Below are 72089 nucleotides of genomic sequence, written 5' to 3' on the forward strand. Positions count from 1 at the left end.
ATGTTCAGCCACAAATTGACAATGACAACACTGATAAGTGAAATAAGGTCTCTGGTATTATCACAAAGAAGCCATTTCAAGCTTCTGAAAACCTATACTCTCTTTCAAGTCAGGTTTAACATGTTCACCTTAAGTATGCAATTACATATTTGATTTTTTACTAAATGGTAAGGAAACTAACAATTCACTTGTTAGCTTCCATTTTGTAACAGGTAATCTACTAGAGAAGGGAAATGACAGATTAATGGTGCTGAGAAGCACACTGAAGAGTCAGTTACTGTACAATTTGGCCCTAATGTATCTGATTGGCTAATTAAGCCACAAATAACTCAATTTGCCACAAATGTTGTGTTGATTTATGCATAACTCTACCATTAGTTGACTTTCCAAATTTGTTAAACAATTACCAAACCACTTAGTCATGATACAACATTCTAAACAATTATCTACCCTGTCCATTTACCACTAAATATTCTAGGATTAAATCTCTTCCTAATATGCACAAATGTTTTGTTTGTCTTGTACTCAAATGGCTTTGTAGAATGAATCTCATCTATGAAAAAATATTTTATTAACAAAATATGCATTTACAATCATTCATAACCTGAAAATAAGCTTTAACCCAGGTTACTCAAAATCTTTACAAACTGTGGTTATTCTGACAACGTAAAGTATAGTAAATGCAGGTAACATTATTAAAAGTTTTAAGCTATTCACATACCTGGAATTTCACAAGTTTCTTTAGGATATGGCACATAGATACACATTATCAAAATGTAGAGAATAAGGATCATTAAAGTAAAGAACTGCTACCCAAATCATATACAACTATAATGGAATTACTCAAAGTTCATGTACTGCTACAACATAAAATGAAGAATTAATAGCTTTAACTGGTGAGCTAGTTTAGTTTTGTGCTGCTTAGGATGCACAGACATGGAAAGAAAACAGCTGAAAAAAGAAAAATAAATATTGAATGGAAATGACATACATAGATAGCTAGTAAAGTGAATATCAAAACTGGAATGTCCTAAAGATGAATCAATTGGCCAATGGTGGTAATTATCTTGACAGAGATCTTGGAAATGAAAAAACAAAACAAAACAAACCTATGAAAATATGGAAAGAGAAGCAAAACAAATGTACTTAAATTTTATACCAGTTAGATTTGGAGAAAATGTGTAGTTCCCATTTGGACCAGTACAGTATTGATTAACTAAAACTGTCATTCAGAGTCAACTAGTTATAGACAAGGCTAAGACCAAGGTGGCAGATTCAATCCAATGAGGGATAGTTAACTTCACAGAGAAATCATCATTATGGGACAAGTTATATAACTTGTAAGATCTGCTATTAGGTCATTAATTTTTTTTTTAATTAGAGAATATAAAATGAACCACTTTTTACTAAAATACCTATCAACACCCTGATTAATCATTTTTGCCTTGACATCTATCACTTTCTTGTATTTTTTTTTCCAATTCAACTGAACTGGATTCAATAAGCATTTGGGTCTATGAAGATATGATATAGACCTTACAATCTAAAAGGGAAAGGGGACAATGAAAACATAACAACCATAAACCATGATAAAAATGGCTAGCAAAACAAAGGTGAGGTTCAGGGAAAAATACTGGAAAACTTGTGGAGAAATATATAACTTTTGGCTTTGATTGCTAGAGGAAAAGGGTATGGTAAAAGAATAGATTCATGTACATGAATGGGAGTAATATGAGAAGTATTAGAAACATAGACTGAAGGGCAGGTAGGCAGCATAGTAGATACAGCTCTGGCCTTAGAATCAGCAGGACCTGAGTTCCAATCCCATCTCAGACACTTCACACTTACTAGCTGTGAGACCCTGAGTAAGTCACTTAACCCAGATTGCCTCACCAAAAAAAAAAAAAAGAGAGAGAGAGAGAGACACTGGAGTCAGGTGTATATACTTTAGCAGTGGGAAACTAAGGAAGGTTTTTGAGTAGAAGGGTGACTGGAATGAAGTATCAGAAAGACCAAAAAGACTTGGCAACTGACCAGAAAAGAGAGTGAGGGGGAAATAACTCTAAGATGGTTCTGGGTTTGAGAATCTGGATGATGTGGAAGATGTAGCAATATTAAAAGAAATTGAGAAAGGGGGGAAGGAGACAGATTTAGGGAAGAAACAGAATTATTCACCTTTGGCCCAAAATTCCACATTTTAAGGTGGAAATATCCAATTGGAAAAAGGAAACTGGAGCTGAGGAGAAAGCCTGAGGATAGCTATTTGGCAATTATGTGATAAGTAAAGTAATGAAGATTCTTTGAAGTCTTGGGCATGGATGAGATCAAGAGAAAGCATACAGAAATGAATATAAAGTGTAGGGCAAGATTAAGAAAAAGAAAGAACCTGCAAAATATTCAGTGAAAAACATGAAGGAAAGAACCAGGAAGAGCAATGAGAGACTATGGGAGAAGGGAAGAGCATATTAAGTAGAAGAGGGTAGTCAATAGAGTAAAATATTATAAAGGAAGACACTGTTCTGTCACTGAAAGCTCCCCAAAATATACCTCTTAATACTGGTGAGGGTTATGTACTGAGATAATCATACTTCATCCATCCTCACACATATTTGTTGAGAGGTTACTAGGTACTACAAAGTGTTGAACTGGGTAAAAGATGGAAGAAAAAAAAGAAAAATGCAAACTAAGGTCCTGCCTTAAACTCATGGGCTACAATTGGACAATCTATGACTATGAGGCTGTGTGAAATTAATTGGCTTGAATGATAACCAAACTCATGAAGGTCACTAACTAGCCACCAAATGATTTTGGACAAACAACTTAACCCATGCTTTCTGAAGTTGCTTCCAGCTAAAAATCCCTAAATTTCATTTGACTTATTAGCACCATACTTTAAATTAGAAGTGTCAAACATATGGCACAGTGTGGGCTCAACTAGATTACAATGTAACTGGTAAATATTTAACAATATAAATGAAAATACAATAAAAATAGATAACATTACATTTTTAAACTAAGGCAATATGTGACTTATAAGGATCTTTAGGTATGGATTAGTACACACCATTTATATTTGAGTTTCACACCACTGCTCTAAATCATTAACAATAGATAGAATAAACTTAGGTTGACAAATCTAATGACCAAAAAATTAAGCTGAAACAATTATGCATACATATTAATGGTGAGCCAGCTATTCCTTGCTTTCTAATAGTGGTGAATTAACCACACCTGCAAAGGCAGAATAAAATCCATAATATAGCTATTTTGAAACACCCAGCATTTTCACAAGTAGTTTACCAAAAACCAACAGAAACAAACACAATCCACAAAACCTGTTGTAGAGAATAGTGACTTTACAACAAAGAGAGGCCAAATACAGAGTATAAGGCTGAAGTAATAGTCTATACTGTTTTCAAACTTTTGAAAAAAATGACTGCATCTTACATAAATATAAGAAACCAAATGCCAAGAAAGTTTCATATTATAGATAGTTCTAGTCTTATTTTACAGTTAAAAAGTCTAAGGATAAAGACTGAGTTTTTTTACGTGTCTAAATCACAAAGATTTTTTTAAAAATATAAACCAAGTTCATATGACTGAATTCAGATCAAAAGCATTCTTTCCTCTGCTAAGCATAAAAAAAGATCACTTATAGGACTATATTAAACAGTTTGGGAGCAAGAAAAAAAAATTAGCTAGCTTTAAGGTGACCTGGAAAAGTTTCTAAAAGTACCAATAACTCACAAGTATCTTAACAAATAGAAGGTAACCATGATGTGGATAATCCAAAAGTAATTTCTCTCTGGTTTAAACATGTATCACTGCAATACTTCAGAGGTCTCTTTCATTTTCTTCTGGTTAATATCAATATGGGAAAGGGAATAGTAGAGAATAAGCATTTATTACAGTGCCTACTAGCAGGCACTGTGCTAAAAATTTTTATGAATACTACCTCATTTGACGCTCACAACAACCCTGTGAAATAAGTACTATTATTATCCCCATTTTACAATTCAGGAAACTGAAGCAAACAGACTCGCCCAGGTCACAGAATTAGTTAAGTGTCTGAGAGAAAATTCAAACTTAGGTCTGACTCCAGGCCCACTGTTCTATCCACTGTGCTGATAGCTGCCTGAGTAAGATGATTTTGCATTTCCCATGCACACGACTCCTGTAGATGGAAGCAACACAGAAAGGAAGCACAGTGGGTGAAATAAATTAATTTGCTGCAGGGAACTTATGGTCAGCTATATGTGGATAAATTTTTAATCCTGAAATATTTCCCTTTTATTTTATTCAAGTATTTCAGAGGTGTCTTTCCAAAATACCAAAAATATTCTTTAAAACTATAATCTACTAGTAGCTGTTTGGTGGTTTCAAAAATCATACATTGGTTTTAAGGCACTAACAATCTCTTTCTTTGACCAGAGAACTAAACTTGAGTTAAGCCATCAAAATATCTGCTATCTTATTTTGGTATTTATACTGGCCTATATTAATGCAGCAAAAACCGAAGCCCAAAGTCAGTGTAATCTTTCACTTCTCTTGATTTAACATGTGAAAGATCTTTAGTCAGTTTACAAAATGAGGACACAAAGGAAGGGGGAAAAAAAATCACTTTACCTCTTCTCCTCACCCCCAATAAGAACTCCAGGTTCTTAAAATAGTTTTGGAAATAACTGTTAACAATTCAATGTATTGAATTCAATATATACTGGTAATGAACATTTTCAAAAAGCTATCAGGGTCCTGGATAAAGAAAAGTTAAAGCATAATTCCTACATAAAAATTTTAGTAACTTTGCTTCTCCACATAAATAACTTTAGTTAAATATACTTCTTCACTATGGTGAGAAGAAATGAATTCAGTCCTTATAAGCATGGTCCATGCTGTCACAAGGTTTGAGAAATTCCAACGATAGCACTTTTTAGATAAAAGCAACTTTTGGGTGATTAACACCTTTACCAACTAGGAATCTGACTCTCCATGATGCAAGACCATAGGAGATTAATCTAGTGCATCCCCTATGTTTAACAGAAAATTAACTTGCAGAAATGATCTGCTTAAGATTGCATGGCTAGTTAGTGGCAAAGCAAATATTAGAACCCAGATGCTATAATTCACAGGATCATAGATTTAGAGATGGAAGGGTCTTCAGAGGCCATGCAAACCCAACTCTCTCATTTTATAGATGAGGAAAATGAGCACCAGGGAAACTACATGACTTGTTCAAGTCACACAGGTAAGTGTCAGAGGTAGGAGTTGAACTTATGTCCTCTGACTCTAGGCCAGTGCTCTTTCCACCATACCTCAGTTATCTTTTTATTACATTTCTCTTAACTATATCCACCCTGAATCATTAACAATGACAAATTATGATACAGTTGCATTTGAAGTACTGTTTTAATTCTAAACATTCTATAGTATGGTGTATCACCACAATGTTTATGGATAATTAAAACCACTCACTGAGAAACACTGATGATGGTTTTACATTTCCCTATTGCCCAAGAGTCTGGCTTTAGTTCCATGAAAGTAAAACCTTCCAGAGATGATCTTAGGACTCCTGAGGTCTTAGAGTGACCACCAGGCTACCTACCAGGATGTTTGTAAGGAACTAAGCTGTTTCCTTACCACCACCACCCTGTTAAAAAAGGGTGTCATTTCACCTCATCCCCAAACTCTCTTATGACACTGTGGATATAACCAACTTTTGCTATTTCATTTGTTAATTAGGAGTCCAATTATAAGTTTTATGGTTAGGTATCTGTCAGGCATAACTAGATCATGTGCTTTTATAGTGTTAAAGGTCACAGCCTCTTTTAAAAGAAAAAAAATTGGCTTTATTTTTGATATGCTAATTTTTGAAGCCAAAGGTGAGAGAACAGATTGCCATGTCAATTATCATGAGTGTCAACATCACTCAGTAAATAATCCTTAAGTATTTTGACTGTGCGCTACTATAAGATTTAACTAAGACATAAACTGGTATGGTAATTGATGTTTAAAGTCTTAAAACAGTTTAAGAGATCACTTATATATAGTATTACTTTCAGTTTAGGTTAGGTAGTAAATAGGTATCTTGGAGGCTATTGTTATTATTGTTAATGGATTACTTAGTAAAACAGAATTGTATGTTTAAATTTGTATACCAGACAAAGAGAATAGTCCCAAGGGCCTATGTTTGCTGAGGTGAGCTACTAATTATTGTCAACCTATTTAGAAGAAATTTAAACTTCCAAAATGGAACTGAGACAAAAATATTCATACAAATCTAGTGTGGCCAACATACTTTATGAAATATATAAAAATTATAAAATCATAAAAAAATAAAAAGCCCATGTTGTGATTTTAACATCTGATGGTCTTTATTTACAACTTTGTTGGCAAAAAAGGCAGAGGGAAAATTTAAAACGGTGTACAGAGGGCATTCCAGATGATGCTGTCAGTTTAAAGAACCTGCATCTTTAATGTCCATCTGATTAATTATCCAAAGAAACCCAACACTGAATGTGCATAAGTAGTCTATTTTAGGCAGTCTCTCTCTCTCTCTCTCTGTTATATATAAATACAAAGGAAATCAAATCACTCATTAAAAAGATGCAGCTTAAATGAGGGATATTTTCAATATGTATGTTGTACTTGGTAATAACACATGCCCAATGAAACTCACAAATTGGAAAAAAAGCAGTTATACTTCCTACTTCAATTATTTACAAAATCTTTTCTGTAATGACCATTATATTTCAGATTACTTATGACTTACTCTGAACTTACTATGAGGTGTAGTCAAGGTCAGAATAGAGGTGATAAGGGTGAATATTCCTTTTTTTTTTTTTGGTTGGAGGAAAAGGTGCCCTCCCAAAATCAGTGTGAGAAACCATAAACATCCTGTTTAAGAATTCTAGACAGGAGAAAAAAATTAATGTAGTCAATTTCAATTTATGTTGAGCTGACAATTTTTTCCATCTGACTTGCTTGTTGTCATTCCTCTAAGTCAAGTGTGTTTAATTCTTCTTCTAGTTCATCCAAATCCTCTCCAGTAAAAAGGTTTTCATCAACAGGAACAGCACCAATAACTCCATTTTCCTGTTCTTCTTCATTATTTTCTTCCAAATCACTTTGTTCTCCATTTTCTGCTCCACCTCCTGAAGCTTCACTCAATTTATTATCTGAAAATAAAGAAAAATTAATAAACGTGAAAACAGAATAGCCATGCCAGTACTTGGCTGAAAATCTAAGCTACAAGATAGGCTTGTTATATCCTATCCCACACATGAATATTCTTTTTCCCACCTAAGAACTGGCTTATAACAGGCTCCTAGTAATGGTTTCACACTGCCACGTATTACAGATATTACTGAGAACATAAACACGTCTGTCAACAACAAAGTTCCTTGAAAGAAGAGATCTGTCTTACTCATTTCTAAATCTTCCTTAAGGATGTACTACACTGGCTTGTACAAAGTAGTTGTCAATAAATATTCACTGAATTAGAAATCTATTTTAAGAGAAGGCTAAATAGAGTGAAGGAAGTATTACTTTCATAAAAGCCTGGTTACCATATAGTATCTTACTGTAAACAAGTCATCACACAGATATTCCTGCCGATGTACGCTGGATTTCCTGACAATGTGCTACAAGCTCACCTTGCCAACACTTGCTTATTAAGACCTATAGGTGGACTTGACCACTGATAGGTTATAACTTGCATTTTGTGTGTTTATTTGAAAAACAACGTAATCACTATGACTTTAACTCTGTTACACAACAGATAAAACATGTACGAGCAGTTCTAAAAAATTTTCTTGTATTCTCTTCTTTCCTTATATTCCCACCACTCCCTTATTTTTATTTAATGCCACCCAATTGTACCCAAGGCTACTACTACTGCCTCTATCAATTCAGGCCCCCCCCCCCCCGATTGGTAATGCCCACTTTGGGAAGTGGCACCTGAGCTAAGCTTTGAAGGAAGCTAAGGATTCTAAGAGTCAGACATCAGGAGAAAATCTACTTCAAGAATGAAATTCTGTCAATGAAGAAGGCCAGTTTGGTTGGACTAAAGTATGTCTGATGGGAATTAATGTATGAAAATTAGAAACCAGGCTGTGAAGGGTTTAAATGTCAAACAGAGCAGTTTATATATGATATGACAGGTAATGCAGAGCCCTGGGAATTTACCTATACTTTAGGATTATCACTTTGGTAGCTAAGTAGAGAATGGTTGGGGGTGGACTGGGGGTATATGTGAGATTTGAGGCAGGGAGTCTATTATAATAGTCCAGGGAAGAAGTGAAGAAAGCTGTTCTTAAGAAAGGCTGTGATTTTACCAGTTAAAATACATTTTGTTTTCTTTAGACAACTCCATCTCCATTCAAAAGTATAGCACAGTTAAAACACCAAGAGTACAGAATCACTGGTACTCAACACAAAATACTACGCTGCCTTATGGGATACTATCAGCAGTTGTTGGGAAGACAGATAAAAGTGCTACCACAAGTTACACTTATCTAAATATAACTATACACACACACAAGAATGCAATGGTAGTGTAATAGTTAAGGAAAGAACTGTCCAGACCAACTATCATCCATAACTGGAGTTTTCTTCAGTTTCTACTTTTTTTTTTCATTGCTCAGACTTTACTGACCAGCAATGTAAAACTGTTGGGGTGATATTTCTATACTGCTGCCACCAATCTTTAGCTAATCTAAACATGGGTGTCTCCCACTTTCTTTTCCCTATATCACCTGAAAAAAAATAAAAGGTGAGATCTTAAAAAGATTCTGCTAGCATTTAAGACGGAAGGGGGTAAAATGAAACAAGTTTATAGAGAAGAGAATTGTCAAACTACAGTATATGAATGATGCTGATATTTAAACCCCCAAATACCAGTCATTTAGACATAGATTGTTAGTTGCCTGAGTATATCTGGAACCTGCTTCTTTCTAGCTATGCCCTCAAACCAACTTCAATTCCTTGAGATTTTTAGCTGGTAACTCTTAAGTGCCTTTAGTCTTCTACACATCAGCAAAACTTTACCCAGATTGATAAGTTATATACTCATCTACAACAGAACCATTAATCTTAAGTGTCTCACAAATTTACAATACCCAATGTACACTACATATAGTCACGACTACATACATTTCCAATAGTTAGAAGGGTTTTAAACAGAAAGAAAAAAATTGAGAGAGAAAGACAGCAGTATGAAAAAGGAATGAAAGAGCAGCAAAAAGGAAGACAAAGGGTGCAGGCCAGGGCTTTCTCTAATGTTCTTCTATCCACCTCCACCACTTCCCTCCAAATATTCTCCCCTCCAATAGGTGAAAGTTGGGATGAAATAAGATCCACGCACATTTCAGGAGGAAAAAAAAGCATTAGGCTGTCCAGAGAATATCATAGGAGCTAGGATAAGGATGAGGATATAGAGGTCCAGAGGCAAATAGGTCAAAGGGCTTAGAAAGAGTAAGTATTCAGGGTAAGAGAAGATCTGTCTTATGAACTTTTTACTGCCTCATAAATAATCTCACCATTTCAGACAGGACTGCAGCAGGTGAGACTTATTATCAGGGGGTAGGTAAAAAAATGGAAAATCCAAGCAGTAGTGATAGCACCTAGTGCCACTCAACTGCTAAGGTGGCCATTTGTAATTTAAGTGTGCTTAAGTCAGTGGCTTCCCATAACAAAACTATTTCCATAATTGCCCAGTACCTGTGAGGCATAACATCTTTTGCTTACCATCTTCGACTTACCATTTCCCTCTCCCTGATCATGGCTAAAATGAAGAATGGGTATTTTAAATTTAATGGCATCTCTTCAACTCAATTTAAGAAACTTCAGATATTTACTTAAAACTTAGTGTTTTCTGTTTGCTGTATCTGAACAAAAAATGTTCCAGACTGTATTACAGGCCAATTTTAACAACTGCCAAGTGGATTATTTATCCCTTGGATTTGTATGCAGAAGCTTAATAAACATCTTATAATGTAGGATGTTTATTAACTACTGTTTGAAATAGGGCTTTAAAATATAATGTATATCTTGTTTACTTTCTAGCAATTATCTATGTTGGCTATATTTGCCTAATTTTAAAAAAGTGAAGTCTTAAAACTATTGTAATGTGATTATTAAAAGGGCAAAAGTCCATGCCCATATTAAAAGAATATTGCAAAATAAAGCGCTATAGCATGGTATCAAAGATATAAAGCAAATACACTTTATTTAGTTCCCAAGTGTTAGTTATAAAGCAAGAAATTTAAGAAAAGGGAAGTAACATGCAGTGTTATGGTTGCTTTTTACTATTATATATTCATTTTTTAACTATCAGAAGTAGAGATATTTCACAAAATCATATTTCTTTTGTGATTTCTAGCTCTTGAGAAATAGTTTTTTGGAAAAAAAAATATAACGACTCCATTCAGTTTTCTACTTCTTGGAAATATACATATATTAGCCTACTTACCATCCTTCTCTACTGAAGTATATGTACTGAATCTTTCAAGACTGGCCACAGTAATACCAGTCTCATCTACGTCCTTTGGGATGTACTGGCTCAAATCAATATCATTTACTCTTATTAGATCTTCAACCTTCAAGAAAAAACACAAAAATGAAAATTCTGCTACAAATATGAAGAGATATTATAGATAAACAATATATGATATCTATATATTTATTATATTATTTATCTATAATAGATACATCTATCACTCATATTTTTTTTTGGTAACACTTTTCATGTCCAAAGATCATCCCCCAAATGAACCAATATTATATGATGCCAGGTAAAAATGCTCAACTCTGAAAGACAACCCAAGCAATTTATGGCTAAATTTTCTTTTCTGAACTTGCACTACTACTTATTGGTCATTTCCTGAAACACCATTTCATACTTACTATCCTTTTCCAGGAGAGGAAATCAGACAGTCTATTTGCTATTACTTCCAAGTGTACTCACAATCACTTGACCATGATTGTTTTGTTGACTCTACTTTCCCCATTACTCCTTCTACCCTTTTCTACTAATTCTGCTCTGCCACTGATTTTATTTAGTTCTCTACAAAATGCTCTGGATTCTGCAGGACAGTCTGGTGGGAAGAGGACTGGCTTCTGAAATTAGAGACCCTAGGCTTCATCACAGCTTTGCTACTTACTAGTGTGATCTTAGACAACTTACTTCACCCCTCAGAGCTTTACCTCCCTCACTGGTTAAACGAAGGGACTGGATTTAAGACCCTAATATTCCATCTTTAAATCTACAATCTAACAACAGCAAAGACATAATTGGTTATCATAAGCATCCTTTTACCTCGTCACCACCTGTTCCTTGAGTGTACCGGGTATCGTCTGCTTCTTCATCATCATCATCAACCAGCTCAGGACGAAATTCAAATACTTCACGGCCACTGATCTACTCATATACAAATACACGTATGTTAAATACTCAATGTCAGAATTTCAGAATTAAAAAACAACGAAAAACTTTGTTGTCTACTGCAGGTTTCCTATCTAATGTTCCATATAGTTACTATCTTTAGTACTGACATGATAATTATTTTAGAACCTACCACCAGTGCTTTTCCTGCCTTAAAGTCTGCTTTTCTTCTTTCCATATCTTGCTCAAGCTTATCAATCTTCTCTTGTCTTTTCCTTTTCTTCCATGCAAGAAAAGACTCTAATGTGATTTTGGTAACATTTGGTCCTAAAGCAGAACGCTGGAGAGATTTAAAAAAAAAGTTAACTCACCTTTTTAGAAAGCCATGTTTCCAGTACTGTATCAAAAGAACAGATTTTTTTACAATGTCCCTGATTCTAAGAATTATTCTGAAGATTATATGGTAGTAAAATGAGGTAGCATTTAATTTTCTCCCCACAAACACCAATGGTCAATAATTCTTAAAAAATGAGGTTCAACTTTACTTAATGTATTACAGACTAATTATACCATACTCTGAATAGTCAAAAGTTTTTACAAAATTAGAAGCAGTATGGAAGGGTTTCATAGAAGATCTATATTCCCAAGAAATAAACAACTGAATCTCTAATACCACCTAGGAAAGTGATGATAAGAATTAATGATGTAAAAGTTTTATTTCATTGTTTCCCTTGCAAATTAATAATTTATAAGGAAAACTGCTTAATAAAAATGTTAACCGAAGACTGTGAACCATGATGTAATCTATAAGTCTAGGAATTAGGTTGGTGAACCCTAATAGTATAAACTGCATAATTACATAATTTTATTGTACTGTAGATTATCCATGCTGAGACATAAGGAACAAAACTCTGAAACACACACACAATCCACATTTCGTTTTGGTCGAGTCCTAAGAAGCCCTACTCTTCCTCCCTCTTTGGCTGCGCTGCCTGACTGCTGACAGGGCTTAGATGAGATGGCCATTGACAACACCATATTTTCTGATGAAATGGAGGACCAACAGGCCCTATATGCCTTATTAGTGCCTGCTAAGATGATGTAGGCCAAGGAATCTTAACTTGAGGTTCAAGAACTCTAAAGAAATATATACACACAGAGCCTCAATTTCAATGTAACTGGTTTCCTTTATAATCCTATGTATTCCACTTTATGAACTTAAAAACATTATTCTGAGGAGGGATCCCTAGGTTTCACTAGACTGCCAAAGAAGTCCGTTTCACAAAAGGTTAAGAACCTCACTGTCAACTAAACTACTTATTTAGCCAACTAGGATTTTAGGGCCTTGCCATTTACTCTGTAGGCAAACTGCCTTTTATTTATTATCTCCCCCAATTAGACTATATGAGGTCCTTGAGAGTACGGTCTATTTTGATTTTTCTATTTGTATTCTTGGCACTTAGCATAGTGCTTGACACATATTAAGTACTTAATAAATACTTTTAAGTTAATTTGTTCATTCATTCCTTTCTGATAAATGTCTCACTAGAATTAAAGTTGCAAAAGAGAGATTTTGATTCTATCTCAAGATTTTTTCTTTCTACTCATGTCTTCTTGTTGTTCAGGCATTTCAGTCACATCTCACTCTTTCTGACCCCATATGGGATTTTCTTGGAAAAGATATTAGAGTAGTCTGCCATTTTCTCACCAGTGCATTAAGACAGACGAAGGTTAAGTGGCTTGCCCAGAGTCATACAGCTAAAAGAGTTATCTGAGGCCACATCTGAACTCCTATCTATCTTCCTGACTCCAATCCCATCATTCTACCCACTGAACCACCTAGTTATCTCATAGCTGCTCAAGTCTAAACACACATAAATGCATCAAACCAGTTTTCAAAAAAGTATAATTTTATATCAATGAGCAAAAGCTGAAAGCTATCTCAATAAAAAACAAATATAACACATAAGCTTAAGGTTAGAACAATAAAATCTTTACCATTAAACAGGCTACATTAATCATCTTTTTCAAACAAAACTGTGCTGTTGCCCCCAAGTGGCAAACATTAAAAATTCACAATAAAGGCTGTCTTTAGGATTGGAAGAAACCCAAAAAACAAAACAAACTCCTAAGAAACAAAAACACAACCCAAAATCCACAACCTGTTATAGTTACCTCTCTTTCGATTAGATCTTCTAATGAAATTTCATCTTCTTTTTCTTCTTTCTTTTTATCTTTTTTTAATACAAAACCAGGAGGAAGAGCATGACGGTACATACAATTATCACCACCTCCAGGGCAAACCCAAAACCAGCCATATTTGTTGTTTTCAATAGCATCAAGAAAATGTTTGCATACCTATAAAGAAACAATAATTTTCACTGATAACTGCTCTTCTGTCCTTGAATATCTTTTGTGGTAATATTAAGAATACAGAAAAGATAAATTTTCATCTGCACAAACACAAAATTTCAGCTTAAAAAACAATTACAAGGAAAAAAATGCAAAGAAAAACTTTGGAGCTTTTAAATTATAAAATAATGTAATGGTCAACTAATTATAATTACACTTATACACACAAATCATAGATTTAGTTGAATCCTTAAATGCTTTCATATAATTCAATTTATTTATATATATATAGCTTATAAAGTTCATATTAACAGCCATGAAGGAAAAAAAAAGCCCGTTCTAATGTTTATTTACCTTATAAAATGCAAGTTTACTAATCTGAGATAACTACACAGATATTAGTAGCTTTTAATGTCAATTATTAAGGCATAAGGAACAGACAGGTATAAAATGACAAAGGATAGCTATTAAAGAATTATAGATAAATACAAATAACTAAGTGAAAAGGTCTGTGAAATAGGGCAGGTCATATGAACTTGAAAAATCGCATCAACTTCTTGAACACTAAAGCCATTTCATGTCTAAAATTCGTTTCCCCAAATGTCAAAATGTTTTCTTCCAGTTTTAGTAATTCAAAATTATGCCAACTGAGATTTTTAATTCCAAAGACCACTTAAGTTCAATGTACATAGATAAGAAGAAAAAAAAGTCTTACCCACTGACTCTGTGTGTCCTCCAAAGCTCTGGTCCTGGGCCTTTTTCTCTTGTCTCTCTATAACTTATATTTTGCTTGATCTCATCAGTAACTATACATTCAATTTTATCACATCTACGGCAGATAATTCTCAGATTTATCTAGCCCTAACCCTCTCCCAACCTTCAGTCTCTCACCTCAAATTGCCTACTGAACATTGTACAATAGACATCTTAAACTTAGCATGTCCAAAAAATCTTAACTCATTGTTTCCCTCCAAAACTCACTCCCTTCTCTATCGAAAATTTCTCTCATCCTTAACTCCTCACTCTCTTATATGCCCCCCCCATTTAATAAGCTAAGTCAGGTCTTAGCCATTCTATCTTTGCCACATCTCTTGTATGTCTTATTCTCCTCTGACATTGCTATTGTCCTGGTACAGATCCATAACAACTCATGTTTAGACTACTGAAAGAGGTTTTTAATTGGTTTCCCTGCCACAAATCTCTCCTCAGGACATTCTATCCTCCACTCAGCTGTCAAATTAATCTTCCTGAAGTACAAGGTCTGACCAAGTCACTCTCTCTTCCTTTCTCATTCAATAAACTCCAGTGACTTCCTATTATGGTAGGATCAAATATAAAATCTTCTCTTTGGCTTTTAAAGCCTTTCACAGTGTGGTCCCTTCCTACCTTTCCACTGTCATTACACCTTACTCCCCCCTCTACAAACTCTGTTACTTAGCAATCCAATGACATTGGCTTCCTTTCTGTTCTTCTCATATGACAATCATTAAGCACATTTTTGCTGGCTGCCCTCCCCAAAACCCCCCAAACTCTCCTTTCTCTACTCTATCTTTCAGCTTCCTTCAGATTCCAGTTAAAAATCTTACCTTCTGCCCTTCCCAATTTTCCTTGATGCTAGTACCTTTCATCTAAGATTATCTCCAATTTATCCTGTATATACTTTTGTGCAGTTGTTTGCATGCTGTCTTTCCCATTAGACTGTGAGCTCCTTAAGAGCAGGGACCGTTATTTCTCTTTCATTAATCTCCATCACGTAGCAGTGTCTGGCACATAGCAGGTACTTAAAAAGGCTTTTCCAAGTTGACCTGACATAGCATATTTGATCATATTATTTTGCAGCACTTATGATGATGGTGAACAAAAATAACACCAGGAAGAAAATGAATGAAGAGGCACAGAAATCTGATGAGCTGAATGGACAAACTAGAAATGCTGGGATATAGTGCATACAGAACAATAGTAGGAACTATTTCCACTCACTGGAAGGAGCACTGAAATTGGGAGTCACAGGACCTGAGTCCCAACCCTAGCTCTTTGCCTATGTGCTATTCCCCACTGTAAACTTGAACAAAACACTTAACCTCTTTGGACCTCAGTTTTCTTTTTCATAAAAACAGGGACTTGGACTAGAATATTTCCAAAGTCCCTTCAAGGCCTAAATTTATGATTATGTGAGGATGAAACTGATTAAAATGTCATGGATAAGAAGACTATGACAGTGAAAAGCAAAGAAGGTTAAATTAAGTTGACAAAAAGCTTGATCTGAAACCCAATTAAGTGATTATCATCCCAAGGACACATATATAGGAAGACAACAAGCTAACGAAAATACATCAAACTGATGGAAAACTGAACAGATATGTAAGCATTTCTCTAACAATCCACTTTCATCATCTGGGGAACTACTATTCTGACACTAACACTCAGTTTGACATAAACACTTAAAGCTTTCAGGGAAATAAAATTCAGGATACAGGAGAGGCAGGGGCAATGGGGAACTGGTGACAACACCTCCAATACTGCTGGCCAAGCATCCCTGTAGACGTTCTCACATCCCCATCCAGGATCCCTTAAAAATCAGCCTAACAATCTATAGGAGCAAAATGAATGAAAAATGCCTGTTGTTCTGACTATGCCGTGTATTTGGAAGACCAGTTGGTCTAGGTAATATATCAACACATTTATCTTGGGCAGATATTTTAAATGAGCAACGAATTAGGTCTAGAATAGAGGAGTAGAACATGTTTAAATCATACTTACAGGTCTACATGTGGTTTTAATGATCCAAAAGTACTCTCTAGAACAAAGCTCCACCTTCTAAATACAAATGTTCTAGCAGTAATGTCACATGGTTATGAACCTCAAACGCCAGCATCAAGTATTTAAAAGGCAATGGAGGGATGTACGGTGAATGTACGACGTTCAGACTATTTCTCGGGATACCCTACACGCAGGAGGTGGTATATGTTATATTTAGTTCAGGAAAAGGAAGGGGAGGAGAGGGTCTGACAAGAGTAAGGGATAACAGTAGATGGGCATCATGAGTTTTTAGTGGTACTCATAAAACATAAAACAACCTAAAGTAAGGTCCCTAGGACAATGGGAAAATCTATGGTCGAACATGGTAAAATAACTACATGGGAAAGGATTGTGCAGAAGGATTGTAATATGCACCAGTGGCTGGATAACAAAATCAATGAAATAAGAGATGCATTAAAATAAAAGGCATATCAAGTATTCTAAAGTCTGTTTTAAAAATAAAACCTTGTTTCCCTGTAACCCACATTTATACTTATCATAAACTGAATTTTTAAATTTAAGGTATGACCTATTAAAAAGAGTCAAATACCTTGCCATATTAATTTCTCCCTAATGATAACAAATACTGCAAACTCAATTCAAGAAAAGGACATACTATTTGAGTTTTTGGTTTTTTCTTTTCCGCCTCACCATGCTTCTTGTTCACCACTTCTTCCAGCTTTTTCTCATCCCAATTATCCATGGTATCTAGATATGAAAGATGTTAAAATTAAAATAGCTACAGCTCCTCCTCATTACATAATATTTCTCCTAAGAAAAATTTGGATATTTTGTTAAAGATAAATAACATCGCAAAAATTGCTGGTACAGTTAACTGTTCTTTACATGTTTTAATTTAATAATGTAAAAATGACATAAGGAAGTATGATTTTACAACTCAGAAAAAATTATAATATTTAGGCAAGTGATTCCAATTGCTTATGAAAGTTCTTTAAGTTACTGAACACTACTACCAATGAACTAAAAACTGATATTCAGATTTAATAACAGAAAAACCATATGTACCTTTTTCAAGTTCTTCATCTCTTGCATCTATATAAACACTTCGTTTTTCACATTTTCTTTCCAGAGATAAATCATGGGAGAACTTACATTTATCTCCTTTAGTACACTGCCCTTGCTTGAAGAATGCACATACTACTGATTTGGGATCTGCACCTGTGACAAATGAAAGATAAAATTTGGCATTATAACCTTCTATTAATCCTGTTTGGAGGTAGGCAGGGTATAAATTCCAAATAAGTGAATCAGGTATTATCATCATCAGAATCTTGAGGAACTGTGTCAGTATGGAGCATAATTAGCTTTTGTATAAATTGATGAGGTCAATGCATTGATTAAAAGATTAAGCTATAATTACATGTAAATAATGCAATTTATTTTATTTAAAAAAATCCACATCTGTGATATCACAGGTTATGTAATTTCCATGGTGGAAACTCCTCCACAGAAGAATACTGGTAACTCATCCATAACTTAAAGTATTAAGAGTTATCCAGGCCACCGACAGGTTAAGAAATTTGCCTGTGATCACAACTCTAGTATGTATCAAGCCTTTTTAATGACAGCCAGACCACTTCGTGACTCTCAACTAATTTCTTTACTATTCATTTCAATTCAACCAACTTTTAACCTGCTACGTGACAAGCATGGTGCTTATTAGATATGAGCATCGAACATACACATGCAAAAAGGAAACCATCTATGCCATCGAGGAACTTTTGACAAAAATAAAACATACTGAGGTTATACAAAAAATAAAGTCTACACAAGGTAATTTGCATGCAGATAGTTGTACAGTATGAAGTGGCACTTCACTGAGCTTTGAAGAATCTGAAGATTCTTTGAAACAGAGGTGAAAAGACAACCAACCCACTCCCAGGCACGGAACAAAGAATGATGATAGGAGATGGAATGTTGTATACTGAAGCAGTAAGCAGGCCAATTTGTTGAATGTGTGAAGAATCATAGATTTAACAGTGGAAGGGACCTTAGAAGCCCTCTAGTCCAAATCCCTTATTTTACAAATGAGGAAGCTGAGACATTAAATGATTTGCCCATAGTCTTACAGGTGCTAAGAGTTAAGAAGTAGGATTTAACCTATGTCCTTTGATTCCAGAACCAGTCCTCTTTCCATAATACATACTATTATATTTAAAAATATGCATGACTAATAATGACTTGTAATCCAGTTACATCTAAATCTACTCTCTTAAATTTTTAAAATTCATAGTATGTATATGAGATAAAAATTGAGTAGGTAAATATTTATAATCATATGGTGCAGGCTAACATTGCCTTTATTAACAATTTTTGAGGATTTTAAGCTGACGGGTCTTGGGATTCCAATTATGATATTCTTAAATTACACCATGGTGCTGATGTTCTCAAAAGATATATTTGTATTCTTTTCCTTTGAACGTGCTGAGTTTGAGTCCAAAGGGACATCTAGGTGGAGATGCTCAGCAGGCAGCTGGTGGGATGGGAATGGAATTCAGGAGGAAGACTATTAGGGCTAGAGACACAGGAGTCTTTTGCATATTTCTCAACCGAATCCATGGAAAGTGATAAATTCACCAAAGAAGGAAGACAAGCTGAAGAGAAGAACGCTCAAGACTCAGACTGGCATATACCCTTTGTTAAAGAGATGAGATTATTCAGCAAAGAAGTTAGGAAAAACTGGGAAAAGTGTGTCATGAAAATCACAGTAAGAACATATCCAGGAAGCAGGGTATCATTAGATTGGCAGTACCAAAAACTGCAGAAAGCATAAGAACTGAGAAAAAGATAACTGAGTAAACATGAGAGGAAGAGATAGATCTAGGATGAAGGGGACTTTGTTAATAATAGATAAAGGGTTCCCATAGAGCATAAATGCAAGGTGTGAAGCAGAAGAAAGAGACTGAAGGTGAAAGCTAAGTTGCATAGAAATGAAAGAGATACTAGGGGAAAGGCATTTTTTATATTGGCAGACTATGACTCAATCATAAGAATTAAGGGACCAAGAAGTAAAAGTTTGCTAGCCATAAGATTAGCGAAATACCAGCTCCCTGGGGCTGGCCCTTTAGAGTCCAGGGATAACTGAGGGAAATTTAGTGGCACTGACAAGTGCTCCTTTTCTTGAAAGAGAAGAGAGATGGAATGAGGTGGCAGAGCTAATTAAACACCTGATGACTGGGTCCTCAAGGCCAGTAGCAAGCTCTCATAAAGTACTAGCTTAGAGGAGCAGCCTCAAAGGCTTACAAGGTCACAGTCATATGAAGAAGATGAGGAACAGAAATTGGTCTTTTGGGGAAGAGGCCATATTATGTGCTAGGGTAATAGCAATGACAGTAATTCAAGTCTTTTAGCTATTCTATCTTGGTGGGAAAAAAGCAGGAAAAAAAGCAGCTACAGAAAATACACCTGACAAAATACAAAAACACTTGACAAAATACAACACCCATTCCTATTAAAAACACTAGAGAGCATTGCAATAAATGGAGTTTTCCTTAAAATAATAGATAGCATCTATCAAAAACCAGCAGCAAACATTATATGCAATGGGGATAAACTAGAAGCATTTCCAATAAGATCAGGGGTGAAACAAGGATGTTCATTATCACCCCTGTTACACCTGTGCTACAAATATGTTAGCTTTAGCAATCAGAGAAGAAATTGAAGGAATTAGAACAGGCAAAGAAGAAACAAAGCTATCAGTCTTTGCAGAGGATATGATGGTATACTCGGAGAATCCTAAAGAATCAAGTAAAAAATTACCTGAAATAATAAACAAATTAGCAAAGTTGTAGGATATAAAATAAACCCACACAAATCATCGGAATTTCTATATATTACTAACAAAGCCCAATAGCAAGAGATAGAAAGAGAAATTCCATTTAAAATTAAAGCATTTGGGAGACTACTACCAAAACAAAACCAGGAACTATATGAACACAATTATAAAACCCTTTTCACACAAATAAAGTCAAATCTAAATAACTGGAAAAATATCAGTTCCTCATGGGTAGGCAGAGCTAATATAATAAAAATGATAATTCTACCTAAATTAATCTACTTATTCAGCGTCATATCAATCAAATTACCCCCAAAAAATTTTTTACAGAGCTAGAAAAAACAATAACAAAACTCATCTGGAAGAACAAAAGGTCCAGAATATCAAGGGAACTAATGAAAAGAAATGCAAGAGAAGGTGGCCTACCTGTACCAGCTGTACTGGCTAAGAAACAGAGTAGTGGATCAGTGGAATAGGTTCAGTGGAATAGGTTATGTATTCAAGATACAACAGTCAATGACTATACTAATTTACTCTTTGATAAATCCAAAGACTCTAGCTTCTGGGATAAGAAATCACTATTTAATAAAAACTACTGGGAGAACTGGAAAATAGCACGGCAGAAAATGAGTATAGACCAACATCTCATACCCTATATCAAGATAAAGTCAAAATGGGTACGTGATTTAGATATAAAGACTGATACTATAAGCAAACTAGGAGAGCAAGGAATAGTTTACCTTTCAGATCTATGGAGAAGGGAAGAAATTATGACCAAACAAAAGATAGAGAACATTATGAAATACAAAATAGATAATTCTGATTACTACATTAAATTGAAAAGTTTTTACACAAAGCCAATGTATCCAAGGTTAGGAGGCAAGCAGAAAACTGGGAAAAAATTTTCACAACTAGTATCTCTGAAAAAGGCCTCATTCCTAAAACATGTAGAGAACTGAGTCCAATTTGTAAGAATACAAGTCATTCCCTAATTGATAAATGGTCAAAGGATATGAACAGGAAGTTTTCAGAGGAAGAAATTAAAGCTATCTGTAGTTATATGAAAAAATGTTCTAAATCACTATTATAGACAAATGCAAATCAAAACGACTCTGAGGTACCACATCATACCTATTAGATTGGCTAACATGACAATACAAGTAAACGATAAACGTTGGAGAAGATGTGGGAAAATGAACACTAATGCATTGTTGGTGGAATTGTAAACTGATCCAACCATTCTGTTTGTTTGTTTTTTTGGTTGGGTAATGGGGGTTAAGTGACTTGCCCAGGGTCACACAGCTAGTAAGTGCTATGTGTCTGAGGCCGGTTTTGAACTCAGGTCCTCCTGAACCCAGGGTCGGTGCTCTATCCACTGCGCCACCTAGCTGCCCCTGATGCAACCATTCTGGAAAGCAATTTGGAATTATGCCCAAAGGGCTATAAAATTGTATCTACCCTTACCTAGCAACACCACTTCTAGGTCTTTATCTCTAAGCAAAAACAAGAAAAGGACCCATGTGTACAAAAATATTTGTAGCTGCTCTTATGGTGGTGGCAAAGAATTGGAAACTGAGGGAATGCCCATCAATTGGGGAATGGCTGAACAAGTTGTGGTATATGAATGTAATGGAATACTATTGTGCTATAAGAAATGATGCACAGGCAGACTTCAGAAAAACCTGGAAAGACTCGTATTGACTGCTGCTAAGTGAAGTGAGCAGAACCAGGAGAACACTGTACACAGTAACAGCCACATTGTACAGTGACTAACTTTGATACACTTGGCTCTTCTCAGCAATGCAAGGATCTAAGACATCTTAAAAAGACTCATGGAAAATGCTATTCACATCCAGAGAAAGAACTATGGAGTCTGAAAGCAGATGGAAGAATACTACTTTCTCTCCTTTTCCTCTACTGTTTTGTTTTATTGCTTCATTCTCATGGTCCCTCCCATTAGTTCTAGTTGTTCTTTACATCATAACTAATGGGAAAATATGCTTAATATGAATAAGTAGAGCCTATATAGAATTGCATGCCATCTCCGGAGGCTCTTTCCACTATCCCCGGGAAGAGGAATGGGAAAAAAAAAACAACTCAAAATTTTATGGAAGTAAATGGCGAAAACAAAATATTAATTAATTATTTAAAAAATACATAAGGTTGTTACTTTCTGTATGTTGCACAAGGTTCATAATAAATAAATGTTCATTGGATTGGGGGGGAAGCAGCCACAAAATTAATATTTCAGATTGCTTGTAGTTATCTTAAGGTACTCTATAAAAGTAAAACAAAAATTAATTTAAATTTTTAAAAAATGTCATATATTATGCCACGCATGAGGAACAAAGTAGACCCCAAAACAGAAAAAAAAATGTTAACTCTGAAGTTAAAAAGTTACTGGTATAAACACATGCTACCAGGTTACTGCTCATAATTGACAACAAAACAACTCTTCATGTTAATTCACAATATACACCATAAAATCTGATTATGAGCACCTTAGATGTACAGTCTAAATTATTTTGATACTAGATTTTAAAATTTAATCTTTTTGATTAAAATCTCTTTTATCTCTTTTTCTCCTGCTTTCCCTCCATTTGGAAACAAAACAAAACAAAAACCTGTAACAAATATACTTAGCCAAGTAAAACACTCATTCCTTAATAGGCCATGTCCAAAAATTATGTGTTTAATTTGTACCCTGAAACCATTACCTCTTTTTTAGGAGGTGATTAACAATTTTCAACATGGATTTTCTGGAATTTGGATACACTAGAATGTAATTGTATCATACTGATACTATGTAAAATAGGTGGGCCCACTTGTGTTTGACCTACAGAGTTGAATAAATAATTAACAGCAAGAAAGGAGTTATCAGTCAATGGTGTACTTGACCTAAAGGATCATTAATTACAAGTTAGTTATTTTCAGTAAGTATGTTTTGAAAACAAATGCAAATAAAATGGATTTTAAGAGTTTTATATGAGTTATGCTAAACACAAATGAAACAAATTCTCAATTTTACCTTTACTTATTTTCTGAGCAGCAACTACTGGTTTGAATAGTTCATTTAGCTCCTGAAGTTCTTTCTTCTTGTCATCTTTCTTCAATTTTTTATCACCTTCATTCTGTGCAGCCTATAATTCCAGATTTAAAATATTAATTTTAGATCACTTAATTCCAAAGACTAAATACAGTGAAGCATTGCTATGCTATGGATTGGTTACATAAGTTAAGCTATGCTCCGTACAAAGCAATTTGTATACCATACAATACAGACATTACCTTTGTCTCTGTGACAATGTTAGAGATGATGCTCTTTTCCATGTTAAATACACTTAAAACAGAATTTTCAATAATCTTATAGAAGATGTAAAAGAAATTTTAACACAACAACAGTTTTCAAGGATTTTATCCTTTAGTTGGAAGTGATATCTATGAAATTATTAGCATACAATAAATTCAATAAACCACCAAATTATCACTTTCTTAAAGTCATATTTTTTCTTTTTGATGTATAGTAATTCTTCAAAGCTTCATTAGTTTGTATTTATTTTAAAGTAAATATACATACTGAAAAATGCAGCAAAAAATTTCTTCTAAATGAGGGTCCCCTTAATGAGGGACCAACTGGTTGCTCTGTTCATTAAAACATTTTGGTTAACAGCTATTCCCTAAGTACTTTATTATAACTACTTGCCAAAAATCTTCTGGAAATAAAATAATATTTTATTGATAAAAACAAATAGTTTTTTTCCTACTTAGTTCCTTCAGGAGGTATATTTGCTAAAATCTTACTGCACAGATCAACAGAAAAGTAACAACAGATGAGAATCCTAATGTTAGGGCAGTCAGTATAGATGTACTCCTCATAAACCTATATAATGAAAAATAACTTTCTAGTCTTACTGAAGAAAGTAGGATGCTACAGTAGTACACTCAGTTCAATTTTACAGCCTTCTCAATAAAACTTGTGTTTTTCCTTTTTCCTTCCCCAACCCAAGAGAGTTCATGTGCCCAACAAAAGAAGAATTTTCCTTTTCTAATCATTAGGGAATTTACAAATCCATACCTGTCAAGGACTATATTAAAAGTATATAAACTAAGAAGAATGCTGGTTTTATAAAGTTGGCCAATACCACTTAAAAAATTCAGCTGTATTAATCTCGTTGAAGAAAGTTATGCATGTGTGTATGTGGGCACATGCACACACAAACATACACTCTAGTGTAACATTATTTATTTGGTACTATGTGATGACTATGAAGTCACATAAGGGAATTTTGTTTTTGTTTTTGGGCGAGGCAGTTGGGGTTACGTGACTTGCCCAGAGTCACACAGCTAGTAAGTATCAAGTGTCTGAGGCTGGATTTGAACTTGGGTCCTCCATGATTTCAGAGCTGGTGCTCTATCCACTGTGCCACCTAGCTGCCTCACATAAAGGAATTTTTAAAAAGAAGTAAAATGTACCTACTTTTGTTGTTCTTACCATTCCTAGGCAGCCTCGGTTCCTGACACCATTTTAGTAAGTTCATGTCATGCTTTTAAAAAATTAATCCTCCTTCATTATAATTTTTAAAAATGCCTTCATGTCTTTTTTTTAAAAATTAATTGGTAATGAGCTTAAACATTGACACTGGCCTTTACACAAGTCCTCCCAACCCTTCCCTGCCTTTTTTCTTTCTATCAAGATTGTTTACTTTTGTGGTTTTATTCATTGTTGAGTGCTTACCAACCTCCTATGATTTCTTTTGTAAAAGTTTAGGCCATGGGACCCTACCTATACTTTCTTATAAATCTGTCTTCTTATGCCATGCTTTATTCCCCTTTCTTCTTCATAATAAATTCTAAATTGAAGTAGTCATATTCCACTGCCTCCCTGCCCAATCACTGTTTCTGCTTTGTCGATTCCCTTCATTGGTTCTTTTTTCTTATATCTATTTTTTAGCTTATGCTTATTCTTTCCAAATCTGTGACTGGTTGTCATTTACAACTACTATCAGTATAGTATGCCTTTAAGAAACAATTTATGTTGACCTTCCTATTTTGCTGCTTCTAATTTCTCATACACTGAGAAAACATGGGCTACACTGTAAAAATTATATCTAAATTAAGTATAAATACATTTTTGTGATATATAAGATCAAAAGCCATTGCCCAATTGATCAGTAGTTAAAGGATATGAATAAAGAATTCTTAAAAGAAAAATTGCCAACTATTAACCACATTAAACAGTGCTTTAAATTAAAAAAAGAAAAGAAATGCAAATCAAGTAACCTGAGGTTTCACCTCACCTCTAGAAAACTGGAAAAGTTGATAAAAGATGGGAATAGTCAGTGTGAGAGGGGATGTGAAAGATAGGCCCACTGATACCTTGTTGGTGGAGCTGCGAACCAGTCCAAATATTCTGAAAAGCAATTTGGAATTATGCCAAAAAAGGTGACAAAAATGCCCATACAATTTGACCCAAAGATTATGCCTTCTGGCATATGTTCTAAGACCATTAATAAAAAGGCTCCACACGCACCAAAATATTTATAGCAAACTTTTTTTCTTAGTAAAGAATTGTAAACAAAATAGATGGCCACAGACTGGAGAATGGCTGAAAAAACTTGTCTTATGTATAGAAATGTAATGGTATATGACTATGATCTAAGAAATAATGAATTTGATGAATAGAGAAGTGTGGGAAGACTGATGTAAAATGAAATGAGCAGAACTAGGGAACCAACATATAGAATGACTACAATAATGTAAATGGAAAGAACAACAAAATAATTAAAGCTGTGTGTGATAAAATAGTAACATATAATCTGGGCCCCAATGAAAAGAGAAGGTACAACCTTCTACTTCTTTGCAGAGGTAAGAGAAAAGGCATATGGGACACTACACATAGCGTCAGACCCTTTAAATATGTTGGTTAGTTTTGCTGAATTTTTTTCCTATCTTTTAAAATTTTTTTGTATTAAAGATGCTGCTCAGGGAAGGGGAAGAGGGAGCCTGACAAAAAACAACTCATTTCACTTAAATATTTTTTGATAGTCTTGCTGTCTACCAGTTCATGGGTAAAAAAATCAAGGTTTTCTCTATTCTGGAGTCAGAAGTGTGTACATGGTTAACAGGAAGGCACTGAAAGAACCCCCTGAAAAAGGCAATCAACTTTCTGAATGAAGTTCCAATTAACAGATATTTCTTGTTCATAACAATTTTACAGATTAAGTATAAATAGCTTTTATGATACAGCATTACCATTCAGATCAAAGTCAGGTAGCTCAGGAAAATAAGGAATGCAGTGGGCTCATTAAAATGAACTATGATAACTCATCTGATAAAACACTTCTTGATGGATAAATTTTATGATCAAGCTTAACATGAAAATTACTTACCTGTCTTGGATTTTGTTGACCAAATTTAACTTGATGAGTCACAGCCTTGATGAACTTCTGTTGCTTTGCTCCTTTCTTATTCTTCAAACCAAAAGTTTTGTCCTAAATGAGAAATATCATAAAAGGGTCTTCACAAAGAAAAAAGATGCAGGTTTCAACTAGTCATTAAGTTTCTCTCTCTCTTTCTCTCTCTTATATCCCCAAGCTGATTTTCACAACTTATTTTCTATTGAGGCTCCTATCCAAAATCACACTTAAAGTAGGCAAGTGATCATTAAGTTTTTAAAAAGTCAAATCCTGGCAGACGTATTTTTGTTTAGTTATTAATCACTTGCTGAATGCTATTAAAGAATTTCAATTTTAGTAATTTCATTGTCTAGGTACTTCCTAATACCTGAAGATAAGGTAGATTAAAAAAACAAAACAAAACCAAAACAACCCACTGTAATTATAAAATAAACATCCTCAAAACTATTTGGCACTGGTTAAAATCCAGAAATGAATATATGAGGAACAGACTAGAATAAGCAAAACCCAAACGTAACCAAATACAATTGTCTGGCATTTCATCAATTATTCAACTTGCATTTAGTATGCACCTACTATGTGCCAAGAAAACACAATTAGAAGGAAGCGTAGTGTGCCTGAGATTAGGTTTAGACCAGCATCATAAATTCATAATAAGCTTTAAATATATACTCAACTTATACATAAAAAGAGATCTTTTCATGGCTATGACTCGGGAGAATTTTTAACCAAATGAAGGAGAGGGGTGAACATAAAGAAAGAATAATTTGCATTAAAAGTAAAAATCTTATATATAAGATCTATAGGAAAGAGACAACAATATACAAGACTAAAAGCCATCCCTAATAAATTAAAAAAAGTCAAAGGATACAAGTTTTCAGAAAAAAAAAGACAAAAAACCAACTCACAAATAACCAACCATAAGATTGCTACTACTAAAAGAAATGAAAATTAAATACCTCACACTAAACAAACTGGCAAAGATGATAAAAAGGACAATGTTGGAAGGGCTTTGGGAAAATATACACACTAATAAATGAATTCACCATTGGGAAAGTTAGAAATTGGTCCAAATGATCTAGAAAAGCAAATAGAAGGCCACTGTAATGGTTGAGAAGAAGTGTTAAGGCCCTGAACTAGAGCAGGCCTCAGCATCTCTTATGGACCATTGCAATGGCTTCCTAAGTGGTCTCCTTTCAATCTCTCCTCTTTCCATACCATCTGTAGATGCCATTCCTGAAACACAAGTCTGACCATATACATTCCTTAAAATTCAGGGCTACCTATTAACTTTACAACCAGGTTTCAAATTACCTTTCCAGCTTTATTATATTCTACTTCAGGCACTCTACGTTTGAGCCATATTGGCCTTCTTGCTGTTCCCCACTTTTCTCTACCTTTTTTGTACAGGTTTCCTTCCCTCCCCCATGTCCGAAGTACATTCCCCTCCTCACTTTTACTTCTTAGAATTGCCAATTTCCTTCAAAGTGCCACCTTCTACATTGGCCTTTCCATAGCTGCTCATCCCTCAAATTACCTTGTATTTAGTTTGCAGACACTTGCACTCACTTAACTGTTCTCCCAATAGAATGTAAACTCCTTAGAAGCAAAGACTTTCATTTTTGGCTTTTCAGACCCAGTTCTAGGACACTGATTGACACATGGCAGGCACTTAATAAATACTTAATAGTTACTTGATTGGAAGATGGAATAGAGAGGAGAGGGACTTAAAGCTACCATGTTAGGATGTGAGTGTCTAATAGTATCTAAGCATCTTTGAACAATTCATTTTGTTCAACTTCCTCACAGGTCAAATGACTTGTTCAACATCACTTTTTTAATAAGTGGTAATATGACTTGGAACTAGTTCTTCCAAATCCAGAACTCCTTTCACTAATGATGTTTACGGGGAGCTAGTGGCACAGTGGATAGAGATCAGGCCTTGTAGTCAGGAGGACCTAAGTTCAAATCCCACCTCACATACCTGTCACGTACTAGTTGTGTGACCATCCCTGGGCAAGTCACTTATCCCCGACTGCCTCACCCAAAGGGGGAAAAAAAAAGCAAAAAAAAAGCACTAATGTTTAAAACACAGCAGACTTACCTGATTTCATTAGCTAGCATTTCTGTCCACTTGCAATTAATTGTATTTGATGTTCATAATGATTCCAAGGCCCTTGCAAGATCCAGTGTATGTTACAGTCTAATGATAACTACCTATTATTCCTTCTCTTCCTATGCCTCACTTCTCCTTAAACAATTGAGACCTTCAATTCTTCCATCTCTTAGTACCTGCTCAGGACATTACCTTAGTTCATTTTTTCCCTTTTAAATCCTGCCCATTAATTAGCCATTTTAATTCTACATTGTACTTGGCTCTCTAATCTCAGTTGCCCAGATGCTCAATTTATCTCTTGCCAAACTTGTCCTGGATTATCCAACTTTAATTAGAGTCCTTTTAACCTTCCCCGATTGATTCCCCCACTCTTCACAGTATCCTCACTGCTTCTTTGCCCTCCTTAAGCCTTTCACATCTTCCTCTTCTACCTCTCAGCTGAGGAACTTGTCGCTTATTTTACTGAAACAATTGATGCCATTCAACTGAGCTATCTTTTCCATTCTCTTCATCTTAACTTTTCAACTTTTTTTTAAGGCAATTGGGGTTAAGTGACTTGCCCAGGGTCACACAGTGTCTGAGGCCACATTTGAATTTAGGTCCTCCTGACTACAGAGCCAGTGCTCTATCCACTGCACTACCTACTTGCCCCCATTCTCTTCATCTGAAACCCCTTCCCATTAGTCCTCACTCTCTCCTTTTTTCTAGTCTCTGACAGTGGCTCTTCTCCCTGGCAAAGACAACTCTTTCTACAGCTATATTTGATTCCATGCCTTCCCATCTTCTCTAGCTGAGTGCAAAGCCAATATGCCCTCCTCAAATCTTCAACCTCTCTTTATCCACTGGTTCCTTCTCTGTTGCCTTAAAATATGCCCAATTTTCCCCAATCCTAAAAAAAAAAACACACAAAAAATTAGGGCCTACAATCCTTTTCAAGGTAACGTTATTTCTCCTTCCTTTCTCAGCAAACCTCCTGGAAAAGCTGTCTCTATTCCTTGCCTCTACCTCCTGTCTTCAAAATGAGTTTTAAACTCATTACTCACCTAAAACTCTTCTTTTCAGTTACCAATGATGAAAGATTATTGAATCTGATTGGTCTTTTCTCAGGTCATGTCCTTCTCAACCAATCCATTCCTTTCTAAATTTGTGAATACCCTTTCCTTTCCTAGTTATTTTCCTCCCTGTCTATTCACTTCTTTTTTTCAATCTCCTTTGCTGGTTCATTATCATCGTCATATATTCTAACTGTGGGTGTTCCTCAAGATTCTGTCCTAGGACCTCTCCTCATCTCCCTCTATGTTCTCTTTTGGTAAGTTTATTAGTTCCCATGTGTTCAAATTATCTAGATGCAGATGACTAAGATCTATATATATAGCCCCAATCTACCTTCTGATCATCAATACCACATCTCCAATTACTGGACATTTAAAAATGTCCCAAGCTCAACATATCTAAAAACAAACTTAATATCCTCTCCCCAAACCCTGCCCTCTCTTAAAATTCTTTATGTCAAAGACTCCATATCTTTATCTTCCAGGTGTGTAACTTAAATACTCCTTCTTTTGCCTCCTCTACTACACTGAGATACTGCACCCTACGAACTATCTTTTGTCTTTCTGTATCCTCAAACTTTTGCATAGTGCTTGGCACAAAGTAGTCTCTTAGTAAATGCTTACTGACAGACTGAGCAACCTCACTTCACATACCTAATCAGTTAGTTGTCAAATTCTATTTTTACCTAGGCAACATTAGGTATTATTAGCTTTTAGAATGAAATATTCATTCACTTACATACAACACAGAATTGAACATAACCAGTTCTCAAACTTTATGAAATTTAAACAATAAATATGTTAACATGAAAATGTCTTCATATCAAGAATAAGATAAAAAACACGATTCTGGTACTAACAGCTTTTAAGTTAAAAAAAGACATCAACAGGCTAAGCAAATGTAAGGCATAATTAAAAACAGTTTTGAACCTCAGTTACTAACTTTATTCTTAATTTTAATAAGCAGTATTTTTTTTTGGGGGGAGAGGGGTTTCCTCTTCTTTCTTAAGCAAATATCTGCCTATATTTAATTTTGACATTTAATTTGTCAGGATAATGCTTTCTTGTGAGTTCAGGTATGAAGCTGTTTTAATCACATTTTCCTCTGGAGACTTCTCTGTTAAGCAAAACAAAGCTAAAGAGCTTTTTTTTTTTTTTTAAAGAAAGTTTAATATATTTGGATACTATGTGTATGACCTTGGACAAGTCAAATCACAACTGCCCTTCCTCACTTGGAAAATAAGGGTTAGATTAGATGGGCTGTGAAGTCTTTTCTAGAAATAAATCTAGAATTTTATATTTAGAAATGAAGGTAATTCAAAAAAACAAAATTCAATAAAAATCTGATTAAGAAACAAGCTTGTTAGTTGAATAGAACATAGCTACCATAAAAACTGGTTGGAGATGGAAAATAGCAAGTGACTATAACTTCTTAATAACTAGAAAAGTTCAAATAAGCCAGAAAAAAATCCAATTTGAAGATTATATAGCCAATAGGTACATAGAGTAGGCACTTTGAATAAAATGACAGCATCAGAATCTCTTTGTAACGCAGGTCCTTGGGGTTAGTTATCAATGAAGCTGACACTGTACCAAGGAGGTACTTTGTTGAAGTATATAGTTATTATTCAAGCGACAATTATTTTATTGATTTCGTGACAGCAGTAAAACAGTAAGGTGCAGTGCAATATTCTAGAAGTGGGTGGGGAAAGCAGATGGCCATCTCACTTTCTTATTTTTAACTTGAGTCAGGGAAAAAAAACAACAACCCCAAAAAACAAAACACACTCTCAGTTAAATAGACCTAGATTCCATTCTCCACCTAGTTATTCGTTTAAATACAGGTAACTCAACATCTACAAGTCTTTTAATTGAAATAACAATATGGCAGCAGGTGAGGTGAAAAGATTTGAGCTTTCATTATATTATTTTGTGACACCGTAAAAAAGCAATAAACTCTTCCTTAAAAGAAAAAAAAACGGACAGTGGAAAACCTTTCTTGCTGTCACAAACTATTTGATCAAACACGTTATTTCATAAATATTTTACTGAAATCAAAGAGGTTTCAAATTGAGAATGTACGGTTTTGATCCGCACATACTGGACTTTCATAACTATTTAAGTAGTAGTAAACAGTATCAACTAAGTCCCTAAGAGAAGTTTTAAAATATAATAAACTTATCTAACATTAAAAAAAACTTTTAAAAGCAGTAGGAGAAATAAGCATCTCATAAAAAGTTATTCTGAGATAGAAACAAAAAAGCTATTATACACATATGTGCTGAATGTTTACCTCTTTTAAAATAATAATTATGGTAACACTAATAGTAAAGAATGATGGGAATATGACTTTTAAGTGACTTTCTTATGTTTCTAGTATGGGTCTCATACAAAAAAATACATTAAAACTATTTTGAAAAACTCCGAATTTAAAAGCTTGATCTTTATTTTCAAGGGCTTAACACCTTATAACTTAATGAATATAAACAGACATCGAATGGTTTAACATACACTTTGGAGGGACAAATTCCCAAAACCCTGATTTTTGAATTACCCCAATCCCTGCGCCCAAAACTATTTATATTGAGTAAAAGTCTTGTTTCAGTTATTTTTGTAGTTCCTTTACAGAGGAGATTAGATTGAAAGGGCAACATTACTGGGACAAAAAAACCAACTTTGTCACTATCTCTTTTCTCTTCACGTGTCTTTTTTTGTTGGAGTGGGTGTGGGGGAGGGAGAAAGCAGAGGCCCAGAGAGTCGAAGAACGAATTGCTAGACTGAAAGTCTAACTGGCAGACCAAGGAACAACACTGCCTTTCCAAACTCCTCAAGCACCCGGTGTACTGGATGGAAAGGACAAAGGCCATCCGTCTGCACAGGAGAGGACACTAAATGGGGGGAGTGGGGTCGAGGATGGTCATACTTTTAAATAAAATCCTGAGAGAATACAAAGTGTGAGCGCATGTTTTGCAAAGATGGGGGATGGGACAGCAGCAGCAGGGGGAGGGGGAGGAGCAGCAATAGCAGTCCATGCCTCTCCCTTTCTCATTCCCCCACCCTCAGCTCACCCTAGCCGCTGGTCATAGTCACTAGGGCGATAGAAAGGGAAGCGTCACTATAGGGATTAGAGAGAAGAGAAGTTATGAGCACGGCAAAAGGATGGGGAGGAGCGGGTTGCAAGGGGGCAGGATTGAAACTGAAGCGAGGCACGTGGACACGAGAGATCCAAGGGCCTGCGGACCCGGACGCGGGCGCTCTGAGGGCCCAGTTCCGGAGGGAGGAGGGAGGGGCCGCTCACTCACCTCAATGATTTTCTCTTCTTTTTCTGCTCCGCCTTCTTGTTGCCCCCAGCTGGAGCCTGTTTTTTGGGGGGCATCGCGGAGAGGGCCCAGTCTCAGGGCACTGCACCGCTCGAGTCCGACTGGAGGGGAATGGGGAAAAGGAAAAAGGCCACTGCAGCCACCGCCGCCCAGCACGGAAGGCGAGTCGTTCACGCCCGAGCGAAAAGCGGCCTTTACGACAGGTCGGAACCGGTGCCGCGGAGCATTGTGGGGGCCCCCTCCGGAGAAGCAACCGGAAGCAGGGATACGCATGCGTCGTTTTAGCTTGTTGCGAAAGGGGAGGGGAGGAAATCCCTGTGCGTCACGCTGTCCTGCCACCTCAGGCCTCTTCCGGAGGTCCTACGTGAGCGACGCCTGGCGGGTATATTAAGGATGCCCCGGAAGGCGTGGCTGAGAGAGCGGAAGTTCTCAGACGTCCTCGTGGCTGTCTGCGGAGAGGTAGGTGCTGATTTTCGGAGTGTCTTTCCTACTGTGTTTACGTTTGACAACCACCGATCAACTTAACTTTAGTCTCTTATTATCAGGTGAGGCATTTCTGTAGTGACCCACTTCTTTGCGCCTTGTGTGGACCGAGGCCGCGTGGCCGTTTTGGGTGGAGAACCGGCTGGGCTTCAACTCTGCTCAAGACTGCGCCCGGGCCTTCTGAGAACTCGCGAGACCCGAGACTTGTTCCCGCCGGTGCCCTTGATTCCAGGTGTTGATTTGCCGGGCGAGAGGTTTGGGGGACCCTAATCTCTGCTTGTGTGGTGGGCCTGGGGTTCGCAGTTATCTTGCTCTCTCTGTCTTGAAGGTACTACCTTAGGAGGCCAGATGAAAGTGGAAGAGTGGTAGTGCCACCCTCCATGATAAGGACACGTGGCCTGAAAGGCTCAATAGCTTGCCCCTCCCGCCAAAAAAAAAAAAAACAACAACCCAGAAAACTATCGTTGATTTTTCTTAACTATATTGTTGCAGTCGGAGTCATCTGATGAGATGTTTTTGTTTTACAAAGATGTAAATTTAGGTCCAGAAAAGTGAAATGATAACGAGTGTATGGAAGAACTCGTTTTGAAATACTGATCTCTAGACTGTGAACTCCACAAGGATTCCTTTCACTAGGCTGCCACTGTGGACTTTTTAATTCAATTTAACATACCTTTTAAAGTGGCCTATCATGTGTATCCGGGGATACAAAAATACACACCCTACAAGGGCTCTTGCCTTTCAGGAACTTATTTACTAGAGGGGTCCAACAGTATGATTATAAGTAAGACATAACATGTGACAATCGAGAGCCACTAAATAAGAGGGTTCAAGAAAGTCTCGTACATGAACCTAGCATTTGAGACATGTGCTTTGAAGGAAGCTGTGGATTTTATAAATGATGGGTGAGGAATATGTCCAGATGTGTTGGACTGCCTTGCACAGAAGCATTGCTGTAGAAGATGGAATGTCGTTTTGAGGAAGGGCTAGTGCCTGAAGACAAGTAAAATGAAATGAATAGAGAGGTAGATGGGGGATTTAAAATTCTATGCAAAGAATTTTGTATTTTGTTTTTTAGCAGTAGGGAAGACTTTTGAATAGGGGAGTAATATGTTCAGATCTATGTTTGAGGAATATTTAAAAAGGACAGCTTGCATTACTTTATGGGAATAACGAATATGACATTTAGTATTCAGTGTAGTCTTTATTTTAATTGAACTTCAAAGTGTATCCTTTTTAAAATAGTTTTGGACTTGATAAATAATTCCTGTTGCTTTATCCCATATGTTCTATGATTTTATGAATACTTAAGGATTTAAATTGAAAAGTGAAAGGCAACTGTACTAAGAAATGTTGTATAGTAGTACTAAAGTTCTTTTGTTCATATAATGTTATACACAGGAGACAATAATTATATTCCGATTAATGTAGTATGACAGTAAATTAAGCTATTACATTTTCTCCAGAGATTCACTTTAATTATCTGCACTTTTTTTTAAGATGGGGTTTTTGTTATATTCAACATAGGATGGGAGCAGCTAGAGGGTGTGGTGGATAGAGCACAGTCCCTGGAGTCAGAAGGAATAGAGTTCAAATCTGGCCTTAGACACTTAGCTGCATCACTTAACCCCATTGCCTAGCCAAAAACAAAAAAAACCATAGGATCAGAGTATTTTTCCTTAAACATATACAAGACTTATAAGGCTTTAAAATTTCTAATGTTTTGTTCATTCCTTACCAACATGGACCTTTGATATTATACCTATCAAATGAAAACTTCAAAATGCTCAAAATATTTATTTGGCATATCTTGATAATACCAGGTAACAATATAAAATTAATTTCTGGGGAAACTTCATTGTTTTTATTTTTGACCTTTCATTGATATCTTGCTTTTATATCACCTTCATTTTCCAGTATAATATCCCTCACCTATCCAGGGAGCCATGTTGTATGACAAAAATTTTTAAAAAGGGGAAGCAATTCAGTAAACTAAGGTACTCTCAACTCTGACAGTGTATGCTCTATGTTTTACTTCCATGCCCCCCACCTTTGCAAAGAATATTACAACTTTATTTGCCCTTAAGAACAAATTTTTGTTTTGGTCAGTATTTTGAGGTAAAACTATTCACAAACAAAAAAAAAAGTTAATATTTTTTTCTTCTTGATGTCCTTACCCTTGATCTTATATAAAACTTCATTATAAATCTATTCTTTGGAAGAAGACACTTTACTAACAGTCAAAATATTAATACTGTAGTCTCTTTTTAGGCACCAGTCTGCCAGAAACAAATTGTATCAATTAGCATTATTCCAAATCCAAATGGTTCTAGCTTAAAGAACTTTCCAAACTGACATAATGCTCCCCTGCCCCCTGAACATCTTATTCTTAAAAGACAATTTGAGGTGACATTTATAAGAATCTTGGATAAAAGGTCTCAGCATATTCAAAGAGTTTAACTCTTTCCTCTGTCCAGTATAATAATTTCTGCTACTGGGGTCCATGAACTTTTGTTAGTGAATTCATTTTATAAGATCTTTTAACTTGGATTGGAAAAATACTTTCATAACCTTCTAAATAAATATATCATTAGGTTTTCTTTGTAACTTTTATTTTATGTGTTCAGACATTTTAAGAAGGGCTCCACCTGACTAGCCGTGGAGTCTTGTACACAAAAATTAAGACTCCAGAATAACAACAGGTCACCTTATCTTCTAAATACTCAGCTCCATTCTAAACTTCTTGCAGAGGAGCCAGTGGGACTTTGTGGAAGTCCTGCCCTGATCCCTTCAAAATATGAAAGGGAATTAGTTTATCTTCATTGTGAAGCCTTTTTTTTTCTTTTGAGTTTGGTTACCATTCATAACCTGTTTTTCCTAGGCTTTAACTTTTGTTCTTGACCTTCTACAAACTTTACTAAAGGATAAAAGTCTGAAAAAGACTTTAGGCTAGAGAAATATTTGTTGATATTTGGAGTTAAACTAAAAAGGAGGCTTTAAAAATGCTTCCACACTCTACAACCTACCCCTCTTCCCATCCTTTTAGTCATCTAGATTACAACCTCAATATTAACTTCAGTTCCAAGTAAATATAGTGAGGATGTATGTTCAAAGTCATGTCCGTCCACGTCCCCACCCCCACAGGAATGTATGTTTAATCAAAAAGCTCGGAGATAATTTGTTTGGATTACTAGGTAGCCAACCAGCTGGTGTTTTTGCTTAGACTCTTCAATATGTTCTTCACATTTTGTATCTAAAGTCATGTTCCTAATGTATAATACTCCTTTCATTACTATCCTGCTCAAAACAACTTCTTGGGACCTTAGTTTCTTCATGTAAAATGGAGAGATTTGGGGTAGATGGCCTAAGATTCCCTCCCAGCTCTGGTGTGTGATCCTATGAATGCCACTCTCTCACTGTGGGCATTTAGGATTAAATATTTGCATTCTTTATTTTAGCATTCAAAGATATCTGCAATTTGACTGTAGTAAAACTTTTAGCTTTATTTCATGCTTTCATCCTTTACACATTTTACACTGTGGCCAGACTAGACTACTAGCCATTTCCTGATCTATTATTATGTACTCTTTTCTATGTCTATTTCTGCAGACTCTCCAGTGGCACAAAATGAACTTCCCACGTGGCTAGCTGCTGAAATCTCACATATTCAGAACTGAAGGGGACCTTGGATGTCATCTACTCTGACCTCCTCACTTTGTACTTGAAAATAGAGCCCCTGGAAACTACAAGACTTGTCCACATTCACACTAGTAGTAACTGTCAGATTGTGGACTTGGAACCAAGGTCCTTTGACCCCAAATTTATCATTTTTTCTGGTATCCCAGTTACCATATCCATTAATAATAGTAGTAGCTAACATTTATATTATCCTTGTAAGGTTTGAATGTATTAACTAAGTTTATCACCATAACTGTGGTGTAGTAATTATCCCTGTTTCACAGATGAGGAAACTGAGGCTTAAGGGGGGTTAAGTGATTTGCACAGGATCCCACAAACTAGTGAGGTTCTGATTCAGAATTCAAATTCAGGCATACCTGACCCCAAGTCCAACACTATTGCACTATCTAAGCTGCCCCTTCCCTGTTCCTCTCTTGATTCTTTCCAAAGCCTCAACCCTATATGTTTGACTTATACACTTATTTTCTAATTTGTATTATAGTTATTTGCATACCTAACCACTTTATTAGATTTTGTTTTCATTTGTAACCCCTGGTACCTTGCACACAGAAGGCACTTAATGTGTGTAGGATTGGTTTGGATTGAATTAAATTGATTTAAATTTGACTGATATCTGAAGCTAAAATATCCTTGATTCATAAGTAAATCATAGAATTTTCCATCTTGTAGCATATATAATCCAAACCCTACTGTTTATCGAACCTAAATGCATGCTACAGATTATTATCACAGAAAAATAGGGGAATAATGATGAAAAACTCTCCAATATAGCCACTGACAGAAGAATTGATATAAGATTAAAAATACAGTAAGGGTATATTCTTAACAATGGAATTATTAGGTCAAAGGATATAATTATTTTTGTAACTTCTGTAGACCTGCCAGGTGGATTTCTAATAAGATTGTATTTGTTTTCTTACTTTAATTTTTGCCATTTGGGGATAGCTTGGGGTTTTATTTTGCATCTTTTTAATTAATGAGGCTAAGCATTTTTTTCAAGTGATCATCAGTAATCTAACCTCTGAAGTCCCTACCAGTTTATAAGCCTATGATGCAGAGTCTGTTAGCTCTTCTGAAAAGTTAACTGTCCCATAACCATTATCCATTGTGAACTTGGAGTTATCTCTATGAATTTTTTTTTCCTTCTTTTGACTAGGCAGTGGGGTTAAGTGACTTGCCCTGGGGTCACACAGCTAGTAAGTGTCATGTGAGGCTGGATTTGAACTCAGATTTTCCTGACTCCAAGGCTGGAGCTCTATCCACTGTGCCACCTAGCTGCCCCCATCTCTGAATTTATAACCATTCCTTATGTTTAAATTTTTCTTAGCATAAATATTTTTAAGTTTTTTTCCGTTCATTATGTTTTTATTGTATAGAAATTTGTTTTAATATAATAGTTTTATCATTAATTTGTTCTAATCTTTTAGTTTGTTTTGTAGAAAAAAGTAATTTCCCCTCTGTAATAGAGTTAAAATATATCGTTCTCCTAAATTTTTACTGGTTTTTTTTTGTCATCCAGCTGCAATTCATTGATATATACTATGTGAGATATATAGCTCAGCAAAGCAATTGCTAGCCAGTTTTCCCTAACACGTGCTAAATAAATCCTTTTCCTAGTTTTATACTATAACATTTCTATAACTTTATCAAACACTAATATTTTGTGTACATTTGATTGAAGTCTGGTATATGATATAGTTCTTTGTTTTATTTTATTTTTCACCTACAATCAACAAGATATTTTGATGATAACCACTTCTGTAATTTATTTTAAAGTCTGAAAATGCAATACCATTGTCATTTGTTTTTACCCCAGTGTGTCCTTTGATATTCTTTTTTTTCCCCTCATATATTTTCTTGATGATTTTATCCATTCTTTAAGAAACCCCTTGATACTTTGGTATTGCTTTTAATGTATGAATTAATGTGAAAGTTGTCATTTTTACTGTATTAATTTAATTCATCAGTGAATATTAAATGTCCCTGTTAGGTTTAACTTTATTTCAGTTGTTTTTTATAATTGTCCTGTTTTGTTTCATATTATTATATGCTATTATGTATTTTCCTGATTTCATTTTGTTGTCTCAGATTTTTTTGATTGAAACAGTTGGATTTTAGATGTACTAGAAGGGAGATTGATAGGAATCAGGTAATAAGCATTAATTAAGAATCTGCTGTTTGTCACATGCTGGTCCCAAGTGGAAGGAGACAGATCTCTGTTAATAGTAATGTTTCATCTTGATATTTTTGAATAATCTGTGTTATTTAGGGATTATTTGTTCTTGGTTTGAAAGAATAATCCTGGGAATTCCATCTAAGCTGTGTGTGTGTGTGGGTGGGGGGGTAGTAGTATTCTTTGATGGTTTGTCTTGTTTCTTCCTCTGAGGTTGGTCTAATTGTTAATTTCCTATTAATGGCCTTTCCCTAGGCCCAGCACAGCCATGGCTCGTGGTCCCAAGAAGCACCTGAAGCGTGTGGCAGCCCCAAAGCATTGGATGCTTGATAAGTTGACAGGAGTGTTTGCTCCTAGACCCTCCACAGGCCCCCATAAGCTGAGGGAGTGCCTCCCCCTCATCATCTTCCTTAGAAATAGACTCAAGTATGCCCTGACGGGAGATGAGGTAAAGAAGATCTGTATGCAGCGGTTCATCAAGATTGATGGCAAAGTCCGCACTGACATTACCTACCCTGCTGGCTTTATGGATGTCATCAGCATCGATAAGACAGGAGAACATTTCCGTCTGGTATATGACACCAAGGGCCGTTTTGCTGTTCATCGCATCACGGCTGAAGAGGCAAAATATAAATTGTGCAAAGTGAGAAAGATCTTTGTGGCTACAAAAGGGATCCCTCATCTGGTGACCCATGATGCCCGTACGATCCGTTATCCAGATCCTCTAATCAAAGTGAATGACACCGTCCAGATTGATTTAGAGACTGGCAAGATCACTGAATTCATCAAATTTGATACTGGCAACCTATGTATGGTGACTGGTGGTGCTAACCTGGGTCGAATTGGTGTGATCACCAACAGGGAGAGGCATCCAGGCTCTTTTGATGTTGTCCATGTGAAGGATGCCAATGGCAATAGCTTTGCCACTAGGCTTTCAAATATTTTCGTTATTGGCAAAGGTAACAAGCCTTGGATTTCTCTACCCCGTGGAAAAGGTATCCGTCTCACCATTGCTGAAGAAAGAGATAAGAGATTGGCAGCCAAACAGAGCAGTGGATAAATGAAGATGAGGACTAGTGGAATATGTGATCAGATAAAGCTGTTACAGCATGGAAAAAATTTCCTTTTGTCAATTTTGGTAGTTGATACTGTTGTAGGTAGTCATCTGTTTCATTTATGTTGTCTGATTTATTGGAATATAGCTCTGTGGACTGGTTTTATTTAGTAGTTTACATTTTCTTGGTCAACTTTTGGTTTATTCTAGTTTAATAAAACAGCATATATTATTTCTTCCTTTTATAATTTGTTGGCTTTTACAGGCTAGACTGAGATTAATATTTGTGAGTGTTCTATATGCATTTGAAAAGAATGCTTATTCTCTGCTTATCCTGTTTAGTTCTCTTCATATAACTCGTAATTCTAATGTATTTAAGTAAGTTCAGATCAAATATTTACTGTTAACCTCATTTGGGTTTATCCTTCTGATGATTGAATGTTGACATCTATTATATTTGTCTTTTTTCTTATATCACTGTTATACTTTTCTTAATTTAGTAGATGTGTTTGTCTCAAATAAAATGAGAATTACTGCATACTTGTTAATGTTTTCTGTCACAACTTTATCAAATTCTTTTTGTGCTTCTTCAGAGAGCATCTAATAACTAACCAATCAAAAAAGATGTGTCAGGAACTGTGCCAATAAGCACTGGGAATACAAACACAAGTGATCAAAAAAGAAAAAAAACCTGTCCTTAAGGAGGAGCTTACATTCTAATAGGGGAAGACAACATACATACATAAGAGAACTAGAAAAGCTGCAGGGTAGGATGGTAGTGCTGGGAAGGGGGGAAGACACCTATGGGGCATAAAAGTAAAGGCCAGACAGGAGCACATCAGGGAGGAGGAATGGCGGCTCTGAGAGGAATTGATCAATGAGAGAAGAGGGCTTTGTGGGAAATTTCGGAGTGTGAAGGCCACAGGCATTGAGGGAAGGTTGAGAGGGGGGCTGAGGGACAGTGGCAGTCTGGACCCTTTCCCAAAATGGAGGCCTGGAGAGGATCTCACTAGATGATTAAGTTATTTTTATTTCATTGCAGCTTTCTTAATTTCATTTGTAGTGGATATGGCAGTATCACTATGATTGAGTCTCTCTCATCCTGCAACACAAAAAATTTCCCATTCAGCTTATCAGGAGTTAAATTTGTATGCGTCCAAATCAGTTTCTTAACCTCTTCTGCTACTTTGCCAGTACAACTGAAGGTTTCAGTCATGCAGAGCTGATGGATGTTTTCTTTTTTTTTTTTCCTGTTTCATGAATTATCACATCCGAAGGATTAATCCCCAACTTCTTTATCATAGAATTGAGATAGGGACTGGACCTATAACTTTTTGTTTGGGAACTCCCAGATAACAAAACTGCTACCAATGCAAATACTTTATGGTTTGGTCTAGGATACCAAGAGGTTAAGTGATTTGTCTAGTCTTTCCCTGAAGACAGCTGTCTGTCTTCGGTGTTCTCTGCTACCTGTTATTTATATTTTGAGAATAATAAATTTAAAATCTCTTAATAAAAAATCTTAAGGCTACTATTATCTTTGAGGAATAGCTATTTAGGTGGCGAAGTAGGGCACTGGCCTTGGAGTCTATTTGAAAAGTTATTTAGCAATTTTAGCTTAACTTGACCTATTATGGCCTAAGACTTCTCTGTTTTCAGGAAAAATGTCTGTTTTCTTTAAGTTGATTTTCATATAGCATGAACTCAAGGCTCTTCATTCTGGTTGTCTGCAGTACACTTAGTCAACAGCCATTTATTAAGGGTTTTCTAAATGCCAGGTACCGTGCTAAGTGATACAATGAAAAGGTAGTTCCTGCTCTTGAGCTAATTCTAATGGGGGAGACATGCAAACAACTAAGATCACGAGGATGTCTTGTACAAGATAGGATTTTAGCTGGGACCTGAAGGAAGCTAGGGTAATCCAGGAGATGGAGGTGAGTACTGGCCCTCTAGGAGTGTCTTCTCTTATCCCTTTCAGTTCTGGGGCTCTTTTGTAGGATCCCAAATTTAAGTTAGATGGGACCTTAGAGATTATCTAGTTCAAACCCCACATTTTTATACATGAGGAAACTCAGGCCCAAAGAGACCCAAGTTAAGTTGCCCACAATTAAATGGGCTGTCACAGATAGGATTTAAACCTAGGTCTTTCGAATCCCAGTCTAGCACTCATTTTTTGGCACCACAATGCTCTCTAGAAAGATCACTGATCCTCGGGTTAAATAATACACATTTATGTTAGGTGTCAACAAGGAACCCTAAAGAGATGAGGAAATACCCAGAGAGACCTGTACTCAGCCTGACCTGAAGTCATTTTATTGTCTTCTGATGAGGTGAGGAAGCCAAAGAAGTTGCAGAGTCTCAAGCTCTTTTAAAGGTTTGAGGGAATCCTTTTTAAAGATCAAATCATATGCATGCCTGGAGAAAGCTTCCCAGGGAAGCATTAAGCTACACTATTAAATAACCAAGTTTTACTGAGATATTTCCAAGCTACTTGCTTTCTTCAGAAGCCTGAGGTTGGACTTTAAGGTGGTATAGTTATCTGGTCATAATCTGACAAGCTGACAATTTTCTATGTATATAGAAGATGAAAGCGGAGGCACATAATAGGATGGATAGGATAAGGGAAAAGTTCTGCAAAAACAGGAAGATTAAAGCCCAGGGTTTTCAATAAATACTAAGGATAATAGAACTTTTTGCTTTTTAGTTATGTTGGGGGCAAAAGAAAAATCAAGAAAAGGATAGGATTATTGACTGTCAGATGGGACCAGTGAAACAGTGATAATGAGTGGTGGAGAGAAGAGATGAATCCACTCAATTTATATTTTACTTCTCTTTACAGAGGGAGTTGATTGTCAGACTGGGCAAGACAAAATTATTAATAGGGAAAGGAAACTTATCCTAAGTGAGTACATTGTGACAAGAGTACCAACATGCTTAAAAGGGCTTCAAGTCACCAGACTGACATAGACCAGAGTTCTGAGAAATCTTGTGGCTGGGATTGTTGAACTATCACCAGTGATATGTGAGGAAGTACCAAAGACTGAAAGTGGGCAAATATTGTTCTTATTGTCAAGAAGGAAAAGAAAGTATTTCAAACTTTCAGCTAGTGAACTTGATAGAATTTCCATCCAAGGGATGATTTAAGATTACAAAGGAGAAGTGATTACTATAAGCTTGTAAAAACATGTTATGTCACTCTCAGGAGGTAGTCAGGTATTGTGGACAGAGACTTGAGATGTAGAATCAGAGAAACTTGGTTTAAATTATTATCCATAATTTGACCTTGAAAAAGTCACATCCTCTGTGGGTCTGTTTCCTTGTCCACAAAATGAGTTACCTAGCTGGCTGCTGAGGTCTCTTCTAGTTCTAAGGATGTGATCTTGTGAATGGTAGTAAATTTTCTCTCTCTTTTACTTTAAGCTAAATGATGTTGTAGATATTGTAGGGAGAATTCATGCTTTGGGTAAGAGTTGGAATAGGCTAATTCTGAGTTGCATTTCAACTTTAGAATTTTTTGATCCTATGAACTATTTATCCTGCCCTTGACCTCACCTGCTCTCTCCTTTCTCCCACCTCTGACCCCCACCAGTTTTGATGAGTAGATCTTGACATGCTAATCTTCTACCCATATTCTGCCATCATAGCTGCTGCCATCCTTAGTCTTCAGCCACAGTACTGAGGTGCAATCACCTGTTATCTGGTCTCTTCTGGATTGCTTCATCAGGAAATTTCTTGGCATCACCAGCCTGGCCTAACTTAGCCAATCTGGCTCATTCGGCTTTGGAATCGATAACATTATGACTGCAAGAGGAAAATAGAGTGATATAGGACTCATAGTTAACTTCAGAAAAGTGGAACTGTGTATAGATCCCTTTATACATGGAATTGTTCTCCCTACCCCATTAAGTTCCCCTCAGATCTTGGAGAATGAACTTTCTCATCAGTTTTCTGGCTGCTTGAGCTATCTGTTGGACTATACCTTACGTATTTTAGAAGAACTTCTTGATTATTACTATGCTTATTTCATCACTGAATTCCAGCAAACGTTCATTGATCTTCCACTGAAGATCTTCAGTCAGTAGCTCTGGCAAGGTGGTGGTTCTATCCTCAGTTATGTGAGTTCCTTGAAGATTGTTAGCTCACAACTTGGATTCAAGTGAGGCTGTATTTGTTGAAGGCATACGATTTTTCAGTCAAATTTGTCTCGGTGGTAGTGACTGATATTTTTACCTACCTTCATCTGTCATTTGTCAGTTTAATTCAGAGAATTATCATTTACATCCTACATACAAGGCACAGTGCCAGGCATGGGAGAAATGAAGATAACAACAATACAGTCCCTTCTCTTAAGGAGCTTACAATCTGTATCTTGAGATAGGCCAAGGGTGATAGTGTGATAGATAAGAAAAGAAGTAGAACTACATCTCCTGGAATGTAAAACGTGTGAAGGGCATATAATATTTTTACCCATTATTATGAAGTACCAAGCCCCATTCGCTCTCTGAACTCTATCTTGTACGCCCTCCTTCCTGGAAGCTAGAGTTCCCGTCTTAGAAAGCCCACCAAAAGTTCCCGCCTTAGAAGGCCACCCGCCCCAACCTTTTTCACCCAATCGGTTTCATGATTCTTATGAACTAACCAACCGCTTGTTTGGCTTCTGTATCTTCCCGCTTACACAACCCCTGACTGATTCTGCCTTTATAAACCCGAGCTCTGCCCCTGATTGGGGCTGCTTGATTTAGGACTTCCCCTTGCAGCCCCGTGCTTCAATAAACCTCCACATTAAATTTTCTGATTGGTTCTCTGTCTCCCTTCTGTTATGGCACAACAATTACTGTTGGAAAATCTGCTGGAGATCTAGTGTTGGATATGACCAGCTTGGTGCCTGTAATAACATAATCCATTACTTTGTCTTTGAATGCTCGATCAGCATGACAGTCAATGACCTTTAAGTACATGTACTTTCCTTTATGCTAATAATTCCTGGTAGTTCATTGACAGCCCCATTCTTCTCCTCCCTCCCTTTTGGCCTCATTGGGATGGCAAAGTCTCCAGGGAATATGAAGGAAAAGATGATCTTGGATAAGTAATGTTAAGCTGTAAATATTACAGATCACCAGTATGATAGTAATTTAACTAAACAGTATATGGCACTGTTAAATTTTCTATTAAAGTAATGCTATTCTGAAAATTTTTTAGGTTAAAACTACTAAATGTTCCTTTATCATGAAATTATATTTACATGACAAATCATAGATAAAATAGATTTCAAGATGACCACAGAGAGAGCCTACTTTTCTGGAGATAAGTATGGTTTTGATAAATATAAATGTAAATCATTTTTAGGGCAGCTAGGTGGCACAGTGGATAAAAGTGCCAGGCCTGGAGTCAGGAAGACTCATCTTCATTAGTTCAAATCTAGCCTCAGATATTTACTAGCTGTGTGGCCCTGGGCAAGTCACTTAACCTTGTCTGCCTCGGTTCCTCATCTGTTGTTGTTCATCCATCATTCTCAAAGAGCACTAATGACATCATGAGGATGATGACTTGCGGCAAAACAAAGGTCAAGACAACTGATGATGGCCCAGGATGCAGTAGGTGACCTTGGCCTTTCAAAATTAATGTCTTTCTCAGAGCTCAATTTGTCTGAGGCCATGCCCATTCAATGACTAAGGTCTAGGTAAGAATTGAGAAAAAAGATGGCTCAATTTACCCTCACAAAGATGTTAATCTGGCAAACACCCTCAGAGTTTCTGGCCAGAACAGAAAAGATTTGCTATTTATATTCATTCTAAGCCATGAAAACAATGAGCCACAGAGGCCTGGGTTGGAGGCCATTATTGGCCATTCAGTGAAAGCCAGAATGATTTGGGTTTAAAGGTGTAGTCAAGTAGCTCCATTTAAAACGCAATGGGCTTTTAAAAAGCCTCTTTTTTTTTCCAGAGCTATATTTTAAGAAATCATGATAAAAACTGTGTAGGACAAAAAGCAAATTGTCTCAGCTTTTTGAAAGAAGGAGGAGAAGGAAGAGGAAGAGAAGAAAGAGGAGAAGGAGGAGGAGGAAGAGGAGAAGAAGGAGAAGCAGCAGAAGAAGCAGAAGCAGAAAAAACAGCAGCAGAAGAAATAATAGCATCCCCCAATTTTTGCTTGAATTGACAGGTTGAGTTCCCAAGGGCTGCTACTACTAATCTCAGATAAAATAGCAAAGACAGTTAATACAAAATGTTCTAGTGAAAAATTCCTTAGAGTTGAAACCAAGCAAAGCTACTGCTGGAAAATGAAGAGTTATTATGCAGTACCATGACTAACTCCTAGGATTCCTTTCTGCCATGCCCTTTTCATGGCTCTGTCTTAAACACTATCATAATAAGGATATTAATCATAATAAAGATGCAACTCACCTGCCAGTGTGAAACAGCAAAATACTTTCAGATTTGTCACTGTCTCTGGCCATGGTGCTGACCCACTCTCAGATAACATATATGTAAATCACTTGGTGCAGGCCTCTAGTATCTAATGGATCTATTGCTTCTGCTGTTTCTCACCTGACCAAAAAAATAGATAACCTATTATGATATAGTTATTATAAGTTAAACATAGATTTTAGCAAAAAAAGAAAGCTAGAACTTGCCAAATTTATGGGGGAAAGTATGGTTTATATTTGAATATAGTAAAAAAGAATATTACAATATTACACCATAAGTGACAATGAGAAGCAGCGTGGTGTAGTGGATAGAGGGCTGGCACTGAAGTGAGAAGACTGGGTTCAAGTCCTCCTTCTAAAATATACTGACAGAGTGACCTTGGATGAATAATTTTATCTCTTAGTGTCCCAGACAACTGACTAAGACTACAAGTTTCAGAACAGTTGTTGGTCTGCATTGATAGAAGCTATATCCTCATTGGCATCTTTCTCCACTGATTAAATGGCAGATTTGGACCTCTGAAATAGCATTACTAATATCAACAATGTATGTGGCAATTGGTGAAGAGAGCTAGGTTAACATCTCTGAAATGAGTTTTGGGAGCTTCCCTAAAACATGAATCAGAAAAAAAAAGTTATTTAAACAAAACTTAGTCTACATTTAGTGCTAGCTGATGTATGAACAGTTTTCAAAACAGCCGTTCTTTTGTGATGTGTATAGTGCTGTGTGTGGCAAAGGGCAGAGGTGAATGGCCAAGTAAGTTAATTCATGGAATAATACTGGTATGACACAGTTGTGATTTAATGAGATTTTCTCCCAAATTCCCAACATGTTTTGTGTAGCCCTACTTACTTAAATTATGGAGAAGAAAATCTGAAGCGCATATGATATGCCTATGTTTCCCTGGGGATTCTGCACAAGATCCACAGTAAGACTTTGTAATGTGCTGGAATGAGGTCAGAGTCTCTCAAATGGGAAGCCTGAGCTGTCCTTATTCTCCATGACTGACAGAAGTTAATAACCTGTCACTAGGAATCTCATCTATAAAATGAGCTGGAGAAGGAAATGGCAAACCACTCTAGTATCTTTGCCAAGAAAACTCCAAATGGGATCACAGAGTTGGACATGACCAAAACACTGAGCCACAACAAAAATAATTTTTACATTTAAAATCAGAGTTATTGAGAAACAATTTCAGCACATCTTAAGAATGAGAATCCCAAACATATCTTGTGGTTAGCAAAAATGTAGAAAATAGTAGAGATGCTACCCTTTGGTTCAGGTCCTTTCCTCAAATTGCTGTGGATCTATTATCCCAAACTGGGGAGCGTGCAATAGAGCTGCCCATTAATACTAGTTTTTGCACGCAAGTTTAGATACCTCCATGCTGGATCTGGGACCTTTTTTTGACCTGGTGCACAGCTTCTCCCTTTGAATGCTTGCTGGTGCTCCCTGTTCCCAGGATCAAAAGAATTCTCTGTCTGTCTCCCTCTGTCAACCTGGGCTGGAAAAAATGTCTTACTTATTTTTTCTTAGATTTCCTGATCAGGACCTAGGTCTGAGACCACAAAGTCAACTCCAAAAGAAAACATTCCAGGGGAAGAATCATCCCTGGTGGTGAAAGTTAAAAGACTCAGAGGGCCTGACTTTTGCTACTTCACTGGGAGAAAGATACTCAAAGCTAGAAAAAGAAGTGGGAAAGGAAGAGAGATAGGTGAGGCAATTAACTAAACCTTTGCTTCTTAAACTGTAGGTCATGACCCTACATAGGATGATAAAAAAAATTTGGCAACAGTAAAAGGTTTCTGAATGCATAATGACCAAGAATTAATAAAAATCAAAGGTGTAGTGAATCCAGGGTGTTTCTGGCAGCTTATTGCACAATTTTACTGCAACCTTGGTTCTGAACATAAGTGTGCACACTTTGCACTGCACATTCTGTCATGCCACACAACACCAGTGAATGCTGCCAAAACTCCAAAAGGGGTCATGAGTGGAAAAAGTTTGAGAAGCCCTGTCTAAACAGTTGATCAGGACAGTTGAACTTGCCTTCACCCACAAATGCACCAGTTCCAGGTTCATGAACTCTGAAATTCCCTCATCTGATCCCTGTTTTCATTCTATTTTTCCCTTTGCTTTGCAACTTCAAACTCTGTTCTTCATCTTTATTGTGATCTCTAATTTCTTGACTCTTGTTTTATTTATTAGGCTATTAGCTCTGCATTAGCTAGACTTTCCTCCTTTCCTAACTTGACCCTTTGGTGAATCAGTTCAACTCTATACTTTTTCTCTTGAGTCTCTTTCCCCTTTAAAGTATTACTAATCTTGCCCTGCCAAACCTTTAACTTTGGGTCACTCTCACCATTTGCTCCTACACATGTGCTACTAAATGAAGCTGGAGATAAAAACAAAAACAAACAAACCAAAAAATTATGTTGATGGGTTCCACTACAAATTCATTTTGTAAACAATCTCAATCGGGTCCTTAGTATGACAAAGCAATCCTTTTACATATCCTTAATTAACTCACTATTCTATTCATCACAGCAGCACTTCTAAACAATTTTTTCCCTCCTTTTCCCTTCTATGACACTTCTTCCCCCATCCTCTCAGCTGAGAACCTTGCCTCCTATTTTATCAAAAAAATGAGGCCATTCATCCAGAGCTCCCACATCTCTGGTCCTCATTTCACATCACTCAGATGTTTTCTGCATCTCCTCCTCCTACCTGTCATGAAGAGGTTCTCCTTATAAGGCAAGCCCCACTACATGTGCAGGTTATCCCATTCTAACCTGTTATCTCAAGCAGATTGTCCCTTCCATCATTCTAACCCTTTCACTTATCTTCAATCTCTTCTTGTCTACTGTCTGCTTTCCTACTGCCTACAAACATACCCATGCCTCCCCCATTCTCTGCACAAACTCACTTCAACCATTCATCTCTAATGGCTATTATCCCATATTTCTTCTCCCTTTTGGGACTAAACTCTTTGAGAAGGCTATTTACAATAGGTACCTCTCTTTCCTTCCCACTCACTCTCTTCTTATCTCTCTGCAGTCTAGCTTGCCTTTTAAAAAAATTTTTGGTATCCCAGTGTTTAGCACAGTCCCGTGACATAGAAGGCAGTTAAATGTTTATTGACTCATTGGTGTATTTTATAGATTTGTTGGGAGATTTTTTTTTGTGGGGGGGCAGTTCTCAGTATTTTTTCTTTCTTCTCTGCTATCTTTGCTCTGCCTATCTCCTTATTTTAAAATCAATTTTTGGGAATTACCATTCTACCAGTAATACAACTAATGTTTATTTCAAATGGACTAAAAATAAACAACTCATCTGTATGCTCTAAAGCCATGAGCTTATTATACCATTCGCTCATGAAACATTTACCTCTTTCTCTGGAGTCAGGTCCCAGAATTATTAATAAAAGGAGATCATAAAAGAGAAATCCTTCTTTTTCTTACCAAGTATGTGGTCAAAGGATCTTCTTTAAGAAGTATTTAGAAGGGGGCAGCTAGGTGGCTAGTGGATAGAGCTCTGGCCTTGGAGTCAGGAGGACCTGAGTTCAAATCTGGCCTCAGACACTTGACGCTTACTAGTTGAGTGACCCTGAGCAAGTCACTTAACCTCAATTACCTCACCAAAAGAAGCAAAAAAAAAAGTGTTTAGAAGAACAATGATATAGAGGAAAATAGAGAGCATAGCGAGAAGTCCTAATTACTAGAGGTTAAATAAAGAGCAGTCCTATTCACAGCACTCAAAGTAGAAAAATGACCTTTTAAAAAGAGAAATAGGTTGGATTTCTGCCCCTCACCCCCAATATTCCAGACCTCCTAGGTCTTCCTGCTGGCCAGCTATAGTTTTATTCCAATTCTACTCATTGGAATCCAGGCAAGGTTGAATGGAAAGCTGTGCTGAAAGGTGGGTATGTTTGTTGTTTACTACATTGTTGGATGAGGAGTACAGGTAAGAGATGTGTGCACTTCTTCTGAGGGAAAATCCCTAACTTTGATAGTTTTATAGTTCTAAGGCAGGATGTTGTTTTTATACATTTCCATGATTTCCAGTATTTTTTCTTTTAATTTTATATGCAATAAAAAATTACATTTCTTTAATGATTATACTTTTTCTCATCTTGGTGAATTATTTTTCGCATTATGGTACTGGCAAATATGATGAAATGATCTTAACCTAAACTAAGGTTTTTTTTCTAAAAATTTCTTATTGCTCATAGATTTCTGTAAGTTTAAATCATCTTTGAACAACAACTTACAAAAGTGGAATCTTAAATTCTTAAAATGACTGCAACACAAAAATGAAGGGGAATAAAAAATGGTCAGTTGAATGATATACAGTTGGAATTGCCCATTCCCACAAATGCACTTACATTCACCTTACAAGACCTCTAGAGGCTAGTTCTTGCCATTTAAAATATAACCACTAGATGTCACAATTGGCATACTCTGAAATCATGCTTACTGTTTCCTTCATTTCAGTAAAAGCCACTGGAAGTCCTTTTGTACTTTTATGGGTTGGGTTTTCTAAATACATAAAATTACATTTTAGAAAGTAAGCAATGGGTACCCTTCTAACCCTACCATTAGGAATTTCATGTTGCCTAGTATATTCCAATTCATCATTCCATAGCATTTCAGTAGTCTAATCCCAGACTACCTGTATAGCGAGATAGAAAATAACAATATTACACAGATAATCAATACTTACTGGCATAATAAAGATTTTTCTATTAGAGTTTAAAAAAATTATCAATATTTTTATAACATAAAAGGCTTTCTTTGCTATTCATTCTTATCAAATAATTTCAAATGGAACAAGAAAAATCAAGTTTTAAACACTGTAGTTGATCATGCTTGTCAAATTTGAGATAATGCTATGCCCTATTTTCATGTCATCACTATGTTTTATTATTTGTTAATACTAATTTAAAAGTCACACCCACACTGAGACGCAGTGGGATTATTGTGTTCGAGTTTATTAGCACTTATTAATAACATGATGGGATGTTACTATAAGAAGTGAAATCACTTCATTTGTAATTTAGTTTTTGCAGATTGTTATAGGATTTAAAAAATAGAGATTAGAAAAGCCATTTTTATTTTAGAATCCTCTGACATTTTTCTTTTGTTTTGAGCTTGTTTTGCTCTGAGTATATTTTGCTTATAAATTGGATTGTCTTTACCAAACCAGTGGTTTTTAATATTTTATTTTTTCTATTCTTTACTTTTTGAAAGAGTATATATAAAAGAGACCAGATTCAAACATTTCTAAGGTAAGAGGATCTGAGCTAATAAAATATTCAGGAAAGCTACAATATAAGGAAAGAACTTCATTAATGTAGAATCATAGAATATTATCCAGGAAGGGGCCAGCTCCTTCATTTCATCAGTAAGAAAAATAAAGGACAGGGAGATCAAGTTGCTTTCAAGATCACATAGCTAGTCAGTGTTAGGGCCTGGATTGGAACTCAGTTCTCTTAACTGAGTTCTCTTTCATTTTTCACCCACCATGCTTGCCTCCTTACTGGTATCTCTTTTACGAGGATTTTCATTTATGTTACACAGATTTGTATTTTAGATTGCTCTCACTTCATTCCAAGTACATACTACAGTAGTATACTATAGTTCCTTGTAGAATGTACAAGGTGCATTTTTTTTCCTTTGTACTCTGGAAAGGTGGTGTACTTCCTTGTTGGCTAAGGGCAGAACTGAAGTTCTGATTTGATTATGTTATTGACTTGCTGTATATGCCTGGACAAGTATTAGAGTAAAAATTACTGAAAATTTGTGAAGGAAAGCTAATAAAAGAAAATATTAGCATTAAGCTATTTTTTAAAAAATAGTAAACTTAGGGCACATAGTCCAAGTGGGTAATCTATGGGCAAGTAAAAATTTTCATAAAAATTAGAAGTCTGGACAACTCTACTGGCTATTGCTTTTATTTATATTAAGCACAGCATTCTTGTTGATTCTATAGGATGAAATGAAATGATGTTTGTAAAAGTGTTTACTTAGCACAGTGCCAAGTTATATAATGAATACGCTATAAATGCTTATAAATAAATACTTCCTTTCCCCCTTTCTAACATCATGAATTTTGGGAAGGAGTCCTAAAATTTGTGTGAGCTGATAATTGTTTTGGTGGTAGAGTAGTTAAACAATTTGACACTTCAAGATTAGACTAATCATTAACTATATTCTGTTATGTGGAAAACTGCTAGATCATTTATTCATTCAGCAATCATTTACTAAATTCAAGGCACTGGGTATACAAGACAAAAACAAAGGCAGTTCCTGCCATCCAGAAGCTTATATGCGTAATTTAAGAAAGTTATGAAAATAGTAGTTGAAAGGAATAAGCATTCTACATCCCAGAAGTTTAGGGGCTTGATTTCAAAATGTGAAAGCATATATTGTTTTCATTTTTTAAATTTTAGCAAATACATATATTTCTCAATCAGAATGAAAAAATCAACCAGAAAATTAAAAACTTTTTTTTTGAAGGGAGGTATGCTATGATATCATAGATATTGGAAACTCATTAGTGAGGAAACTCCCTCTAATAATTGCCAGTGGATAGAGAGAGGTCAAGTGACATCACACTGCCTATATAAGTGATGGTACTTGAAGTGAGGTCTTTCTAAGATCGTGAGGCAGCCTTTCTTTCTATCTGCTTTGCCATACTGTCTGTCTCTCAGATATAATTTAGGTTTCAAAAATGTTAAGTTCATAAAAAATATAACCAAATCATATTTGACTTTTTCCTGAGATTTGTGGAAAGTTAATGTCTATCTCTCATAAAGAACCAGGAGACATACGAATGGCTGAGATAGGCATACGATAAAGTAAGATATAATAAAACTTAGATAAACTAAGGTGAAGCAATTATCAATTATGAAAGTAATTATCAATGTATCAAATAGATATGTTTTAGGTATATACTTGATAACTACCTTTGAATTTATTGTTACAGGTAGCTCATTTTGTTAGAGAATAGTTAAGAAGTCTAGTCTCTTCTCTTTTTAGAGATAGTTGGAACTAGGGAACAATGATGGTGGGATCAACTTTTGTAGGAAAAATATGTGGTAAGTATTTTCCTTTGTGATCATCAAAAATAGGGGGCAATACATCTCAGCAATTCATTAGCATCCTGATTATGAGATGAAGAAAAATTATGTGAATGCCATAAAAGTTAGGAACAGCTTGAAATGTCATTTCTTATCAATATCATCTAAGAACATTATTTATAAATGAGATTATATTTCTAGAGATTTACCAGTATTTAATTAGCATCTTTCTTATTAATTAGCATCTTACTAATGTGACTTCTAAAACAATATAAAAATAAGATTTAATGACTAAACAATTTTATTTGTAGTTTTTGCTTAATAGGACCCAATTTATTAATTTTCTTCACTGGGATTGATTTATCTTTGGCATCCTGATGTTACAAGATAGGTGATTGCTACTGTGGTTGTAGATATGCCAGAGAGCACAGTAGAAAGAAGAATGATACTTACATTGATATTGCAAAACCCTGCAATATATAGAATCATTATAAAAATAAAGAACAGTTATGGAAAGACCAGTTACAGCCCATCCTCTTGTCTGGAGGAATCACCAAATAAAGACAGTGGTCTAAGCAGTAGTTTACAGTAGAAACTGAATTTGAAATATACTAGTACATAATAACCTCATTTTATTAAAATTTTTATTGTGGAAATCTCACAAAGTTACCTGAACACAGTGATGTTTTAACAACCTATTCTTTCACGTAAGTCATCCAAATAAATTGAAATAATATATTTACTGCTTTTCTAGCCTATTTATTGCCTTAGAAAATAATTCTTTACTAAGATTTTCATGATTGTATAATTTATATAATACATACTTGTATATAATTTTTCATGATTATATAATTTACATAATACACACACACACACACACATATATATAATTTATATAATGATCAACCATTGGAATAATTCCTTTAAACTCACTTTTCTTATTTAATTCCATATTAAAACTGGTAGAGTGGTGCTGGAGGTCAGGCAGCATAGTTAATTTTATTTACTCTAGATTCTCCTAAATGTGTGTTCCCCAAGATGTTGGGGCATCTATATATTAAGTCAATTGGGTGCAGTTATGTAGTCAGAATAACCATTCTTGACTGGAGAAATAATTCTAGTATCATATGGTGGGAACTAGAGGCTGGGAAAAGAACACTTGTGACTGATTTTGCTTCTTGGACCTTAGGACCTTCTTGAGGGCTGAAAGACCTTTGAATGGAAGCGTGTGAATGGAATAGTTCAATAAGATATCTGTATTATATTAGCAGTTCTTAAACTAAATGCTCAAGTTATAATAAACAAGCTTTACATGTTTGTCTTATTTTTCCCTAAAATTGAATTTTTTTTGTATCCTAAAGGAACTCCAAATATGTAAAATTTGAAGACTGAATTTGTGGTATTTTTAAAAAGAACAATGCCGACACAATCCAAGAGATGGCAGTCAACATCTTTTTAAAAATAAAAATCATAGTAATTCTACTAATGTGCTTTCCTTATTTTAATAACATCAGCACTGCAGTAATCATTAAAAGAATGAAAACTGCTGAAATTGTAAACATGAACATTTCACGGATTCTGTGTGCTTTAAAAAGATTCCTTGGAGTACTTTACAAGGCAAACTGACAAGTTTTTTTTTCTTAACTTTCTGTTACTGTATTACTATCAGGGTATGATTTCCTCCTAAATTATTTATGCAGCAGCAGGATTAAAAAATAATATATCATTGAATGTTGAATTCTGAGATGCTTATGTTAAAGCAGACTTCATTGTAACACCCAGAAGCTATATAATAATATCTATATTTTAATAGAAATTTATAGTTTATAAAGCACTTTTACATATATTTCAGCTGATTATCATAACAACCCTGTAAGAAAGGCAGGAGAGATATTATTATTTCCGGTTTACAGATGAGGAATTCTTAGAGATGTTAAAGGATTTTTACTAATGTCACACAGCTTGTGAGTGGAAGAGCTTGGACTCAAGTTTTCTTTTCATTACACCATATTTTCTTCCCTTATAGAAACCATGCCTGAAACTTTCTTATTTAATGGGAAATTCATTTAATAAGGAACAATTCCTATGAGGATAGGATATTTCATGTAGGGTGGAGTTGGGAGATAAGACAATGACTTTTGTGACAGGCTTATCACCTATGTTACATCAGATTTTTACTGTTGTGTTACATTTCAGGTGATGCTACAGGAAGAATGCCAAGCAATATAAAAGATGCACAGTTGTACTTTAATAATGATCATTAAAAAACCTACTGTCCTTCACTGATGAGTCCTACTCTTTGATAATGGCCTGAACTCATAGTCTCATCCTGTGATTTGGGCCTCATCCCTCCGGGAGAAAGTATTTTGGGGTCAACAGCTCACTCATCAGACACATAAGGTCCATATAGTTCATGGTAGTAGTAAAGGTATATGGTTCCATGTATTTTCCTTGGTAAGCTGGATTTGGGATATTAGCACTGTCCAGATTCATCTCTCTTCTCTCAGGGAATCTGGGTTCAGAACTCCCCTTTCCTGAGGCCAAATAATTCCTTCTCTGGCCACCTTGCCCAGCTCCTGCCATTGCCTGAGGGATGTAGTTCCAGGGACTTTCTTTTTAAGAGGCTCTAACCGTAACTCTACAGATGCCATTAATTAATCTAGTGACACAGTGCTACTCTCAGATCTCTTAGCTGTTTTTTTTTTGTCAGTGCTCACTTCACTCCAATTTTCTCTGTTTCTTTTGATGAATCCATCAGGCACAGCTATACTTTAGCCTGATCCTCAGCTAGGTATTAAGAGGTCAACAAATACCAGCCCAATGGTACTTCCTACCCCCTATCCCCATACCCTCCTGCCCCCCCCATCAAAACACTACATCAGATTCCCAATGAAGATATTTCTATCTTATGGTGGACTAGGTATAACTGATAATTAATCCCTGGTAGTTTAGATGCATTATTGGAATGAAACAAATCACTAATAGGTCACTCAACAAAAGGTTTACTTAGCCACTCAACAAGGAATACCATTCCATAGGGGTAGTTGATACCCATGTCTCTATATGAAAAGGGAGTGTGGTGCGTCTGCCAAGTCTGAAGTCTCCAACACCACTTACTTGGGCCTTTTTATGTCCTTGTGTGAATAGGAAGTCAGTCAACATGGCCTGACTGGGACACTTGGTGGTGAAGTGAATAGAGAATCAGTTCTGGAGTCAGGAAGATCCAAGTTCAAATCCAGCCTCACACACTAAATAACTATGTGATCCTGGGCAAGTCACTTAACCCTGTTTGCCTCAGTTTCCTCATATGTAAAATGAACTTGAGAAGGAAATAGCAAACCACTCCAGTATCTTTGCCAAGAAAACCCCAAATGGGGTCATGAAGATTTGAACACAACTGAATAACAACAACAAAACAAATATGGGGGTCAGGTGCTATGGCTGGATCATACACAAAATCAAGAAGACACAGTCAAAGTTCCAAACAAAGGGCTTATCTTTTAACCTCATCGAGTTGATTTGGCTCTTAATCAATACTTTACATAAGTAAGATTTTTCCTAATATTTAGAGCTGCCCACAAAAAGGCTAGTTTAACTTATCATCTTTATATCCTTCCCCAACACAATCTTGTACTCTGTTTCTCAGTTAATTGGCCCCAATAGACTTTTGGATACCAGACCTACATAACACCTCCTGGCCATCTTCTTACCATTCTGCCTATACTTTTGACATCCCTAGCTCTGAGAGGGAAACTTTCATCTCTTCTTTCCAGGAATTAGGACTCCATGGAACTTCTGCTATTTCTATATCATGCTACATGTGTTTCCTATCTTCTTTCCTAAGTTACTCTATGGGTTGTCTTTTCCCATTAGAGTATGAGTTTCATGAGGGCAGGAATTATTTTTTTTGCTTTGATTTGTATCCTCACTGTTTCACACAGTGCTTGGAACTTAGTAAGTACTATATAAATGTTAGCTATTATTATTATTATTATCATCATTATCATTAGTAGTAGTAGCAAGAGCTTAGTAGAAGTTCTCTATCTCTGTCTTGATTTCTCTTTGTCTTTCTAATGAGTGAGATTGCTATCAATAGAAATTTTCATTCAGATGCTGGATCACCATCTCTAAGATATACTGGAAAGATTCTTGTAATGGTTAGGAGGCTAGTCTTATAGAATTTCTATGATTCCTTCTAATTCTATGGTTCTATTATAAGCATTGGTATTTAGGGAATTTTGGGAAATTGGGAATTTTAGGGAAATTTGGCTTGATAAGTATAAGTGCTACTTTCAGTTATTTTATAGTGGATTATCTACCTCAATATGAAGCTTTCCTTTCTCTAGTGTCCACTTGGATTACACACCTAGGCATCAGTCTGGAGGAACTGGGTAGGTTGAAACTTAAATCTCTTAATCAACTGGGTTCAAATTCTGCCTCAGACACTAGCTGCTTAACCCTGCCTGGTCTGGTCACTTAATGTCTCTGGGTCTCAGCTTCTTTATCTGTAAAATTAAGGTGTCAAACTCAGTGACCTCTAAATCTGTGAACTCTTGCTATTTGATGCCATAGAAGGGCCACTTATGTTATAAAGTATGAAGATTTTCCATTTATGTGCTTTTCATTTTTATTTATCCTATTTATTTTTCTTTTAAACTTTAGTCAATTTCTCTTTATTCATTGTCTCCTGTGAAGGTGGAAGTGAACCTGTAGGTAATTATAAGAAGTCCTTTTGAACCTTTCAACCCTATAATTAACATGATTATTATGCTTCTGACTGTATGCAGATATGGCAGCAGTAATCATGTTTCATCTTCAAATTCTAATTGGAGGTCATAAATACCTACCAAAGATATTTTCAAATGAATAATAAATATTTCCTCCATGGAAGACCTCTTTATGGTGTGGAAATGATCCTGGGTTCTAAATAATGAATACAAGTTCTTTTAGGTTTTGCCAAACTAGAAAGGCTTCAAGTATATCCAAGGACCATCTCTGTGTGTAGCTGATATAGGGTGGAAAAGTAGGTTGTGGGAAATGAGTAAATTGAGGAGCTGGGAAATTAGATTGTCTGAGGGAATATCAATATGTATGTTGAAGGTCAGGAGTTGGGAAGAAGAGAAAGACTCATTGAGAAAGGAAGAAGAGTGTCCTGGAGCTTGATAGATAATAGGTATCAGACTCTGGATTGAGTGATAAACATGGATTGAATGATCCTTAAAGGAGGAGAGGTTACTAAATTATAGGACTAAAGGGAGAGCTTGGAGGTAGCAATGGGGAGCAAGGAGTATTCCCACTCCCCCACCATGATCAGTGAGTTGGGGGAGGGGCCATAAGTGAGAAGGCAAGTGCTTGAAAGAGTGGTCTTTCAAACCCCTCTACCACGAGAGAATCAGGTCTTAGTGAGTGCAATAACATGAAAGGAAGGACTGACAAAGGAAAAGGTTCAAGGTGGAAGCAAGTTCGTCTCCTATGGAGCAAGTGTTACAGAGAGCACAGTGGAAGGGGTGAGTAGAACTTGAGTGGGATGTTAGGGGCAAGATTTGGTCAAGAGGGATGAGAACAAGGAAACACAGGCAATAGATAACAGGGAGCAGAATTATTTCTGACTATTGCTGGGCTTTCTCAGGAGACTCATCCTCTTTCATGAAGAGTTGATGGTCACTTGTCAGGGACAAATTTTTTAGAGAAGACTCTTGTTCAAATAGAGGTTGGACCAGATGACCCCAAGGTCCCTTCCAACTCAGATTTGGTCATCTAGGAACTTTCCTTTCCATGACATTGTAGTTCAATGCATGACACATGTTGACCTGGTTCTGTTTGAATTTATTGTGAGTTCTCAGCCACATATTGGAATATATAGTAGACAGTTCTTTCTTTACTTCACCTGTTTTCAGTGCCAGGGTTACTTCAATTATCCCACCATCACTATATCTGAGCTGCTAATGTAAAAGTGAGTTTATATATTTCATTGGAAACACAGTTCATTTCTTTAAAGGTGCCTCTTCATATTCAGTTCCTTTTGTATTATATTCAGTGAATTATTGTGTGTGTTTTAGTTATTAAAGTATATAGATAAGGTAGATTATATTTCATGTAGTTTGAACCTTGTTATTGAATGTGGTTTTGGAGACAGTTCTATAAAAGGGAGCTACAGCATAATAGCAAAGCATCTTTACTTGCTCAGTACCAAATTTTCTAAGTTTGCATGTTAAGAAGCACTTCATTCTATGAGCCATGAATCATATTCAAAATAAAGAAAAATGTAGTCTTTTTGCAATGTATTTGTGTAATTCTTGCTAATGCTAATGTAACTTATTCACATGCATCTAGGGGAAAAGTACTGTCAAATTCTCAATTAAAATGTGCATTTTTGAGTTTCTTGCAGGTAGCTACTTACTAGATTCAAAGGTTTATCATTAATGACACTTGGAGTATGGCAGCCAAGAGATTAGAATTCATAAATCAGGTGAAATGCTTGTTTAATGTTGCTTTAATGCTGAGGGGAAATTGTGCCTTTAAAATGGGTAAAGTAGAATTCTTCCAAGGGATAAGTTCATGTTCTAAATCTATATAGAAAGCTTTTTTGTTTTTCTTCTAATTTTATGAAACTACCATCTGTCCTATGACTTTATTTTGGTCATTTTAATGTAAAAAAAGGATTAGAAAAATCTAATACGTATTGGCATTTGAATTCACAAATTTATAATAACTATATTTTTTACTTATTTAAAATTGTGGTATTATTTAGGAAATAGTTTGGAATGATTAAAAAAAAGATATTAAAAATATTTCTACCGGCAATACATCCACACATTTGTGTTTTTAACATGATATTTTGTGTTTGTACCGAGCTACTCAGAACTTGTGCTTTAATATTTCCTTCCTACATAGAAGTGAACAGAGATTACTGACCTGTGCTAAAGGAGCCCAGACACTATCGAGTTCTACCAAACTCGAAAAGCTTCAATTGCCGCACATTAGAAAGGCTGTGTCTGCTGCCTAACAACTAGCCCAAATAAGTATAAAGAGGCTTGTAACTAAAGAGATGGCCGCCAGGTTATGATTTTACTCTATTCATGTCAACTCAAGATAGGGACAAAAACATAGGAATACAGATTTAAAAGGAAATTTTTCTGTGTTTGTTCATTCAATTCAACGGACCAAACATGCAACAGGGGTTTTCAGCCTGGGGTCTGTGAACTTGCTTTTTAAATTTTATTTATTTATTTTTTAGGCAGTTGGGGTTAAGTGACTTGCCCAGGGTCACACAGCTAGTAAGTATCAAGTGTTTGGTCTGAGACCAGATTTGCACTCAAGTCCTCCTGACTTCAGGGCTGGTGCTTTATCCACTTCACCACCTAGCTGCCCTTTAAAATTTTTGATAACTGCATTCAATATAATTGGCTTCCTTTATAATCTTATGCATTTTATTTTATGCATTAAAAAACTTTATTTTGAGAAGGGGTTATCAAATTACCAAAGGGGTTCATGATACGAACACAATCAAATTTGAGAACTTCTGATTTAGACCAAGTGTGTCTACAGTTGAATGTATGCTACAACATGTCTGACTGTGTCGGGGACTATTTTAGCTCAGGGCAAGTGCTTACTGGTTCTTCTTTTAAATGAAAGACACTCAAATATGTAAAGTAATAACCAAAATGCACTAAGTGAATATAAGTGTATTCACTGTACTTATTGCATGATTTAGAGACTGGAAACTAGCTCAGGAGAGTTAAAAGTTAAACTGGAAATTTAGGCCATGAACAAATTCTGGCACTTTTGCTTCTTTTATGAGTTACGACTACCTGTACAGAGGAGAGCTTCTCTGAAGTTCAGCCAAAGCCATGAGAAGCTGGCTCTTCTCTCTGAGAGAAGGAATTAGCCCTGGAATGTTAGGTTCCCTCCTCACTTCTTTTTGTCCTCTCCTTGTCTCGTCAACCAATTACAAGGCTCAAAAATCCCAAAATACAGATTTGGGATCAGAGGTAATGGATAACACTTTGATTCCTCAATAATACCCACTTGGAGGCCCTCAAAAAGTGAGTGAGCATCCTAGAACATGAGGCTTTTCCTGTCTAAAAGGAGAAAGCTGAGGAACAATTTGAAGTTGCGACATTGTTACCTCCAAATGAATGAAGATTGGACGACCATGGCAGGCCTTCTGCCTCCAGATTGCTGTAAATAGTATCCTTTAAATGATCAAAAGAATTTGGTACTGGCTAAGAAATAGAATGACGGATCAATGGAACAGATTAGGTACAAATGGCATTATAGTAAATGATCAGTAATCTAGTATATGATAAACCCAAAGATCCAAGATTTTGGAACAAAAATTCTTTATTTGAAAAAAAAATCTTCCAGGAAAATTGGAAAATAGTGTGGCTGAAACTAGGTATACATCTCACACCATATACGAAGATAAGGTCAAAAAAATGCATGATTTACACCTAAAGGGTAATACCACAAACAAATTAAGAGAGCATGGAATAGTTTGTCTGTCAGATTTGTGGATAAGGGAAGATTTAGGCCAAAGAAGATATAGAGAGCATTATAAAATGTAAACTAGATAATTTTGCCTATATAAAATTAAAAAGTTTTTGCACAAACAAAACCAATGCAATGAAAATTATAACAAATTCAGAAAACTGGGAAAAACTTTTTGCCGTAAGTATCTCTGATAAAGGCCTCATTTCTCAAAAAATAGAGAACTGAGTCAAATTTATAAAAATACAAGTCATTCCCTAACTGATAAATGTTCAAAGGATATGAACAGGCAGTTTTCAGACAAAGAAATCAAAGCTATTTGTAGTCATATAAAAACGTTCTAAATAACTGTTGATTAGAGAAATGCAAATTAAAACAACTCTGGAGTACCACCTTACACCTATCAGACTAGTTAATATGACAAAAAAGGAAAATGTTGGATGTTGGAGGGGATGTGGGAAAACTGGGATACTAATGCACTGTTGGTGGAGCTGTGAACTGCTCCAACCACTCTGGAGAGCAATTTGGAACCATGCCCAAAGGGCTATAAACCTGTGTGTTCCCTTTGATCTAGCAATACCCACTACTTTCTGAGATAGCATGTTAAACTTTTGGACTGCTCTAATTGTCAGAAAAACTTTCCTTACAAAGAACCTAAATTTGCCTGTCTAGAACCTATATCAAGTGTTTCTAGTTCTACCCTGTGGGACCAAACAAAGTAAGTTTAATTTCTTTTCTACCTGAAAGCCTTTCAAATGCTTATGTGGAAAAATACTTTATTATTTATCATTTATTAATATTGTTTGAACCAGCTATGTGTGTAGAAAATTGTTTAACCTGAAAGCTTACTTTAGTCCAGGCTGACCTTTGAGATGTTACAGGGAAGCCATTGGAGATAAGGAATGTTTAGATCCCATTCAATGCATTTTGGGTCCCTCAGGTATTGTGTTGAGTTCACTCAAAGCTTGTGATTTGGATTCCCCAAATTAGGTTGATTTAACTACTGATATATATCTCAAACTATTCCCTATGTGAGGCCAATCAGGCAAATGTCCTTATGCAAATCCTATATAATGTAAACCTCACAGATTCTGGACAGGGATCCACCCCCACTCCAACTTTTTCCTCTGTTAAATGACCAAATAAATTTCTTTTAAAACTCTTCAGATCATGGGGTTCATTCTTGTGATCAACAATTATGGCAAGCATGGAATTTACCAGGTGGTCACCTTGAGTAAACCCAAAGGCTGTCCAAGACCATGGAAACTGAGTAAATCTTTGTGATTTTAGGATTGAACAGAGCAGAATCCAACCAACAAGGGATCAGATTGGATGTAGTGAGAAACTGATGAGTCCCCTAGGGTTCAGGTCAAACACAGTCTAGGCACTGACTGCAAGTGTCTAGAAAATTAAGGGGCTATATTTGGTCTTAGCCCACAGAAAGACTCAGGCAGGGTTAGAATTAGCCCTCAAAATCCACAAAATAAGTAATCTTCTTAGCTTGCTTGATTGAGGGCTTAGTAAGGAGTTGTTAAAAATCTTTTTAAAATTAGGCTGGAGGTCCTTTGGTAGAGCTTTCTATTTCTTTCTCTTCCTGTATTTCTCCTCAACCTTTCCATAAACCTGTGACTGTTCTGTACCAGTCTTGATATCTGGTGAATATGGTGGTATATGATCCAGGACTTGAAAGCAATGGCTTCCTGTTCAACCTTGTGATCTCACGGGAAAGGACCTGAACTACTTTATCAGTATTTGTGTTTTGTCCTGGTTAGCCAATTGAGGTTAGCATTAGTTTTATACTCATGCTACATTTAGGAAGAACCTTGGTTAGCAAGGGGAACTTGTATTTGGTAGGCAGTGAGATGGGATTTGACTATGGCTTTCATTTAAGAAGTTCACTACCATACAGAAGAGCTGTATTTAACTTGGAGAGATTTTTGAAGAGGAACAACCAAGCAGAAAGGGAACTTAAGAAGGCTGGGGAAGATTAATGAAGCTTCAGCTCTTCTAGCTACTTGTAATGTTGGACAGGGACTTTCATGAACGTTTTGATTAGACTTTCAGTGAGAGATAAGGACAAATATAGTGGGATTCTTTCTTTTTCTTTACTTTCACATTCCTGGCCAGGTTGAAGATTGCAGAGGTAAAGAATGACTCCCTCCCCCATAAAAAAAAAGAAATATTTTTCTTAGTTTACAGAAATTTAGTGCATTATAAACTAATTAGAAACTAAAATTGTAACTGAAATATAATATCTTTATTGTAAATTTCAAAATGATGATTTAAAAAGATTTATAACATCTAGAAGTAATGCTAAAACATCTTAGTGGATTTTTGGAGGTTTGCAACTGGGATTAAGAAGGAAGATGTGTGGTAAAGTAGAGAGAGTGCTGGGTCTTTAGTCAGGAAGACTCCTCCCTGAGTTAAAATCTGGCTTTAGACACTTACTAGCTGTGTGATCCTGGGCAAGTCGCTTAACCCTTTTTGCCTCTGTTCCTCATCTGTAAAATGAGCTAAAGAAGGAAATGGCAAACTCCTCCAGTATCTTTGCCCAAAAAACCCCAAATGGGGTCATGAAGAGTCAGAAAGTACTGAAACAACTCAACAACCACTACAACAAAGATTGCATAGACAGGCCTCTCTTTATTTCCTGGGGAGTGATAAATGTATTTGTTCTGGTAGATGATGATTTTACCTACAAAAAAGTAAACTGACTTGAAGCTAGTTTGAAATGATTCAACAAAAATTTTTAGGTAAATTAGTAGCAAGGTTGCCTAAATTGAAATAGACTGCAATTTGAGAAGTAAAATTAATTGGTATTATATAAGGAAATTTGTACAGGAGATCATTGGAATATCAGATTAGAATATAATTGAAAATAAGATGAGATGAACTTAAGAAAAGTAGTGAAGATAAAATGAAATGTGAAATAAGAGTGTAGAAAGAAGGATAAAGTTTTGAAGTTTGTGGGGTTTTAATTAAAGTCCACTGGAAGAAAAGAATAACAGAAAGAGACCAGGTTTAAGCAAGTAGAGATAAGAGATAATGGATGGAATCTTAAGGGTGCAGTCCCCTTGCACTGACTGTGAATGGAAGGTTATATGAAATAAGGGCTTGGATTTTTGGAAAGAGGTTTGAGAAGACTTTTGATCTCCTTGAGGTAAGAAGAATATGAGAAACTTTTCAGAGAAATGTCTATTAGCAATTTCAGACAGACTATGTCTTATCAAGCTATAAGCTTTACCAAATAGAAAATATAGAAATAAATTTACAGCATGATATTATTTGAGTATAATATACTAAAAATGTATCCTTGAAGGACCATTAGAAGGGCATGTCCTAATCTTTAGAACCTCATGAGCTCTGAAAGACGGTATTGTGAGACTGCCACCATGAATCTTTGAAAGTGAGTTAACTGGAAGTAGTAGACCTATAATTTGAGGTGCAGGAAGCTAATGGCTCTTGAAAAAATTGAGATTTTCAATGTTACCATTTGTGATTGTAAATCCAAATTTGATTTGGTTAAAATTTGTTCTGAAACTAAATTTTATTATAGTTTTGTTTTAAGTGAGATGTGTTCTCCTATTAGGATAATTATGGCAGAGTAAAACTTAATACAAAATACAGAAAACTGCATGGTTCAGGAAAACCTGAGTTCATATCTGGTCTCATATTTACTAGCTGTGTGACCCTGAGCCAAGTCACTTTAATCTTTGTTTGCCTCAGTTTCCTCATCTGTTATATGGGATAATAATAGCACCTCCCTCCTAGGATTGTTGTGAGGATCAAATTACGTAATTGTAAATTACTTAGCAGAGTACCTGGCACATAGTAAAAGCTGTATAAATGGTTTCAATGCAATTAGTATATAGTGCCAAATTGATAGTTAGATGAAGTGATTTCCCATATAAGAGGATTTGTAAATTCATTCAACTGAATTGATATTATCTGACTGGCAAAAAGCTTTGTGTTACTTTTTAAAAATAAGTAATAATTTATGTTATTGTTAGTCTCATAGTTTTTTTTTTATATTGTGAATTTTGGAAAGCCATTGTGTAAGAAAAACTGTTAATTAAAAAAAAACCTAGTGAGTAATATAATTGCATTATTAGAAAAGAAAACTCTGTTTAAATCTGAATGCTATTAGATTATGAATTGAGCTGTTAAAAAATGTGGTTATAGTGTTTGAAAACTGTTAAATATTTAATTGAGTATATTTTACTTTAAAATTAATAATAATAATAACTATGATAAAAATAATAATAACTTACTTTTTTTTGGGAAAAAGTTCCACAGACCTTTTTTTTCTCAGCAATTAGATGAAGTAAAAAAAAAACAACTTACAATTTTGAACATAGTAAAGAGTGATTTTATCTGATAGGTTGTTTGGCTATTACTTATGAAAACTGTTAAAGTGTATTGGAATAATATGTATTGAAGTTACATCTTTGAGGTAACTTTATATCAACTGACCTTAGTTTTATTAAAGATTTTATTTTTGCCTCAGGTGTTAATTGGCAATATGAATATCTGTTTGTCTGGAAGCTTACAGTGGCCAATGTATTGCTTGGTCTTTGAGTGAGCTATCATGTAATCACTATATTAGTGAAATCCCAGAATGTGATTATTTCTAATTTCTAAATGATTGATTTTTTGCTCCAGGATAAATTTAAACTAGAAAAGATAACTATAATAAAGCCTTATATGTATTTATTGTTGACTGTTATTGCAAAAAATAATAACAACATAGCCCTAAGCTGTGATAAGTAAAACTTACTATTTGAGGTGAAATTTCTTGGGACTGTTATTTGATATAGTTGAGTTTTGATTTCAAGTACAATTGTTGGAACTGTCATTAAGTCAGTAGTCTACCATTCCAGGGAAATTCCATATGCTGCTCAAAGAGAGTACAGTCTGAAAACTGCTACAGGTGGATAGCTGAGTGTGGGAAAGTTGAGGGGATGACCTTAAGTAGGGAAAGATAGGATTCTTTTGACTAATTTTCCCCATTTTGCTATTTTTTCTCAACAGAAAAATTTCCCACCTCATTAATTTGGAACCTCACTATGATATCCTGTGAATAATGTGGAACTTTGCTATATAATTGGCTGTTACAAAATAAAAGTTAACTATGACTCTTAACTAGAATCAAATAGAGCTAAGGAAGCTCTGTCCTGTTTTGCTTATGTCAAGTCAGTCTATGCTCTTGAAGGGACAGTTTTGATATTGCTACAACCATGTCCCTTCTTCCTTTTATAGCAAATTTTTACGATCAGGGCAGGTGAAATATAAAAAGTTTTTTTTTTAATATGATGAATCTTGTTGCAATAAGCCAATATTTCTGAGTTACTATAATGGGATATAAGAATGAAAGATCATATTGTTTTTAATTTTTCCTTTCTGAATTTGTGGTTCAACACCTAAGCAACTAAGACAGTCAGTTCTTGGGCTTGCCATCCCCTTGATAGTAGTTATATAATCATCTACAAAATTAGGTTCTTGAAGTATCTCATTTTTCTGGATGATATGAGGATAATATACATCCTTAAAGCAGGGAAAGGACAAAGATGTGATGTGATAATGGAATAGTAAACTTTGCTTTGAGAAAAGAAACAGCATTAGGTTTTCTCTAAGAACTAGAATATGTGTATTTGGCTTTCAAATGTTTTCATTAAGAACAATGGCAAAAGAACAAGTATAATGTTAACTCCATAAGGTGTGAACTAGTTTTCACTACATGAACTAGTTACTGGAAGACAATTAATTGTAAGATGTTGTATCAGGTTTCACTAAGTTGTATGAAGTCTTATCACTGGCAAGTTTTTAGCAGAATTAATTAAGGAACATCTGTGAGTGACTCGGAATCAGGGAAGCTGATCTGCTAGGAGGAACACTCTTGCACAATTGCCCTAGGCATGTGGCCTATTCCAGAATTTTCAAGGACCAGATAGCTATATGAGACAGCTAACCAAGATGAAATAAAATGATTAAATGCAGTTTAATCTGTAACCTGACTTAGTTTACCTATAGAGTCTGTTTAACTAGATTTATTTCCTTAGGGTATATGTGAGATTAGGAACTCTGCTTAACTAAATTTGTTCAACTTTTATGACATTGAAGGAAGCATGGGAATATGACTCCATCTGTTTTTAAAACTTTTTTGGATATTTGTGTCTATATATGTTCTCTGCTGCTTTTAATGACTAGGAAATTCTCCTATATTGTGTACTGCACTTGTCTTCTGGTGCAAATCTAAGTTCTCTGACTTACAGCTCATGATGCTTACTCAGTTTGACTCTTCTGATTATAAGATGTTGGGAAATTTTTGTCAGCAATCAGACCTCTATACTTCCTTAAAGGAATTTAATCAAGCTCTTGATAAGATGAGCAGTGTGTGTGTGGAGTGCCTCCACTGACTCAGATTATTTTAATGAAATTCTTTTTAAACTTAGCTCTCTGCTTCTGTAATTGTCCTTCCACTAGTATAGGAATGATGGGTTTAAAGGTCCCAAGACAGGGAAGTGGTCAGAATTTTATTGCATTTTTTTGAAATTACCTCTGAGTACTTACAGACCATTAAACATTGTTTTATGTTTAAGCAGGACTTGCAGGCAATGCTGACCCCAGAAACCTTCCAGGGGAGCTGAAGATTGCTTCAAGGAATGTACAGAGTTTCCTTCCTTTTACTCTCAAGCAATCTATGTGTCTTATCTGGAAGTGTCCTAGCCAATCAACTGTTGTTTCTTTGTGCCTTTGTTTGAACTCTATATAATGTAAAACTTACAGAGGCTCAGGGGACTAGGACACCTTTTTTTTTTCCACTCCCCTTTGTTGGAGAACTTAGTAAACTTCTTTCTAATTTTTTTTTCCAGGTTTGAGTTCTCAACTGATAGCATCAAGTGGTGTTAAGTCAAAGAATATGGATAGATTAGTGACTTTTTGGGCATAGTTATAGATTCCTTTTTAGAATGGCTAAAATAATTCATAGTTCTACCAATAGTGCATGAGTATGCCTCTTGCTAACATGTCTTAAATATGAGACCTTTATCAGAGAAACTTGCTGTGAAGATTTTTTCCTCTACTTACCTGTTTCTCTTTTAATTCATTACATTTGTGCTCTTTGTGCAACATTTTTAAACTTTTACATAAATAAAATTGTCCATTTTATCTTCTGTGATCCTTCCTATTCCTTGTTTGGTCATGAACTTTTACCTTACCCATAGATCTGAAAGGTAATCTCTTCCTTGCTTTTCTTTCTGGTTTTGTTTATGATATCATCTTTTACATTAAATTCATGTATCTATTTAGAATTTACCTTGACATATGGTGTAAAATATTGACCTGTATTTTATTTCTGCCAGGGTGCTTTCTAGTTGTCCCAGCTGTTTTTATTAGTGAGTCCTTATCTCAGAAGCTGGGGTTTTTAGGTAAATGTACACTAGCCTACTGTGTTTGTATTCATTTATGGTTGGTGTACCTGATCTGTTTAATTGATCCCTTTCTATATTTTTCCTTTTTATTTTTTTCAATTCCAAATTCTCTGCCTCCCTTTACCAACTCCCCCATTCACTGAGAATGCTAGAATACAATTTTCATTATACATATGAAGTTATGTATATCATAGTTCCACTTTAACCATGTTAAAAAAAAGCAAGAAAAAGAGAAAAAAATTATGTTTCAGTCAGCATTCTGAGTCTATCAGTTCTTTATCTGAAGGTGAATAGCATTTTTTATAATCATAATTCAGAATTGGAACTGTGGTATATCATTTTATTGATCAGCGTAACTAAATCTTTTATAGTTGCTTTTTTTTGGTCTGTTTTTTTGGTTGGGCAATGGGGTTAAGTGACTTGCCCAGGGTCACACAGCTAGTAAGTATTATGTGTGTGAGCCCAGATTTGAACTCAGGTCCTCCTGAATCCAGGGCCGGTGCTCTTTTGACTGCGCCACCTAGCCACCCCTATAGTTGCTTTTCTTTACAATATTGTTGTTACTGTGTATATTATGCTGATGGCTCTCCTTAATTTACTTTGCATTAGTTCTTATAACTCTTCCCAAGTTTTTTTGAGACCATCCCTTTTATCTTTTCTTAAAACAGTAGTATCCCATCACATTCATATATCATAACTTGTTCAGCTATTCCCCAGTTCATGAGCATTCCTTCAATTTCCATTTCTTTGCCACCACAAAAAGAGCAGCTAGAAATATTTTTTCCTTTTTTCTTTTTTTTAAATCTCTTTTGGGATATAAACCTAACAGTGGTATTGCTAGGTCAAAGTGTATACACAGTTTTATAGTCTTTTGAACATATTTCCAGATTGTTCTCCAGAATGGTTGGAATAGTTTACAGCTCTGCTATCAGAAAATTAGTGTACTATGTTCCCACATTCCCTCAAATATTTAATCGTTTTCCTTTTCTGTCATCTTAACCAGTCTGGTGGGTGTAAGGTGATACTTCAGAGTTGTTTTAATTATTAGTGATTTAGAGTATTTTTTCCACAAATGAAACCTCAAAGGAAAAAAAAGTCTGATGATTTATAAGTGAATTCTCTTAAATATTGAAAAAAATCAATTCCAGTGCTATACTATACCATTGAACTATTTAAAAGATTATATACTCTAACCAGGTTGCATTTATAGAATGAATGCACAAATTGTTCAATATAAGGAAACATTTGAATGTAATAGAACATACTGATAACAAAATAATAGAAAAACACATGATTATATCAATACATGATAGAAGAGATTTCACAAAATCCAACACCCATTTAAAATTACTAGAAAGCATAGGAACAAATGGACTGAAAATTAATATCATAAACAATATCTAATGAAGAGCAAGAGTCTGCATTTATATAATAGTGAAAAACTCAAGGCCTTTTCTGTAAGATTAGGGATAAATCAAAGATTCCATTATCACCACTATTTTTTGATATTGTATTAGATATGCAATGGCAGTTATATGAGAAAAAGAAATTGAAGAAATAAGCATAGGCAATGAGGAAGCTTTTTGCAGGTGATACGATGGTTTATTTAGAAAACTCTGGAGAGGTGACTAAAAAATTAGTTGAAACAATAACTTTCAGCAGTGTTGCAGGATTTAAAAAACCCCCATACAAATCATAAGCATTTCTATATATTACCAAACAAAATCCAGCATGAAGAAATAGGAGAAATTCCATTTAAAATAACTGCAGACAGTATAAGATACCTGGGAATCTACTTGCCAAGATACACACAGGAGCTATATTAACACAATTACCAGACACTCTTCACACAAATATAGACAAATTTAAATAATTGGAGAAATATTAATTACTCGAGTGGGCCAAACCAATATAATTAAAATGAAAATACTACCTAAATTAATTTACTTATTCACGCTATACAAATTAAACTAGCAAAGAATTATGTCATAGAACTAGAAAAAGAATAACAAAATTCATCTGG

General features: G+C 35.6%; 2 protein-coding genes across 8 annotated transcripts; one reads left to right on the forward strand and one right to left on the reverse strand.

Moving 5' to 3' along the window:
* Positions 1 to 6346: 6346 nt before the first annotated feature.
* Positions 6347 to 33519, reverse strand: ZC3H15 (zinc finger CCCH-type containing 15). Its single transcript, XM_020977555.1, has 10 exons — positions 33214 to 33519; positions 26717 to 26818; positions 23356 to 23467; positions 17558 to 17710; positions 17148 to 17239; positions 13556 to 13738; positions 11574 to 11720; positions 11315 to 11416; positions 10469 to 10595; positions 6347 to 7175 (listed from the first exon to the last, which is right to left on the reverse strand). The coding sequence occupies exons 1-10, from the start codon at positions 33502 to 33504 to the stop codon at positions 6988 to 6990; spliced, it is 1497 nt and encodes a 498-aa protein (XP_020833214.1). The 5' UTR covers positions 33505 to 33519; the 3' UTR covers positions 6347 to 6987.
* A 63-nt stretch (positions 33520 to 33582) lies between these two features.
* Positions 33583 to 41178, forward strand: LOC110201728 (small ribosomal subunit protein eS4-like). Of its 7 annotated transcripts, none has more exons than XM_020977556.2 (3): positions 33583 to 33690; positions 33777 to 33946; positions 39842 to 41178. In XM_020977556.2, exons 1-3 carry the CDS (start codon positions 33625 to 33627, stop codon positions 40644 to 40646), a joined length of 1041 nt encoding a protein of 346 aa, XP_020833215.1. In that variant the 5' UTR covers positions 33583 to 33624; the 3' UTR covers positions 40647 to 41178. The 7 variants fall into 7 exon arrangements, with proteins under 7 accessions (XP_020833215.1, XP_020833220.1, XP_020833216.1 ...); XM_020977560.2 differs by lacking the exon at positions 33583 to 33690 and adding an exon at positions 37324 to 37518 and having other exon boundaries at positions 33855 to 33946; XM_020977561.2 differs by lacking the exon at positions 33777 to 33946 and having other exon boundaries at positions 33645 to 33690.
* The last annotated feature ends 30911 nt before the right edge of the window (positions 41179 to 72089 follow it).

Source organism: Phascolarctos cinereus, unplaced genomic scaffold (assembly GCF_003287225.1).
Source record: "Phascolarctos cinereus isolate Bilbo 61053 unplaced genomic scaffold, phaCin_HiC Scaffold_726;HRSCAF=1367, whole genome shotgun sequence".
Taxonomy (NCBI): domain Eukaryota; kingdom Metazoa; phylum Chordata; class Mammalia; order Diprotodontia; family Phascolarctidae; genus Phascolarctos; species Phascolarctos cinereus.

What these genes read in the sequence shown, in the direction of transcription:
- LOC110201728 (XM_020977556.2), top strand. Translation starts at nt 33,625, where the DNA reads ATGCCCCGGAAGGCGTGGCTGAGAGAGCGGAAGTTCTCAGACGTCCTC. An exon ending in TCGTGGCTGTCTGCGGAGAG is followed by an intron (nt 33,691 to 33,776) that starts GTAGGTGCTGAT and finishes TCTTATTATCAG; the next exon opens with GTGAGGCATTTCTGTAGTGA. An exon ending in GCCGGTGCCCTTGATTCCAG is followed by an intron (nt 33,947 to 39,841) that starts GTGTTGATTTGC and finishes GCCTTTCCCTAG; the next exon opens with GCCCAGCACAGCCATGGCTC.
- ZC3H15 (XM_020977555.1), bottom strand. Translation starts at nt 33,504, where the DNA reads ATGCGTATCCCTGCTTCCGGTTGCTTCTCCGGAGGGGGCCCCCACAAT. An exon ending in TGCTCAGAAAATAAGTAAAG is followed by an intron (nt 17,711 to 23,355) that starts GTAAAATTGAGA and finishes CATTTGTCACAG; the next exon opens with GTGCAGATCCCAAATCAGTA. An exon ending in AAGGAACAGGTGGTGACGAG is followed by an intron (nt 10,596 to 11,314) that starts GTAAAAGGATGC and finishes TTTTTCTTGAAG; the next exon opens with GTTGAAGATCTAATAAGAGT.